Source organism: Haliotis rubra, unplaced genomic scaffold (assembly GCF_003918875.1).
Source record: "Haliotis rubra isolate DU_JTF1 unplaced genomic scaffold, ASM391887v1 Scf125, whole genome shotgun sequence".
Taxonomy (NCBI): domain Eukaryota; kingdom Metazoa; phylum Mollusca; class Gastropoda; order Lepetellida; family Haliotidae; genus Haliotis; species Haliotis rubra.
Genome location: NW_025765170.1, coordinates 60,279 through 132,367, shown reverse-complemented (window position 1 = coordinate 132,367; position 72,089 = coordinate 60,279). Strand labels below are relative to the sequence as shown.

At 39.3% G+C, this 72,089-nt stretch overlaps 1 protein-coding gene, 1 long non-coding RNA gene and 2 other non-coding genes across 4 annotated transcripts; 2 read left to right on the top strand and 2 right to left on the bottom strand.

Moving 5' to 3' along the window:
* Window positions 1-21,643: 21,643 nt before the first annotated feature.
* LOC124266368 lies at window positions 21,644-27,346 on the top strand. The gene is made up of 3 exons (XR_006895748.1): window positions 21,644-21,694; window positions 24,003-24,256; window positions 27,172-27,346. It is a non-coding gene; the product is annotated as an uncharacterized LOC124266368 (long non-coding RNA).
* Window positions 27,347-27,362: 16 nt separating this feature from the next.
* Window positions 27,363-41,339, top strand: LOC124266335. The gene is made up of 5 exons (XM_046701138.1): window positions 27,363-27,447; window positions 29,154-29,444; window positions 29,920-31,372; window positions 40,495-40,720; window positions 41,217-41,339. The coding sequence occupies exons 1-5, from the start codon at window positions 27,429-27,431 to the stop codon at window positions 41,337-41,339; spliced, it is 2,112 nt and encodes a 703-aa protein (XP_046557094.1). The 5' UTR covers window positions 27,363-27,428.
* Window positions 41,340-51,113: 9,774 nt separating this feature from the next.
* On the bottom strand, window positions 51,114-51,218 carry LOC124266377. The gene has a single exon (XR_006895751.1). It is a non-coding gene; the product is annotated as a U6 spliceosomal RNA (small nuclear RNA).
* A 3,864-nt stretch (window positions 51,219-55,082) lies between these two features.
* On the bottom strand, window positions 55,083-55,236 carry LOC124266375. The gene has a single exon (XR_006895750.1). It is a non-coding gene; the product is annotated as a 5.8S ribosomal RNA (ribosomal RNA).
* Between the last annotated feature and the right edge of the window lie 16,853 nt (window positions 55,237-72,089).

Below are 72,089 nucleotides of genomic sequence, written 5' to 3'. Positions count from 1 at the left end.
AGATTACTCGTGTCTCCTACTTGTTTCAGTATTCCTTGTGTCTTTGGACCCCACTGCATATGGTACAGAAAAGTAATAAATCGGGCATACGTTTCTTTAAACGTGCTCCAGATGAATTTGTTCAGTTTGGCTTGAATCATGTCTTCGTTTAAACCTCTTTTCATGTACAGCTGTCGTTTCTCATCCAAAAAGTCTTTATTCAGCTCACGTGTATGTGAATACATTTGTCTTATACCTTGCTCTTCAAGATCAGCGATCTATTTTTTCCTGTTGTTTTGTGTGACATAGCTTAATGATTCATCATCATCATTTTCCATTTTAGGACATTGTTTATCATGTAAATGTCTTTGTAAGTTGTGGTTATTGCTAAACACTTGACCACAATAGTCACAATCTGACAGAGGACGTGGTGCCTTCACAGGAGAGAAGTTGTCGTCTTCCTCCCACTTCCTTTTAACTTGGGGTATTCCCGGTGGACCCACTGAAGACTTTTTGGACACCAGTTTCTTCTGTGTTTTTGCAAATCCTGCACGTCTTGAAACATGAGTCCACAGTGATCACAAGATGGCATTGTTGGGAGGTTTTCTTCACACGTCTGCTCACGCTGAAACTCAGACTCAGACTGAATGGTCCTAGCTTCAAGGTCTCCTTTTAAACTGAATGCATTTGGACAAAGTCGTAAATGGGGAGGTGTTTGGGGTTTTAGATCAACCAAAAAGTAGCCATATGGTTTCTGGATAGCCCTTTGAAACGGCTCCATGAAATGGTCTGTGTTACCTGGATACATTTGCCTTGCCAAAGTCGTAATGGGTTGTTGATCGATAGGGTTGTTGAACAGAAGCAGATAATGGCAGTTTCTTCGTTGTGTGGGATCCTTACTGAAATACAAATTCTGGTTCAAGGCTATCACTGAGAGATTACGATGATGACTTCCTTCCGTAAACAGATCTGTAATGCATGGATCTTTGCTCGCTGTCAACATTAAGTCTTCGAGGATAACCACATTCACCACATGGGGGTCCAGAAACGCATCCTTTTCCAGGTCAGAAGGAATGCCTTGGTGAAATTCCACATAGGGATAAGCATGGGTTTAAATGGTGTTATACAAGGGCTGCCATCGTTTGTAGAGCCAAATAATACGTTCAGGATAAGGTTTAATGTTCAGCCTTTCTAGAATCTGTTTCACTAAGTAGGTTTTCCCACAGGAGGTGGGCCCTGAGACAATCATGGTGAATGGGTGTATTAGTCTAAATTCTGCCAAAGACTGAGTAGTACTTTCTGATGAATGTGGTTGTACTGGTTGCTGCTGCTGCTGCTTTTGCTGCTGATTTTGGTTGCTGCTGCTGCTGCTGCTGCTTGCTGCTCTTGTTGTTGTTGCTGCTGCTGCTTGATATCTTCTCCTGAATGTTTTGTTCGAATATGAGGGGACAAGTCATGAGCCCAAAACATATTGGTTGGAGCATACGGACAGGGAAGCATAATGATGTTCACATGTCGAACAGTCCTACTACAAATGACACATTTAGCCTTTTGTCTCTATTTAAAAATCTGTTTTCATTCACTTTGTTGACACTGCTTCCATTGTGTTTTCCCTGGACGACACTTTCCCTTTCTCTCTTCAACTTGGCTTTAGCCTGTTGAACGACTTGTTGGGTGGGAGACGTGAGACCAAACGTGTCTGTAGAAGGGGTAGGTCCATCTTGACCCCTTGCTTCTCGTGGTAATAGATCACATAATCATCAACGTTAGTAAAGGGATTGGGATATCCTTTAGCCTGCAAATAGTAATATTTAGTCCATTTCTTAAGGTCGTCCAGATAGGGTCTCCAGTATCTCCTGTTCATTTTCTTGTTCCAGTTGAATACTGACTCTCACACAGAGGTTTCAGATGAAGTATCACTACACTGGTCCACAGCTAAATGAAGCTAAATCACCATTTCTGTCCATTATATAGATGTCTCCTAGCTCTAAATCTAACTCCTAAAAACATGTTGTTAGCAGAGTGTGGTTTCGATCCACGCTCCCACTGTGCCACTCTGCTCTCCCTTCACCTACCTTTTGTTACGACTTTTATGCATCACATCAACCAATGACAACCAATATAGATTTATTCTCAAATGGTCACAAATACACTCAGTACAATGAACATCACACTCTTACACGTGTAAATCTACATGACTACCCCAGCGAACCACCTCTTTCTGACGTACTCCTACCAGGGCAAATACGGACAGTTTGCAGACCATTTTTCATGTTCGACCCAAGGATCATCCTCTACGTCCCAGTTCTTGAGAACAACACCACATTGAACACACTTGCAAGCGTCTCCTCTGATTAAGTACACAAATCCTGCCCAGGCCATTTGACTAGGACTTGCACAGGCCAAGACTGAAAGGAATTCAGTCGTTCTTGGAATCGTGTTTGAGGTTTGAGAGGGATACCATCCATACATAGGTACCCACCTAGATCATCATCACCATAAGGATACGCTGTCTTGTCTGTCTCTAGACCCAGCAATGTCATGGCTTGAATCTCTCCGCATTCCTCCAAAGCTTTACAGAAGAGGGTGTAAGCTTGGGGTTCTCGCTGGGGAAGGGTATCTAATAAGGGCTCTGACCCGGTCAAAGGAGGTTTGTGGTTTTCAATATTCTCTGCCTTCATAAAGATTGTAAGCACTTCAAACTGTACCAGTTTGTCGACCACCTCTTCTACACACTGTATAGCGTGATTCTTCCTCAGGATATCAAGGTGAACGGCTTCCATCTTCAAGGTAAACAACCAACAGGGAGAGAGAGTTGTATAGCTGGATGTCATCTTTGTAGTCAGGGATGAAGTGACGCATGATCGGAAATGAAGTGGTTTATATATTTTCATTTCCAAACCGTATTAAAACCAGTTGATCTATCCGTAGGTCCATGATGTCATTCTCTTTCGGTTGCTATGCACTTGATCTAAAAATACCTCTGGGAAAAGTTGTTTATCCCAAGGTCAGCTCAGTACAAGGTCATTGCCCCTGTGAAATGAGGTCAGTCAGGTGTTCAATTAGGTCACCAAACATGTTTTATTCCCGCCTGTGTACAACATCCAAAAGTCCAGTTAATGTCTTGTTATAGGCCTGACACAACTTATCTAAATTAGATAGTCGGTCTGTAATAAGTGCAACAATGTTCTTCAAATTACGACACTTCACTTTTATTTTTCCAGATTGAAGCTTTGGGATAGACACTGTAAATTGAATAAAGAAGTGATCAGACATTTGTCTATCCAAGACAGTCAAGTCCTTGATAGACCATTTTTGCTTCTCACAATAATCCAATCTATAATGTGTCCATTATTGTGGGGAAAGTCATGGTTATCAAACAACTTCACCAGCTTCTTCTCTTCCGGAAAATCATGTTTATCAAAATGCACATTGAAATCTCCCAAAGTAAGTAAGTTTTGATGTGAGGTAGTTTCTAAAACATGATGAAAGTTCACCATAAAACTGAGAGTAGCGCAAACCATTAGCTTTTAATGGAGGTTTTAATGTCTATGACATTTAGAAATATGAATTGATGATTAAACAACAACCAAAGAATCACTGTTAGTGGATTTTGCCTGTTGCGAGCATGTGCTGAATTGAAACGATCATGTATTGTGTTCTGTTCTCATTAAAAACAACGAGTTTCAGTATCATACCCATAAAAACAATATCCAAATTGTGCTTCGATTTGAAAGGCAACGTGATATTTCATGAGCTATGAATTATTTCGCTTCAGCATCAATGTATCTTCAATGAACGTCGACTAGACATAATAGCAAACTCAATTCCAGAAAACTTTAAGTTCATGAATCTTTGATTGCCCTGACAAAGGCAGAAATTGATACACTTGTCATGGCAATTAACTCAATAAGCCCGAGAGCCACCTCACTACTCAACACCTGGAACCCCTCGCTGATTGTCCGCTCGCTGTGCCGTGACTAATTAGTGCTAATCACACCTGATTTCCCTGGCAGGTTTCGGGGATGACAGGAAACTGTCTAGTCGTACAAACAAGTCCTGATTGTTTAATTGTGTCGTAAAAATATATGTTGAAGGAAAGCAGGTGTTAATACATATCGTGTATTGCAAAGTTTTATGTAATTTGATTGCAAGTTTCTCTTATAGGCCTTTGGCGGCTTGTACATTTATATTTTATCACAATATGCATGTATTCTTTGTATGTAAGAGATGAGACGCACATACACAAATTCTTTCTCTCATATCAGTGTGTGGGTTTAAATTTACAAAACATTTATGACAATGACATACTGTGGAGAAGAATTTACTTACATACTTTATAATCTTCGATGAAAATAGCGTTTTTGCCGATACATTTCTAGTGTATACGAATTATTTTAATGAAAGTACTATTTCGCTAGTCTGTGACTAACATAGAGCACATTCATAGCTTGGCACTTTGTTTCATCTAGACTTAATGCAGAAAACATTCGTGACCATATAAACATACATATACAAAATGCATACTACATATTCCTTGCATAGACATAAAACAAAAAGAGTCACGTGATAGGGCGTCATCAAATTTCCCGTATAGAACGTTCGGTATCTCAACTGTTCAATATAGTGGCTGGTCATATGTTATCTGTGACCAATCGTATCATGAAATACCTGTCACAGAGGAAAGGACAGGTGATAAGGCGTGGGCGAAATTTCTGAAGAGCACGTTTGGTCACTCAACAGCTTGGATAGAGATTGATTATTGGCTATATCGTTGACCAGTCGATATGCTGGGTTTCGGCTTTATCAACTCAAGCTATCATGTAACCGTTTGTGTCTTGTAAACATACACACTGGTAACGATGTATGAAATATACAAATAAGACAAATAGGAGTAGATAGACACTTTGGCGAGTCTATTTGACCTCATTTTAGTGTTTTTCGATAAGTAAAACAAAGCGATTGAAATCCAACCATTGAGTAGAGATAGTATTTATTTTCATATACATTTTACGCACACAACTAGTACATAAAACATAATGGTTTGCTGTACATGTAAATATAATCTTCACCTTGATACGAATGAATATCCAAACTAAAGAACACGTATTACAGAACTCACGAAATGACAGTCTAATGAATTATTATAGTGTATAAACTTGCAGTTCAAACCACCCCCCACCCCCCAATATTTATGAAGGTGGGTGTGCCTATATTTATACTGAATGCAAATAAGGTTCATCAGATTACAGATGTGCATGCATGCATAAACATTACAGAGGTAGGGCGTCCATAAATCAGCAAAACAAATATGTTTACGCTGATTCTATGTTATGTCAGAATAGATCCAGCAATAGACTGCTACGAAATTTCCGTGTTAAATTTATTATCAGCTTTCGTCAACGATATCGCCACTGATCTTGATCCGGTAACGGAGGATGCAACATCGAACGCCGAAGAAATTTTAGATTCTAATGCCTTCCGTCCACATAAATAAACAGTTGGGTTATCAATTCAAACAAAATGATATTTTGTAATTTGTACTGTTTCAAATTTAGCGGTAGTAAAAACACAATTAGATCTACAGAATCTGCAAACCGTTCTGTTTAGCCCAACATATTTTTTTTCTAAATGTATAATATCGTTGAATAAGTTATTTAGCTTAGTCATGATCCCTCTTATCCATTACACTGCTTGATCTAAAGTAGTCTATTAAAGTATAATTAATTACCTTACCGTGTTTATGCCAGAGGTACACCCTCGTGTCCTGATCCATCCTTTCGGAAATATCACCACAAATCTGGCTCTTTGTCAACAGACTCGCGAACATGCCAGCCAATCCGATTCAATTTGAATTCACTACACTTTGAAGCCACTAGGTCACAAAACACTTTCCAAAATGTAGGAAATAATATCCGTAGAATCGAATTTGAGCACAAAGTACACACATGAGTGTGTAAGAGTCACCACAGCTGTCGCACGCAGACGTAGAGGTGCGTGAAATCGTCAAGTAAACAGGGCGCAAAATTCAACAGTATCTAAATTCGGTACAACACGGACTTCTCGTTACAGCAAAAGCGCCCTACTCTTAAATTTTGTACCAGTACCAGTAATTAGATATCAAAGACTATCTCAGTCATACAATCAGGTTAACCTTGCGCAAACTGTCAGTGGCTCTCCTGTCGCATCTTTCCAAATGTAAACAATGACTTCGAGAAAAGGTCAAGGCCATGAGGTTGCTGCCACTATTCTGGTGGGGAAAGGGTCTACGGTGGAATTTTTCAAATGTGAACCAAGCTTTTGAAACTTATTTGATATATGTTTTCCAACTTATCAGTTAATGATTGGTGATTGATGCATTGAAAACAAAAACGTGATTTGTTATTACTGAATCTGGAGTTTGTTAGTCATTGACGGTTTGCCACCAAACACCCTGTTTCGGGCGATACCACTTGAGATTGGAATGCGAGGCCGCTTCACGTATTGACTCGTAACCAAAGAAAGAGCTCCACCTGAAATTGTTCATAAAATTGTCATGGTAGAATGGAGATAAACCTACTGTGTTGGAAAATCAGAGGTATATAACGAAATTATAATAGCTCTAAATTGTTCATTTAAAACCTGACGCTACGCGTTCGGTTTTAAATGAAATTTAGAGCTATTATAATTTCGTTATATACCTCTGATTTTCCCACACAGTAGGTTTATCTCCTAATTGTCCAATGATATAACAGCGCATCTGTTTATTTTACACTTGTCACGGGACAAACCTTTCAACAAGGACGTAACTACATATGCATTCTACCAGAGGCTGTTATTTCAACGTCGAAGGAGGTGTTCAATTATCTCATTACTGTAATCTGAATCTTGAATGATTATACGTATGTGTATCGATACCGCAGCTGATATACTATCCAGCTTTTATTGACGATGGATCAATAGAGACTGAGTTCATTGATACACGTAATAATTACACCGGATTTGATAATTACAGAGATCAAATACAAATGTTTTACACAATGCTCATGTAAATTGCATAGAAAACTGACAATTCAAATCAACATGAAACTTTCAACAGCTTGAACAAAACTGCTTGAAATACCTTTGTATGGTTTACATATAATAACTTATGATATTACTTCTGTTTAGGTCTGAGAAATGTTTGAATTACCAGCTTACTGTGTTTTGTAACAAACGTAGTAAAAGATTTCATTGTTGTAATAACACTGACATGTATATATATTCGATGCAAAGGCGCGACTAATCACTTTATATTCGATTAGGTAACATTATCAACTTACAATTCAGTAAGCTTCAAATTAGTAAGTTAAATTATGCCTAATCTATTCGAGCTTGGATGTATAATTATTTGTGTTGTTACATTATGTTTAATTATATGAAACATGACAACGTAATAATACCTAAAAAGTAAATTCAAACTATTCTATTTTGTTTGAATTCTTTGTATGTCCTTGAAATTTCGTATATTGTTTTCTATTTATTAGGAAGTTGAAGAAAATATAATCTTCATTAACCTCTAAACCATTACATCTAATTCAATCAATCTGCATACGAAGTATTTTAGTATCCATTCCCAATTAAGAGTACCAGACACTTACCTCTGTAAAAACATCATAATCCCCTTTCTCGCCGACATGTGTTCATTTGCCAAACGCTGTATAAGCCTATGATAGTGATTAGCAATTGCTATCAAAACACTTTAAATACTTCTGATTGACACTAAAGGTTGCATCTCTCGTAAGAAAAGCTAATATTTGCTCAGTAGTACTAAATTGGTTGAAATAATAGGTACAGTGCGGTTTTTAAAAGTACGACACATATTTGCGTCTCTCGCTGAATAAGAGGTGCTTTCTGTTGACGAATATATGTGGCTCTCGCTGTGAGAAACTGTTAATTACCTACCCCATAAACACGTCACTCGCTGTGAGGAGCTGATTATTTTGCCCCATATATGCGTCTCTCGGCCTTAATAAGTTAAGAAAGAGTCAAGGGGTATACATTTGAAATCACCCGCAAATCAGAGTTCATTCATTTGTGCAGAAAGAGTCACATATTTAGATAGGAGTCAGGGGACACGTCATCAGTAGCGAGTGTGAGCACCCTGGGCATCCATACACGCCAATATGACGTCACCAGTCGGCGGGTGACATCGGCAGGAACCCTGTTCCAGAAGTCCAAGAGAGTCTGCCCAAGTTCCTGTCGGTTCGCTGGAGGTTGTAAACGCTGACTCAGCAGACGATCAAGAAGATCCCAGAGATGTTCAATGGGGTTCATGTCTGGAGAACGCGCTGGCCAAGGCAATACGTTGACGTTAACACTGTGCAAATATTCTCGAACAATACTGCCGGTGTGAGGCCTTGCGTGGTCATGCTAAAACTTAGCTCTTGGCTGTTGTCGAATAAAGGGCATCACAAAAGGTCTCAACACTTCATCCATGGGCATTTAGAGTTGCTCGGATGATAACCAGTCTTGTTGTCTGGACACAAATGCTGCCCTATACCATGACGACTCCTCCATCGAACGGATGAACTTCTGTAAAAGCAGCTTGGCGCCACTCGTTATCCTCAACGTCGAAAAATGCGAACTCTTCCATCATTTCTGAAACGAATGAACTGACTGAATCTGTAAAGAGCACTCTCTCCAAGTTGCGTTGTTGTCACTGACATACAGTTTGTGTCCATTACAGTCTGCGTTGACGGTGTAGAGGAGTCAAGGCCATTCCACGGAAGGGACGGTAGGCTCGTATACCAAGTCGTCAAAAGATTATTCGTCTGCTGATGGCGTGTTCTAATGCTGTCGCCATCACGAAGCTGTTCCGTAGGTAGATATGCTGGATATAGCTGTCTTCGGCCGATAGCGGTTTATCAATTTGCTTATGGTCAGCTGGCTGCAGTTGAAGTTTCTTGCCAGCTGACGTTATGAAGCTCACATATTGGCCATACCGGTCGCCCTGTCTTGTTGCGCTTCCATAAGGTTTGGCATATTTGTGATGGTTTTTTGGTTGCTGAAAGTTTGCTGTGACATCGGTCTTTATGTCACAATTATGGATATAATGACCTATAATTAAGTTTTCATGTTTTGAAAAATGCATGATTCGTACGACGTTTTCTGACATCTGCGTTTGGCAGCAAGTTTACGTAGATGTAAGTATCATCTCCTTACATGAAAGTATTTTCTTCGTAAATGAACGTTGTGCGTTGATGTTAAAACACTAGACTGTGGCATAAACTATTGTCAATTACTAGGGAAAAATATAAGTTCATAATTTGACACAAGATGGTGCGTTCTCTAAATTAAATTATACTAACATGCATATGCTTATGGATATACGTAATGCTCATCTACCAAGATATAAGTATCATCTACTTCTATGAAATTATTTCCTACGTGAATGCAAGTATTATGCGTGTAAAGTTACATAGATGACTGTGGCAGTAATACGCTTGCATGGGAATGTCCTCCGCAATAAAATATTTTGACCCAGTATATTTGCTTTTCCAAGGAAATACCTAAGACGTCAAATGTACATGGCTAGCGATTTTTGCTCGAGCGAATCTGGACCAATATCTTTATGATACTACGTTATGCATATCAGGGAAGGCTTAATGAGTTTACCCGTGAAGATCCGACTCAACATTGATCTTCAGCAGCCCATGCTTGTAAGAGGCGGCTAACATGATCGGGTGATCAGGCAGGCGTTTAATTGACATCATGAGCATCGATCTACGCAAATGGGAAATATCGATTTGTATCATCCAAGTCAGACAGCATGACTTATTATACAAGCAAGGTCGCTGAAGGCGGTTCCTTCACGGTATATATCTAATCAGACCAACTATTTTATTCATTGTTATATTTCTAATTTTGACAGATGAATTTTAAATTTTAATTCTTTTTTTAGGACCATGGATCCGGAAAAATACGCCTTCTTCACTCTGGCCTGAATATGTCCAGCTGACAACAGAGGAACTAAAGAGTACTTACGTCAACACTAGCTTCATATTCCTGGTGAAAGCCTGTCACGATGCCAATTTCAACTTTGACAGATACCAAGCAAAATCAACAAATCCTTTAGATCGAATAGTTATTGGCGGTAGTAAGAATTTTCACAGCCTCATTGTCGGAAAACACTGTTCAAGCATCAATTCGCATGGCATTTTGTCTTGCACGAAGTATAGACCTTTCTGGATCAAAGTTAATGGCAATACTGTTTCCGTTGGAAAAGGGTTTAGGGTTGGCTATAGACAGCTGGTTAGTTGCACTGGTTCAGATCTTAGTGTAACTGATTGGAGCATATCAACGTACGTTAACAATGCTGGATCCTGGCTGTTCAAAATACGTTCAGATGTTTAGATGTAGATCACAGTATAAAGGCAACTACCTTAAAATCAGCGGGCGAGAAACCCATGCGAGATAATTGGTATGAAATATATGTGTGACATCGAATTCCAGGTCTGTGATGAGCGACTCCATGGTAGTGACATACGGTCGGTTTTGACGGACTACTTTCCTGATGAAATTTATGATTATTACTTCGGTGGAAATAAATGGTCTTGTGTCTTACAAAGTTTCGATTTTCACCATCGCTTTGATAATCCACAGAGATATGGCAGAAATGTTCGTGTTGATGGCCATACTAGCTGTGAGCAACAAGTTGTTGGTTAGTGGACGTCATAAATTTATATATTAATGAGCCATTGACACAAGAAAAGCGAATGTACATCGTACAGTCTCACGTCCAGACTGTTATCCCATGTTAACGTGTGGCGCACGTATTTCATCGTGCCCCTGCTGTGGGACAAAGATTCTCACCTCTTCCAGCTGTATCAGTCCTATCCCAAATCATGACTGAAACCTATACATATTCGACAAGGTTGGAATCCTGAAATCGTTCCCCTGTCTACACAATATCTCGAATCTTCAGGCACAAGTAAATTCATTTCTGTCACGGTTCAATGTACATCGAAACTCAAAGCTTCAGACACCTCCTTCACACCATGCAAATGACTGCTTGAACCCTGTCTATTCATCAAGAATCTGGAGCGGCTGGGTAGCCTAGAGGCGTTCACTTGTCACACCGAAGAACCGGGTTCGATAACCCACATGGGTACAATGTGTAAACCCCATTACTTGTGATATTGCTGGAATATTGCTAAACGCTGCATAAAACCAAACTCACTCACTCACTCATCAAGAATCTGGGGTCCTGTAGGCGTTACTAAATCCTTTTGTACTCTTTATTTGTTGAATAAGGTTATATGTAATCAAAACATTGTGGTTAGCAAACTTTGCGTAGAAAAGACAATCATTGAAACATGTATATGCAAAAATTGACGTTGAGAGCTCGTTGGCTAAGATATATTTCAAAGTGTTTAATTATCAATATGTTGTTCAATACAATATTCCGATGTATGCAAAATGTATGACATGTATGGCCCACTCAACCGAATGTCTAGATGGGGGCATTCCAGAATCTTCAACAACCTCACAATCCTTCTTACAGGAACGAATATTCTCTTTTTGTAATATGAACATAACATAATACTTCTTCCTGGTACTTATCTCTGGTGATATCCACCCAGTGCCTGGCCCTAATGACTCGCTGAACATATCTTCAGACGTTTACATGTTTCGTTTGAATATTGGAGTGTTCGTCATATACTCACACATGCTTATGACAATATACCTGACTTTCATGAATCCCATCTTGACTATAGAGTGCAGTTGATTGACATTCTTTGCTATCACCATGGTCCACGTTGCAGGAAGGGTTGGGATTGCTTTGGGTGGTTTAAAAATATTCTTGTCTGATGCCCCATTTGGCAATCGTAAACCGGACCTTGTCTTGACTTTATGAACTTCGGTACAATGAAGTTCAAATCTATCTTCCAGTGAAGCTTGTGTGCTTGGCTGTCAATGAACACTTGGGAAAAAGCGTTCTCGATGTTTCTCGTAGTAACGATCTTGTTGGTGACCTCAGTGAGTGGGTGAATTAAGTTTTACATCGCTTTTAGCAATACTCCAGCAATATATTCTGGACGACACCATAAATGGGCTTCACACATTGTTCCCATGTGTAGAATGGAACCTGAGTCTTCCGCGTGACGAGGGAATGCTTTAATCACTAGGCAACCATACCACCCCTGCTCTGTGAAGATTTGTTTGGTAACAATGTCCATAACTTCTATGATCTCATCACCACCAATCTTGTCCAATAAAATAGTATCATGGAACCTACACGAACTGTATCAGACACGTCGAATTTTAGAGATTCTATTTTAATTATTCATATTGACACTTAGAGGTGTTATCAGTTTTACACCAAATATGTCACGTATACCAATAAACAGTGTCATGAAGACCCCCACATCGACTACAACTACGACAGAAGACCACACGTGCCGGTAGTATAGTCATGATAAGAAAACAGGAATAACTTCAATATCTTTTAATAAGGTAGCCAAAGAGTGAGTGAGTTTAGTTTTACGCCACACTCAGCAATATTCCAGCTATATGGCGGTGGTCTGTAAATAATCGAGTCTGGACCAGACAATCCAGTGGTCAGCAGCATTGAGCATTGGTAGCCAAAGAAAGGTTTGCCAAAAAAATATACATTACTACATTTGACTAATAACGTACTTCTTATTACTGGAAATTATAGATATAGGTTAGAAAAGACGGAGAAATGACAACACGCATCCCTCTCTTGTGCTTCAATTCTAGCTCGGATAAACCCTCATTCCATTCAATTCTAACAATACTGAAGTCACGCTGTAGCTAATAATATTAAACAGCGCACATTACTGTACAAATCAATGTTAAACTATTATATTATCCGAATACATCTTTAATTCATTTATTTTTTCAACATTTTAAAAAAATTTAACGTCATCCACAAAAATGTCCGGATAATTTGGATGGAAAGTTCATGTAGTTCCCAAGCATATAGTTAACTGCAGGTCTTCTGAAATACAATAGAAATTAAATAAATTAAGAACTAAAATAACGGCTATGGTTTGCAGCTATAATTAATTTTATGCATGAAACATATCTGTATGTTTAGCATCTGATTGGAGACCCCCTCGTATTCTTCCATCAGTTGCTCATATTTTATCCCAGTTGACTTTACACAAAACATATGAGATCCTTGGTCCAAATAACATACCAGTTCTGCCAAAGAAGAAACGTGCAGTTCTGATTTGTGAAGCTGCATCAGTTCGTGATGCTGATATCAACATCTGGAAAAGGATAACAGTGGTTTCATGGCACCAGTCTATCACTTGCATGGACCCGTGAAGACCGTGTGTTAGACAAGGTCTTCAGCAACCCATGTTTGTCATAAGGGGCGACTAAAGGGATCGGGCTGCCAGGCCCGCTGACTTTGTTGACACATGTCATCCTATCCCAATTGTATAGATCGATGCTTATGTCAATCACCTGAATGTCTGGTCCAGACTTGATTTTTACAGATCGCCGTGACGTAGCTCGGAAATTGCTTAGTGCGGCGTTAACAAACAAACGTAAACCAACGCCATTGCGATGTGTATGTTTAGTGGAAAAGGATAAAAAATGAAAACGTTGGACTTACGTAGGTCAAACAATGAAAAAAGGAATACAAATACAATCCTACAACTACTACAAACAACAGTGACCAAATCCAAAAGAAACTAAAACTCTCAGATATTCCAACGAATACTGACTGACGTGAAAATAATTCTTTATTCGGTAATCTCGACGGAAATCTCCACAGCTAAGTATAATTACCTACTGCCAGTATGTTTCAATTTGTTTACACACAAACACACACACACGCACGCACACACAGAGACAGAAAGAGAGACACGCACAGAGAGAGAGAGAGAGACACACACACAGGGAGGGACACACACAGACACTGTACACGCTGAGCTTAGCATATTACGAGTGTGTGTAGGATACATCAATGTACCACACATTTCCACAGCGGCGGGAAAACAATTGCAGTACGAAATTCATATTTTTTTTTACGACAAAATGAAACCATGGGGTTGGAGATGGGAAACGAAAAACAAGTTGAGGGGCTTATACACTACATTCACGTCTCTGTCAGTCCTTTGTAGCTTTACCCGTGAAGATTCTGTTTGTAACTGGTCATCAGTGACCCATGTTGTTGTACGAGGCCACTAACGGGATCGTGTGGTCAGACTCGCTGACGTGGTTGACACATGTCATCGTATCCCAATTGGCAATTGCGTAGATCGATGCTCATGACGTTACTCAATGACTTGTCTTGCCAAGATTCGATTATTTCCAGACCGCCCTCATACGGCTCGAATATTGTTTAATGTCCCACAAACCACCCAACCATTGTAACTTTCCATCGATTGATGATGAACTGAAGTTCGTCCACTGGATATATTTCCTTTGCATATATGTAGTGTCGAATAACGTCGGGAACGGTTAGCGATTATGACGTCATCGCGTGATTACGCGATGACGTCATGTAGCAATCGAACAATCAAACCTGCCACGGATAAGGAAACCCGCCATAGATTAGAAACCCGCCACAGATCTGAGTCCTACATATATACGCTGCTATTAAAATGGCCATGTAAATAATATGCAAAAATGATACTTATGGCCTGTTATCAAAATTACTTTTGTTTCAATCAGATCAGCGATTTGGTTAGATCCTGTTTTTCGTCAACTGTTTTCTAGTTGTATTGTAACTCGCGGATTCACATTGTCAAGCAGCAAATCTGAAAGACGCATCTCATCGTAAACACGTTTGTTTGTATCATAAATTATCAATATGTATATGTGAAACTAACTGCTTGTTTGGTTTCAAATTTGGTGAAATGATTTTAACAATGGCGATTATCGAACACACAGTCCATGCGTGTGAAGTGATGTAAAATACCTATAATACTAACCACCGACTACCGTCAACTAGCGTTTTATGCAAAGGCATTCCTGAGTTAAATCATTGTCACACCGACAATATTTCAGCCATATCGTGACTAAAACAATTCATTTATTAAAAATAGGTACAGTTATATGATAAGATATGTCGACAAAGGACACTAAAATGACTAGATAATCAAAGATAGAGAATTAAAACTAGCATGGAACTTTAAAATTAAGCCTCTGTTATGGACAACAGACCGAGTGTGGTATTTTATTTATTACCCACGTCTTACATGCATTAAATTGACAAAATAGCGTATTTTTGTTAATATTTTGGTTTCAAACCGAAACCGGTTTCACAAAGAGGTTGCGGAAGAGGTTTGTACTGTAGTACAATATTTGCATGACGTCACTGTAATGACGTCACTGCCTTGGTAACCGACGTCACGATGCATGTCAGTTGTCATCGCCTCGTACAGCCTCGTACAGTAAACTACTCCGTAGCACCCCGTTTCTTGGTTTGCAGTTGCTTCATTCGGCTAACATCACTGGTGGAAACATTGCGTTTACGTTTTTCGACAGGTATAATGTCTCAGTTCGACTCACAATTAAACAGCGACACGGCAACGTTCGCGATGTTTACATTCCCACAATGCATTTAAGTTGTAGAATGAATGGATTCACGTGTTTGTTATGAATGAAAAAATACCTACGTCAGAATGTGACCTAATTGAGAGGTCATCGGTTATCCAATCAAATCGTTAGAATCTCAGGTCAAGTCGTTACGACACAGGTCAACGCGATACGACACTCGTGTGACGTACGAGATTAGTATGCAACTACCCATACGTTGACCACGTGGGTAATAAAAACAGATAGTTATCTAGCTGTCCTGTGTTTAAGATCAGTTGATATAAACATACAGTTATCTAGCTGCTCCGTGCACCTTGTTGAAGGAAGTGATCATTGGACAATTTTCCTTTCACGGAAATGTGTTTGCAATATGGGTCATTACAGAGTTCAAAGTATAATGAACTGTTGTTTAAGGGCTTATCTTAGAATGTTTATATTTTCATCAAGGCATTTTTGCAAGGACATAAGCATAAGTGCATGTAACAACCTATGATAAAAGAGTTTGTGTTAGAATCCTGAACTCGACTAAACGCAACATGAAAAAGAACAAGAATCTGTATCTTAATGAGTAAAGAGTAATCCTAAATATAGCATAACACATTTAACATATATACTACCCATCAAAAGTTTAGACTCACTAGTGTAAATGTAGCCACTTACTTGTCCACTGTTCTAAATTAGCTTTTTGCAAAATATTCCATACTGTTTAAAGGTACTGTTTAGTTATGAACTGGTGTATTGTAAAACATATTCGTAACATTGAAAAGATTATTGTCATGAGTTCAGTAAATGATTAAAATCTGTGAAAATTGGCGAATTCTTAACAAAACTTTACACCAAAACGAATCTGTTCACATGCACGACATTTGCTCATGCCTTTCGCAATTTGAAGCATCATCCTTGTGCAATTCATCTGCATAAGGTTTTGAGTTGGTTCCCCCAAGTTGGTGGAGAATTTCATCTTCGATGTAACCACATACATATACATAACTATTATCATCAAACTGTCAAAAACCAAATATTATTTGTCAATGGAAATCATATCCAACTAATCAATGGCACTCTTAAGCTTTGTTCAGTCTAATATAATTTATCTAAAATACCTATATTTCAAGATAAGACAACTAGTCCCTTAGACTTTCACTATGTCTTGTACTACTGGAATAATGTGGGCAGGTATATCACTGTTTTCACTTTCACAAGATCATTTAAAATCATGACTAATCACTCTGCTGGGAAAGAGGGCAACGTTGATGTTGGTGTGGTTAGTGTACTACTGTTTCAGGCAAAACCTACAGCATTATCCTTCAGTGACTCTCACTTCACTTGTGTGTGGACTGGGGTTTAACATGTTTAGGTCGGCTATAACTGCCCTTTAATGAATTGATGTCAGGTAATTAGTTGAAAATTCTTCCATCTTTTTTAAATATAAATTTGGAGTTTGGCTAAGAAATATGGGCTACTGCCTTTTGCAACAATGTTACAATCAGATGCTCAACATTTTGTGATAAAAACTATTCATATGTCATGATGACTAATTATTGATTATATTAACTCATTAGCCTAGCTTAGGTTCAAGCTGCTGTCATGAGTTCAATCTTGTATGGGGGCGGTGGGGTAGCCTAGTGGTTAAAGTGTTGGCTCGTCACGTTGAAGACCCAGGTTCAGGGTACAATGTGTGAAGCCCATTTCTGGTGTCTCCTGCCGTGATATTGCTGGACTATTGCAAAAAAGCGGCGTAAAACTACACTCACTCACTCAATCTTGCATGCATCACTGACTGATATCCCAACATTGTGACTGGTAACGTGTGGCCTTATCAACAACAAATGAGTCAAATGCTTAGATATTCATGCAACTGCCATAACAAACATATCTAAACATGCTAAAACTGCATCTTTTAGTACTAACGTTTGTGGTAATTAATATTATCTGATTATACAAAACCATTCGACAAACCACAAGTAAAAAATGTAGTTAACTTGTTCAACTGAAATACAGACAGTGATGGGAATTAACCAAGAGTATCTACTGCTCACATTAGTCACATCAAGGATAGTAATAACGTAGAACAATATCTCCCATAATGTTTGGAAATACTATGAGCCCTGAGGATACCTTTAAGATTAACAAAACTGGTCCGTGCTTACGCTAATTTCCATCCTTGACAGACAATTTGACACTGTCTGTCAGTGGATAACGATGTTCAGGTCTACTTATTTCGAGTGACCCGAGTTGTGTGCCCTTACAAGTTCAAACCTGTTGGGTTTCGTAAATAAAAACAGTAAGCGAGCTTCGGATGTACACCTCTGTCGATTCAGAAGAGTCTCGATCATGTTTGTGCATACACAATGCATCGCCTGAAATCAGTCGACACTGGTAGTACAGAAATGCAGAAATGATTGAAAACATAAAGACGCCTACAACTCGCGGGGAGTGGAATTTCAGATGGAAACTAAGGTAAACTTTCTCGTTTCTAATGCCATTCCTGGTATGTCTTTTTCCACATTGTTACATTTGTTCAGTTATTGCACGTACTCACATTTAGAATCTTGTCTTTTGTTGTAAAATCCAGAAAAGTTTTTAACGTTTTCTCAGAAGTTTGCACCGAAAACACAAACAGAAATATTTTGTTTAGAAATGTTTGTCTTGCGCAGATGCGCCACAGCTCGATTCCGGTAGGGGACGCTACTCTTATTGGATCATAATCACTGCACGCCGCTAAACACGCCCGGACCCTATCAGCTGATTATGGACCGTAAACTACGACGTAATAATTTAACATGACAATAGATCTATTTAGTATGATTTTTCGTACCAAGAGAAAAATAGTGAGGTACACAAAATATAACCACCATCACCACTTACTATTTCATTTCTACGACAGACATTATCATCGTCTAGTTTCAGTATGTGCGATATGATTTGTAGATCCCAATGTACTGGACTACTGAGGTCGAAAAACAAACATGATTACCGTAAAATAATGTGCGCACCCGCAGCATACTCGCTTTAATTTCAAACAGCTGACACTCTGACATTGAATAATTGAACGTGACTTTTTCCCTTAGAGAAGGAGGAATGATATCAGCAAATTCGGATTCGCATATCAGCAAAGCAGATCATGTATGGTTAAGCTCTAATTTCACAAAAAGAATAAGGATTATGAATGTAAATTAATAATTTCTAAAAAATGCAAGTTTCAGCGACATGTTTTTATTTTCAAAAGACAACGGAAAATGGTTAAATTAGTCAATATGAAGTGATCACGGATAACCACCCACTGAAACTGAAGCATTCACCTACCTCTTTACGATATTTTGTCTTAAAGTATTATTGTTACACTGGGTAATTCACTGGCAAACAAGGATTCTGTCTGAGTGATGCATGGTAGCAAGGTTTCTCTCTCTCTCTCTCTCTCTCTCTCTCTCTCTCTCTCTCTCTCTCTCTCTCTCTCTCTCTCTCTCTCTCTCTCTCTCTCTCTCTCTCTCTCTCTCTCTCCCACTCTCTCTCTCTCCCTCTCTCTCACACACACACGGCTGCAAGGTTTCAGTCTCAGTCTTCTCTCTCTCAATCTTAACCTCTCTCTCAATCTCTCTCGCACGCCCACACGCCCGCACGCACACACACATGCCTCGCAGTATCAATGCAATTATCTTGAACACAAAGCTCAATGCCATAACCCCATTCCGCCTCACCTCTGGTATTTGACCTACCAATCTAGGTTGATTGCAAGCTATTTATATAATCTAATCTATATTCCGCGTGATACAATATACACTGTTGAGGGTCTGTTTATGAATACCATGGATGGATTAACCCTAGCCATCGAGCACTGATTCCAAACACTGCTTAAAGCCCAAAGCCGGATTTAATTCCCTGCAGCGTTTAGCACTCCGGGTTATTCTACACGAGTCCTAACTCTGGTTGTAACGCAGAAATATAATAAAATTTGACGTGGGGAAGGCAAGTGTGAAATAATAACCTTTCTTGATTTCGTGCAATTGACAAAGCTTGTATCAAGTGACGACTAAGGGCCTGTTCGATTATTACGAACCTGGTTTTGGTTTTTGAAACTGGTTTCTCCTGTTATAAACGAGTGTGTGGTTTCGGATACATGGTTTCAAAGTGAAACTAGTTTCTAGTTATATAAACGAGTGGATGGTTTCACCATCCGGTTTCAAAATGGATACCAAAAAAATGTCTCAGCTACTGTATATGTGGAACGAATTGGATGACAGCATATGTTTTCCATTTTATCAGTGAATAAACAAATAATAAGAGATGACATGCTTTTGGAGGTAAATATTTGCGTATATGTAATTATACTGTTACAAGTAATTATGTTTATCATCCAAAACTGTGTTCCACAGGAGATATCGCTTGTGTGAGATCATATGATATCTCCTAGGAGATATCGTTTTGACAGTAGATTTTGTACAATGTCCTGACAATGCTATGACGTCATCAACTTGATGACGTGACAATGCTATGACATCGCTGCACTGCAAGTCTAATGGTAGTACAGTGTTGAGAGATGTACATTTTTCATTGGAGACTAATGAAGAATGATTTTTGATGATAAATAGAATCTCACCCTCGTGTCTACTGATATAAATTATATCAACACTCGTTGATAAAGGTAAAAATATCCTCGGCAAGCCTCGGATATTTGTAACTTTATCAACTCGTGTTGATATAATTGATATCAGTAGACACTTGGGTGAGATTCTCTATATAAACAAGTTACATAAAATAGTCATGTTCAATTATAGACTGGGGTTTTAAATAATATTTTCCTAGTTCTCAGTTGATTTTTATCATTATTTTGGTTCCAAAAACAGCTGCTCTATTTTGCCACAAAGATCAGCTGAACTTGGCGCTTTCGTTTCCGCCATGTTTGTTGTGAGAGAACGCCAAACTGAAACTGCAAAACCTGCCTCGGAGACCAGGTTTCGAAGTTTCAGAATCCAGTTTTAGGTTTCGACATAATCGAGTGCATGGTTTTCCCGAAACCAAAACCGGTTTAGCATAATCGAATAGGCCCTAAGAGTGTACTCATATGGTTTTACGCCGCTTTTAGCAACATTCCAGCAATATCACGGCTGGGCACACCAGAAATGGGCTGCACACATTCTAGCCATGTGGGGAATCGAACCCGGGCTTTAACGCTTTAACCACTAGGTTACCCCGCCGCCCCTGACGACTAAGAGATATTACAACTCTGTCACAATAGGAAAGACTGGCCTTTATACATATCGCAATTCAATAAAATATATTTTCCATTGTATCGTGTATATTATGTACATTGTTAAGTACATGTATTATGATTACAATTTATCTGCAATTTATTTATCTTCCACGTGAAGTTGACTGCTTGATGAATGGATTGCAGGCTTCACCACCAGATGGATCGAGTCACTTTTAAACTATTTTATGTAACTGTCAATTAATAAATCTCGTTCCTCAACGCAAGAGATTGCTCAATATGAAACACGTAAGCATAATACATTCAACGCTTTTCCCACACCACTCGTCATTCCGAGGAGTGAGTGAGTAGTTTTGTTTTACCCAATTTATCAACCAATATTACGGCGGGGGACACCAGAAATGGGCTTCAGACATTGTACCCATGTGGGTAATCGAACCGGGTCTTCGGCGTGACGAGCAAACGCTTTAACCACTAGGCTAGCTCACCGCCTCCACTTTATGTTTATGTATGTTTAAACCAAGTGAATAAACATTCCATGCCTTAGTTCCACTTCTGCATAACTCAGCCTATATACATCTGGTGCCAGCGTTCGCTCGTCACGCCGAAGACCCGGGTTCGAATCCCCACATGGGTACAATGAGTGAAGCCCATTTCTGGTGTCCCCCGCCGTGATATAGCTGGAATATTGCTAAAAGCGGCGTAAAACCAAACTCAGTCAGTCAGTCAGTCATCTGGTGCCTGTCACAGGCCATTAGACAGCAAGTCAACTGTAATAGGATTGCAGATTTTGAATAGAAATGCAATGTGTTTGAGGTGCAAACTAGGTTAGCCTACTTATATCCCCGGTTTGGCACAGGTTGTTTTGATAGGTATACGATACTGTCAAGGTCACAGTGGGTGAGAAACATCTGAAATGTCGTCTGCTCACACGCTATTGACCTGTTTACATTTTAGTACGAGTGGGTGAGTATTGTTTTACGTTGCTTTCACAATATTTCAGCAATACTACAGCCGGGGACACCAGCCATTAGCTTCACACATTGTACCCATGTGGGGAATGAGTCTGCGGCGTGTCGACCGAATGATTTAACACCAGGCTACCCCTCCGCCCCTTCCTATTACGAAGCAAGATTGTATTAGATATAGATATTTCCTGCACTACCTGGAGTGTAATGTACGGCAGGGGCAGAACCAGGATTTGAAAAAAAAGGTGGGGAGGGGGGGTGTGTGTGTGTGTGTGGGACCCACTTCCCGCCCCTATCACAAATACCTTATGTCAAGAATTAGTATTTCATATTAATGTATTCATATTACTTTAACGGCCTATGCTCATGATGTTGATCTGGATTGTCTGTTCCAGACTCGATTATTTACAGACCTCAGCCATGTAGCTGGAATATTGCTGAGTGCGGCACTGAACAACAAACTGACTGACTGACTGACTGAGTTTAGTTTTACGCCGCTTTTAGCAATATTCCAGCAATATCACGGTGGGGGACACCAGAAATGGGCTTAACACATTGTGCCCATGTGGGGAATCGAACCCGGGTCTTCGGCGTGACGAGCCAACGCTTTAACCACTAGGCTACCCCACCGCCCCCCTGAACAACAAACAAACAAATAATATACTCATGCCAATAATGGTTGTCACACACCCCCTCCCCTCCCCACCTCACCCCACACCCCTCTCCAATTAAAAAAACTTGAAGGGGGTGACAACCATTATTGGCATGAGTATATAATAACATGTTTGTTATCATGGTAGCTCCACCCCTCCTTCTACCGAGCCTCCACTGTTTAAGTTCAAGTTTGAGCTTAAGTCCAGAGGCCCAGTTGACGTAAGACGCTGAGCGTTTCGTACTGAAACGGAAACGATTGTGGGTTCGAATCCCGGGTCACCCTTGGGTTTGACCAAAGTGGTCAGCATCTAAGATCTGCATCACTTTGGTTGTCCTCACAAGACGACGCGTCATTACATCACTGAAATAGAGTTCAAAGCGGAAGTAAGACCTCACTCACCGTCATAGTGAGTGAGTGAGTTTGGTTTTACGCCGCTTTTAGCAATATTCCAGCAATATCACGGCGGGGGACACCAGAAATGAGCTTCACACAATGTACCCATGTGGGGATTCGAACCCGGGTCTTCGGCGTGACGAGCGAACGCTTTAACCACTAGGCTACCCCACCGCCCCAGTCACCGTTATAACCAGGTCTCCGTACATTTCACAATGCCTTGAAGATACCACAATGATGCCTGTATTTTCGTGTGTAGACTATTTCTGAATGTTTGTCTGTTGTTGAACGTCTCACTCAGCAATGGTCCAGCTATGTGGCGGCGATCTGTAAATAATCGAGCCCGGACCAGACAATCCAGTGATCGATGTTATGAGCATCGATATATGCAGTCGGGATACGACGACATGTGTTAACCAAGTGAGCGAGCCTGACCACCAGAACCATTGAATCGGGGACTCTGTGCTGTGTCTGTAGCGTGCTATAAACTGACATCATTCGAAATGAGTACAAGCGGCAAACCGGTCTATAGCGCAATAACCCCGAAGCTAGTAGATTAAGTTACGATCTGTACAGAGTAGGGCTAATCACTGATCCATCCTGCGCATGTGGAAACCCATGCGAAAATGCTCATCACTACTTCTTAGAATGTTCTTTATACAATCAACATAGAAAGATCATGCTTAAAGCTATTCAAGATGTATGTGGTAGTATATCTGTGATTACATAATCTGTTATTTTAAACGGCATTGCAGATCTGACAAATCATAAAAATGAAAATATATTCAAAAATGTATATCAATATATATGCAAATCTAAACGATTCCAGTAGTCTTCTCTCTATACACCTTTTGTATTATAACATTTTCCCCTGTTATCTTTCAGTCTTTCTCTGTCTCTGTTTCTAATAATTGCTTGTGATGTAATTAGTTATTGTAAATATCTTCGGAGAGGGGTTTAAAAAGTTGAACGAACTTGTCCCCGATCCTTTTCACATTGTGAATAAAATATGTTTAAACTAAACTAACCCCGAACATGACGTAAAACCTTATTTTTTAAACACACACACACACGCACGCACGCACGCATGCACGCACACCAGCACCACTTGGATTAATGTGTTGGGGATCTTTTCTAGCCCCGATCCCCCCTATAAGACCGACAACAATGGAATGCAATGTGTTCAGCCTGTCTGTGTTTATTTGACAGGCAAACAGGATGTGTATTTACACTGTTATCTATACTTACGTCATATCAGATTATGAAAGTGACTTTGGAACACCACACGAAAACGTTCTCTAAACAAGATGTGGCCTCGTTGGGGATGACACGACAAGGTTTGGGAAAACACAGCTGTTGGAAAAAACAACATAATGAGAATTTCATTTCTTGTTTTATCGTCATGATGGATCTGGAAAAAACACAGTTGATAAGTGATAGCTATCAGCTTACGATTCGGATGTACAACGAAGAGTTTTGGCGGTAACTCTTTTGTATATAGAGGTTTTCATGGTAAGTAAATACATGTATATGATTTGACATGGGCTTTGTGGAATGTAATATGAGATTTATTGAAAACAGAATATGGAATAAATCCCAAATGTCACTCTAGCGTATTCCAATGAAAATACCTATCGAAAACCGTACCTATGGGCCTATTCGATTATGCTAAACCGGTTTTGGTTTCTGGAAAACCATGCACTCGATTATGTCGAAACCTAAAACTGGGTTCTGAAACTTTGAAACCATCTCCGAGGCAGGTTTCGCAGTTTCGGTTTCGCGTTCCCTCACAACAAACATGGCGGAAACGAAGTTCAGCTGATCTTGGTGGCAAAATAGAGCAGCAGTTTCTGTAACCAAAACAATGATAAAAAACTGAGAACAAGGAAAATATTATTTAAAACCCCAGTCTATTGAACATGACTATTTTATGTTACTTGTATACATATAATTACTTGTTACAGTATAATTACATATACGCAAATATTTACCTCCAAAAGCATCTCATCTCTTATTATTTGTTCAATCCCTGATAAAATGACAAAAATATTACCTTCGGCAATGCTGTCATCCAATTCCTTCCACATATATAGTAGCTGAGACATTTTTTTGTATTCATTTTGAAACCGGATGGTGAAACCATCCACTCGTTTATAAAACTAGAAACTAGTTTCACTTTGAAACCATGTATCCGAAACTGGACACTCGTTTATAACAAGAGAAACCAGTTTCAGAAACCAAAACCAGTTTTGCAATAATCGAACAGGCCCTATCTAATGCAAAGGGGCGTCACAGCGGCTTCAAAAGTAGGGCATATAGACTCTGGGGCCGGGGCAGTGGCAGATGATGCACTGGCTGCTTCGTATCTGTCCTGTGTGCAATCCGGTCGGCCCAGTCATCGAAGGCGCCATGCAGAGTTGTGTCCCTTGGCTTGTCGAGGCCGATTAACATGGGTTCGAATTCCGCTCTGATTATGCTGTTTGACAGCACCATAACCATGTTTGTTGATTTCTCCAAAGTGTCAAAACTGCTGACACCTTTATCATTTCGGGCGTATCTCCCTCATCAATCTATCACACATTTGTTAAAAAACTGTTGAAGCAGGGTACACGAAACTTGACCCGTGAAGATCCGGGTTAAAATTGATCTTGAATTAGAGTCTGGTTTCACTGAACCATTGTAGCACTACATCAATGCTGCTTTGTGAGACAGCATTCTGATGGCCCCAGTACCGTTTATTGATTGATTGATGCAGTATTTCAGGACCTTGAAGATCCGGGTTTAGAATTGATCTTCAGTAACCCATGATTGTCGTAAGATGCGACCAACGGGATCGGGTGGTTAGGCTCTCTGAGTACTTACAACTGAGTATGCAATAACATTGACGTTTCTCCTATTTCTGCCAAGGTACCCGATTTCTGACATTGCTAGAAGCGGAGTTAATCCAAACTCACTCTCTCTACTCCTGCATTTTATTTCAACAATGTAATGTGATTTTGTGTCTTTTTATATTACGTGGCAAGTTGCTAGAAATCTTTGTGAAGATCTCATGTTGACTTCATGATTTGATACCCGTGAAGATCTGGGTTAGAATTGGTCTTCAGCAACCCATGCTTGCCGTAAGAGGCGATAGCAGGATCTGGTGGGCAGGCTCACTGATTTGGTTGACATATGTCATTGTAATCCTGTTGCGTAGATCGATTCTCAGGATGTCAATCACTGGAGTTTCTGGCCCAGATTCGATTTTTAACAGACCGCTGACATGATGCTCGACAATTGCGGAATCCTAGTCATTCAAAGTAGGACATCTAGAGGTGTGTGTGTGTGTGTGTGTGTGTGTGTGTGTGTGTGCGTGCGTGCGCGTGTGTGTGTGTGTGTGTGTGTGTGTGCGTGCGTGAGAGAAAGTATGGTTTTACGCCCATTTAGCAATATCACGGCGGGGGACACCAGAAATGGGCTTCAGACATTGCACCCATGCGGGGAATCGAACCCGGGTCTTCGGCGTGACGAGCGAACGCTTTACCCACTAGGCTACCCCACCGCCCCCCTAGGTGTATACACATGCATGCATTAGTTTGTCGAGGACCTCTGTGCTCCGCTCACAGATTTTTTCACGACTGTGACCTGTGATGCTCAAACTTCAGTGGTGATATCACCAAGGTGAACCAGACACGCCTCGGTGTGACCGAAATACTGCTCAGCGCGGTATTATCACATACTCATTGTTTCCAGTTTGGGCGACGGGGTATCCTTGTGCGTAAGGCATTCGTATTACAAGCCGTTTTCACATTTATTAAGAAATTACTGATATGTTCAATTGTTTTAATCTGACTGAGAGAAAAGGCGAAACACCTTTCACCAAAACCGTAATCACAAATCAGTGAGTGAGTGAGTCAAGATTTAAGGTCACATCGGCAATATTTCACCCATATCATGACTAAAACTAGTTCTAAATTAATAATACATACAGATAATATATAATACCTTGTCAACGAAGGACAGTAAAATTAGTAGAGTATCACAAAATGAGTTAAAACTAGCTAGCATATATCTTTAAAAGTAGAAAATTATTTTTGGACAATACAATGTAAAAGTGGGCTATTGATCGCCAACAACTGAAGGTAGATTAATCACGAATCAGAATGTCTCTTCCAGACGGTAGGAGCGGAGGGGTAGCCTAGTGGTTAAAGCGTTCGCTCGTCACTCCGAAGACCCGGGTTCGATTCCCCTCATGGGTACAATGTGTGAAGCCCATTTCTGGTGTCCCCCGTCGTGATGCTGCTAGAATATTGCTAAAAGCGGCGTAAAACCATATTCATTCTTAGTCGTCACTTGATACAAGCTTCGTCAATTGCACGGATTCAAGAAAGGTAATTATTTTACACATGACTTCCCTACGTCAAAATTTTATTTTATTTATTTTCCAGATGGCAGATGTTCTTCAACGTATAAACCTCTGCTGTGCTCTGTGCACAAAGGTGTTCACAGATCCTGTCACACTTCAGTGTAATCACACATTCTGCAAGCTCTGTCTGCTGTTATACACCAAGGGAGAGTCTGATGCCGTGGAAGCCAAATACTTCCCATGTGCTATCTGTGGACAACGGACAAAGTGACCACCCCTGACAGTCAGGTAGAAACGTGGTTAACGCAGCTGAGGCCGAGTCTTTACATCCAGGAGCGGATGGACGAGTTCACATCAGGTGACGTGCTTCTGTATCTTTCAGTCTGTGTGAGTAAAGGACGGATACAGCTTTTTGAGAAGTGAGTGAGTGAGTTTAGTTTTACGCCGCACTCAAAACTCACTCACTCACTTCTCAAAAAGCTGTATGAGAAAGGTGGTTTGCACACTTCATTTTCACGAGAGTTTCAATGGTCATTTAATAAACTTTCATGACTAAAAGGGGTGCACACTAGTGGTGTTGCGATTAATTGAAATAATCGAAGATTGGTCGCAGTGACCAAACGACCAAGCAATCGATCACATTTTCTCATAATCGAACATAAACGATTTTGGAACAACTGTTTTAGTCTTTGAAATACTTGACAATGGAACATATCGTTGAAGTTGTCAGGGCCTGAAAACGTGTTTAATTCTTAAAAAACTCACTTCACTAACTGAAAAGCCATGACCGAATATTTCTTGAAGACTCCGGGTAGTTTATGTTCATGATATATTACTCATCACTTTAAAGTAGCAAGCTGCATCATATTATACATATCTGCAATAACAACCTGGATAGGAAAACTGAAAAATGACGCTAACCAATTGTTTTCGATGATTGGTCGTTGGTAATGAAACAATCATCAATTGTGAGATTTCAACCAATTCCCAACACTAGTGCACACCCCACTCCCCCCTCTGGATCCGCCTATTTGAGTGTTGTTTTACGTCGCAGTCAGCAACATTCAGCTATACTGAGGCGATCTGGACCAAGAAGTCCAGTTACTGATATCTTGCCTAACTTTCACTCCATCGGGTTTCGATAAAAGGCAATCAGTTGAACATCACAACCTTATCAAATAAGATGTTTCGTACGAAAATGATATTGTGTGCAAGAATCTGTTCAAACCTTCAATGGTGCTGTGGGGTAGCCTGGTGGTTAAAGCATTTGCTCGTCACGCCTAAGACTCGGGTTCGATTCCCCACATGGGTACAATGCGTAAATCCTATTCCTGGTATCCCCCGCCGTGATATTGCTGTAATATTGCTAATAGCGACGTGAATCTCACTCACTCGCTCACTCACACGTCTTGAAAACCATACTGACTGACTGACTGACTGACTGAGTTTGGTTTTACGCCGCTTTTAGCAATATTCCAGCAACATCACGGTGGGGACACCAGAAATGGGCTTCACACATTGTACCCATGTGGGGATTCGAACCCGGGTCTTCGGCGTGACGAGCCAACGCTTTAACCACTAGGCTACCCCACCGCCCCCTTGAATACCATAAGCTGCGTTGTGAGGAATGCACCAGCTTCTCTTAAACCACTTGGAGTATTCTCCTTAAGGCTATCAGGCAGCGGAAGGTGTTGCATTCCATCTCAGCCAGCCGGCCCATGATGTCAGTCTCAGGATTGTCTTGCACAGACGAGATTGCGGCGTTAAAATAAACACACAAACAAGCAGCAAACCATTTAGTGAATTGATGATAACATCTAGGCTGAAGACTGTTCGATATTAGATACAGCCTCGATAGGATCTCGATCATTGAGGACATACACACAGGGAATGAGATATTGGTTGGCACACCTGCTAAGCTAACAGGTGAAAACACGTGAAAACCATCACTACTTTAAATACCACGTTTAAGTCAACAGATTTGTCACTGCCTATTAAAGGTGTAAGCTATGTGTACATTTTTCTGTACATTTAACAAAAAGAAACATTTATTCGTTTTGTCAGGTTCAACTTTCCAGATGACAGACAATCATCCCTGCGGAAATAGTTTCTGTGTGCTGTGCACAAAAGTCATCACTGATCCTACCACACTTCCGTGTAGTCACTCGTTCTGTAAGCCCTGCCTGCTGAAGTACACCGCATCACTGCCTGAAACAGTAGAACCTCCGCACACATCATGTCCTATATGTGGACAAGTGAAGAACGTGACTTTCCCAGACAGACCAATGGAAGAGTGGGTCAGCCAGATGAAGTCAAGCCTTTCGATAAAGGAACTGGAGGGCGACTGTCCATCAGGTGATTTGCTTTAATATCACTGAGTTCAAGTAAAAGTGAGTAAATGTTGCTTTCAGCCGCATCAGCAATTTTGCAGCTGTTCGCGGCTATCAGGGAAAAGAACAATTGGAATAAGCTTTGTGTAGGTTGTGAAACATTTACTAAGTGACCACATTGAGTAAAATTCCAACAATATCACGGCAGGGGATTACAGAAATTGCCTTCACACATTGTGCTCATGTGGCTAATCAAATCCGGGCCTCTGCGTGACGAGCGAACGCGTTAACCACTGGGCTTAACACACACACACACGCACGCACGCGCGCGCGCACACAAAACACATGACATCGGAATATGTTAAAACTATATCAACGGCGCACAGGAACAGTAGATCCCTTCGGTCGTCACTTACGACAGCACTCGTGATACGGATATACTGTAACACAAGAACTCTGTATCTCTGTACATATTAAACAAATACTTATTCGACTTTCAGGTTCTTTTGGAAATATATCAGAAGATGAAGAGTTGCAAGCCTCAGACCTCCCTTCAGAGAGCTATGATAGAAGTAATGGGCAAAACAACGCATCCCCGATTTCACAAGCTGCTGTTGTACAAAACATCCTTCAGGGCAACATAGACTTGTCTGTTTCAACATCAGACCCAGCTCATGCTCTAATGTGTAGAAAACACAGAAACAATCAGGTCAAACGTTACTGCAAAGATAAACTAACATGCGTATCTCAACATATATTAAATAAGATGAAGACTACCCAGGATAATATTGCAATGGCGAAGGAACATATCCGCAACATAACCAATAACGCCGAGAAGGTCAAAGAGCAAATCCAACGCACCATGAAGTTTTCCGTCAAAAGGATGGTCCAAGATGTGCATTCATTTTCTGAGGAGCAAATAAAAGATTTATACGCTTACATTCGGTCTGAGGAGATGAGACTGAGCCAGTACGGTCAGCAGTACAAGTACATCAAACATGCTGTGACGGCTTACTCTCTTGTGGAAATACACGCCATCTACGAATCCCTGAGCACAGTGTCGGAAGAAGACACAGAATCAAACATGGACATGGGCGACCAATCAATCCCAGAGAAGATTATCTTCACGCAGAGAGCGAACGAAAGCGGCGACTGTGCTTACGAGATTGCAATTGTCCATGATGTGAGCGACCGGAAGTCGTCTGCTGTCCTCCACCACACCATTAACTGTCACGCAGAGAATGACAAGTATTGCCCTGATTTGATTGACGTCACAGTCGTCAGTTTGGGAGGTGAACCAAATAAGATTTTAATCATAGCAGATTTCACCAACAGAAACCTCAAATCCTATTATACATCAAAGGGGAATCTTCATAAAAGATGTCTGATGCTTTCAGAGAGACCATGGCAAATAGCAACGGTTGAGAGAAATCTTATAGCAGTCAGAGTTCCAGATAGTAAGGAAATAGTAACTGTGCAGCTCACGCCGGACCCCGTCTTGCTTTCAACCATCAGGACAAAGAGGGAGTACTTCGCATTAGCGTCTCCAGGTCCCTTTAAGCTTCTGGCTGGAACATTTAAATCCTCCAACTCTGTTGACCTCCTGGACATGGAGGGGAACGTACTGAAATCCATCAACACAGGCTCAATACTCAGCCCAGATTATATCCAAATTACTGACCAGGGGAACATTCTCGTTGGCCAGGGAGATGTGAATTCATTTGTCTCGGTGACCAGTGATGGAGAAGTCCGGTATTGTTACTCCCCGACCGGAGGAAGAACCTTAAGATGTCCTCGAGGTTTCACAACATCCAGCACAGGAGATGTGCTACTTGTCGACCGGGATTATCAGAAGGTGATTCAACTGACTAAGTCAGGGCGGTTTGTCAGAGATGTGCTCACAGAAGGTCTGGAACAACCGCGAGGCCTCTGTCTGGACGATGACGGCCTGATGTATGTTACTGTCAGGCCATGTGTTAATGTATACACATTTGAAGATTTGAGTGTTGAAAGAGGGCAAGGAGAAAGAAAACACAATGTAGTTTACAGCCAACGCTCTACAGAAGTGTAGCTCGATGACATGTCGATCACACGTTTTTGAAAATAACTGTTAAATATAGCAAAACTTCTGCATGAGGTCGCCTTCTTTAACGGTGAGCAGAATCCACCTAATTCCAACAGATCATGCCAAAACACAAAGCTAGAAGTTCCAAGAGGCAACCTACAAACGCTAAAGAAGCTGAATTCTTAATAACGTAATCCTGAGGCGAATTTTGCATAAGTGAATCTATGATACGCCGCCGTCTACTGAACTTGAAACGCAATGGTGACTTTGGTGGAGCAGCAGAAGCTTTACATGTGGCTTAGTTTTTGAGATACCGAAACCAGCATAACTGCGTGCACCACATGGAACTCTCACAGGCGGATGACAAGGACACGCTAATGACTAACTCACATGAGTCAGAATATTTACCGATCGACGAATTCAAGGCCAAACAGAACTGCACATTTGTGAGAAAATTGACAGTATTCGTAGCACCCTAAGGGAAGTTGTAACATATGTGTCAGCGGTCGAACACAAACAAGACATCACAAGCTGTCAGTTCTTAAATTTGAAGTGCAATCAATAAAAGATCAAGTGCTAATATTTTAGATGTATTCTCGTAAACAGAATCCATTGTTCTATAGTCTTAAGAATTCCAATAACGAAGATTATGAAGAGATCGTCAAAGCGTTCATAAGAAATAGAACTAGGAATTGATTCAAGGGGCAGAATTTTTGTTTGGCAGAATTTGTTTCAGTTCGGCAAAATATATGTCTAAATATGTCTCTAAAATATTGTCTTTCTTGTTGTTTTCGAGTTGGTATTCAGTTAACTCTAGCTACCTGATTGAAACTTGTTTTCAATCACCTCATGAATGAATAAGAATATACTCCAAACCATCGTATTCCTACAAGTTGACATCCATAAATCGCAACTTTAACTTTACGTGCTTGTGAGGCCAAGTGAAGTTATCTCACCCACGGAATTGGTTATTGGTTCATTTAGTCGGACATCAAATATGGATTTAGAGTGAGTGAGTGAGTTATTATTTAACGTCACATCGGCAATATTTCAGCCATATCGTGACGAGAACAGTTTATAATTATATTATAGATCAATAAAGTAGGACATTAAAAACCTGTTGACGAAGAACAGTAAAACTACTAGTGTATCACAGATATCCATTTAAAACTAGCAATTAAATCTAAAATATTGGAACTATAAATGACAATACAATATAAAAACAGGCTATAGATTGCCAACAACTGAAGGTAGATCACCACACTAGGGACCATGGGGACTTACAGTACATTTGCTTCCTGCATGGGATATGGATTTAGATATACGTTATGTTTAGTAACAGTTGGTGGGTAGCTGAGGCTATAGATGCCTTGAAATGTGAACTATTCTTTACTGCCGGCTAGGTATATTCCGGCTATGTCTACTTTAGCATAAAACGAATAGTATATTTAATCTTGTTATATGCTACATTCACTGCGTGATTGCATTCACAGCGCACAGTTACGATATGACGATTGTAGTGACTTTCAATCATATATTGCATTTGCATCTGTCAATGTCTGCATATCTCAGACATTTTTACATCCTTTGTCTGCATATCACAGACATTTAATAATTTGTTTATGATGAAATCACAACATGAGAAACTTGAGGAATAATGTTTTAAGCCATATCATCTTGTACATGTGTGGAAATAGTCGTAATCATTGAGATGTACTGTTTTTAGGTGATTTATCCTATAAAGTAAATAAATTAGCAAAACAAGCGTATCTGACAAGTTTTACAGTCCAGGCTAGGATTCAAGTTTAATATACCTTTTTAACAAGGATATCATGATGAATATTATAATCACTCATTACGCTTGAAACTCTGTGTTTTCTAATGTATGATCAACCTAGCTATGTACAACAAGAAAGAAAACTTGCTACTGATTTCCATAACGTTTTCTTCCCTATTTTGAATTTCTTGATTATTATGATACTGTCATTATACTGGATGGAAGTCAAGGTATATTTTTGTTATGAATGTCTTGCTGATTGCAAGCTTGATTATTCTTTGTTTGCGTGAGTGTAGGACAGGGAGATCAACAAACCTATGTATTACATAGGCTATCAAATGCCTCGTGTGTTATTCCTAGAGTGTATGTTATACGTTACAAGATACGTATTTTGTTCAAGAAAAAACAGGGGTGGAAATAACTTTAAAATTGCTAGTGTACTCCGGTACAGTGGCACATGTAAAGTCACTTGCCCTGATAATTTTTCCACTATACCAGCTGTTTTCTTGTTGATTTTTTACATAAAGAACATAATTAACATTGGAAAGCCAACAGGACACCGGTACAGTGTGATATACAAATTTGCTTGCCCGACAGAAAAAAACACTGGACTCGGGCGTCGGGCAATGGGTTATTTCCACCCCTGAAAAACTAAGTACTGAGTCTGAATGGGGATACCTGTACAACTGAAATCTGGAGTAATATGCTGCGACTATAGTTAATTGTAGTATATCGACTTTCACAATCGAAACAGTATAAATCATCATTTACACAGTTTTTAAACGAATTCTCTGATTTTCTTGAGTGTGTTGCTCTAGAACCCGAAAATTTAATATTGATTTCAATCACTGTTTCTAGTCAGGTCAGGACACACGTTCGATCTTAGCATCATGAAGACGGACTTACCTCTTTTGTTGAAGTGCATATCAGGACAAGCAAATATCAGATGAGGTCGAATCTGGTGTCATGTTTCCACATCCAAAACCACATCGGCAAGTAGTAAATTTCAGGAAACCGAAAACATTGATTTAAGCTCGTTCGTTCATGACATATAATCTACACATTAATGTGCATCTATGTCGAAAATGGAAAATATTGACCAGATACATTGTCCTCTAGATGTGTAGGCTTCTCTTAAAAGTAAAAATGTTGTACCACGAAAATGGCTTAACTGAATCTTTTCAGCTTGCTTATACAAAACCCCGACACAACACTTGTCAGAGTTCATAATGGCATCCTGATATCTATTTATCGGAAACAAATAACATTGCTTTTCCTTCTTGATCTGTCCTCGGCATGATGTGACGCTCAAAAGACTGGATGCCAGAGTTAGAACCATTGGTACTGTTCTCTCATTAGTGAGTGAGTGAGTTTAGTTTTACGCCGCACTCAGCAATATTCCAGCTATATGGCGGCGGTCTGGAAATAATCGAGTCTGGACCAGACAATCCAGTGATCAACAGCATGAGCATCGATCTGCGCAATTGGGAACCGATGACATGTGTCAACCAAGTCAGCGAGCCTGACCACCCGATCCCGTTAGTCGCCTCTTACGACAAGCATAGTCGCCTTTTGTTGCAAGCGTGGGTTGCTGAAGACCAATTCTACCCCGGATCTTCACGGGCCTCTCTCAGGCATTAAGTTCCATCTCTTGGAACGAACTCAGTACATTAGTTTGGGGTCTGAGAATTCAGTTTAAAAAAGTCACTCAGTGTAAAAATTGGTGGCCGTGAGACTGTATCATCTGCCTATACCACAAGTTTAGTAGTAACATGGAAATTGTAACTTCGTAATTTACCCTGCCAGAGATAAAAAATAATTACGAAAATATTAACAACCCACATACTAGGGACCAGGTGTTAGAATTGATGGGTGAATTAAATCATATAGATATTTGCATGATCACAATCCTGACTTGAGGGTATACGTGGAGGAAAAACATCTTCAAGCAAGACTATAATAATTGTTTTTGTATCTAAAAGTTTGTATTGTCTCATTACTAATTCGAATATTACACCAGGTTACAGGTCTGATTATCCTATGGTTACGTTAGATATAAATCTAACCCGTCAGGATAAGAAAAGGATAATTCATTGCTTAGGAAACCAAACACATTAGTGAAGTATAGATTATATCTGATGCAATGCAGAGCCAGTCTGTAGCAATGTCTTAGACTCAGTATCCCCAATCTTAGTCAATTTTACAATCAGTGATCAGCTTTTCTTTTAAACTTTAGTTATGGGGATCAAAAGGAAAACCTACTCATTATCTAAATCTAAAGAGCGTAGAAATATTTATTGAATGAGATATATTGTTAAGAAAGCAACATAACAGACTCCAGAGAGTCTGATGTAAAGATATAAACTCTTCAGAGCCTCTTTAAGCTGTCATTTTAAGAAAGAAATACTCCCATCTTTAAAGAAGCCTAAAATAATAAACCCGCCTGCTACAGAAGTGAGTGAGTGAGTGAGTTACAATTTAAAGTCACATCGGCATTATTTCAGCCATAACGTGACTAAAACAAGTTTTAATTTCCCCATAAATACATGTAAATTATTAAAAGCTGTCAACGAAGGACAGTAACACAAACTAGAATATCACAGTATCAAGAAATATAACTAGCATCTCTCTCTAAAATTCCATTTTAAGTGAAGACAATACAGTATAAATAACGGGGTATAGATCGCCAACAACTGATGGTAGATCACCATACTAGGGACGATGGATGATACAGAAGTACATGACTTGCCTAGAATGCTTTTATAAGTTGTCTTTGAGAAAGCTTTTGACTCAAATTCCTTGTAAATTATTAACAAAATCTTCCCAACATCAATTATTACCATACACCTGTAGGATTGGGTTTCAGCCGTTTATAATGATATTCACTCCAATTTCATCATATATAGAAACATGTCACCTGATTTCTGCTCTTCGTGAGGGAGTGAGTATGGTTTTACGCCGCTTTTAGCAATATTCCAGCAATATCACGGCAAGGGACACCAGAAATGGGCTTCACACATTGTACCCATGTGGGGAATCGAACCCGGGTTTTCGGCGTGACGAGCGAATGCTTTAACCACTAGGCTACCTCAACGCCCCATTTCTGCTCTGAAATATTGTAGACAAGGTGATAATCTGTTTTGCCGTGTGCTGAAAAAAAATAGAAATTTAGTTAGGAACAATGCGGATATAACTGGAATCACCACTGATAAGAAAATCCCCTCCTTTTCCCAATATGCAGACAACACTGAATTCAGGTTAGAAGGAAGTGAAAAATCATTTCAAGCACATAATCTGTTTGCTGATATTTCAGTTTTAAGGATTAATTATGATGAGTCACAGGTTATTTAGATCAGCAGTGGAAGAACATGCCTGGTCTAAAATTGGAGTGGATTACAGACATTTGCAGAATTAAATTCTCTACATATGGGTGTGAGATGGTTCATTGGAACTTCAAAGTTAATTGTTTTGAAATTCAAGAGATAATAAATCAGCAGATAAGATAAACAGAATATTTTTTTCCCGGTTTATTTGGAATAATAAAAGAGACTGGATCAAACGAGAAACTTTATGCAGGTCAGTTTCTCAAGGAACGCTTGGTATGGTTGATGTATTTTCTCATGCAAAGTCACTAAAAGTGAATTGGATGGAAAAGCTATTTACAAATGAAAATTATAAACCAAAAGTCACTGTGTTCTTTAATCTGATTGGTTGAAAAACACGATCAAATGGTATTCGATTCCCGGAAATTCGCTGCGTATTAATACATACAAACATAGCTCACACCATTGTATTGTTACGTCGTCAGCTGTGATGACGTCATTCAAATTATATTGTGACGTGAAGTCCGAATGACGTCACAAATGAGCAGTTCAGATGCTACCATGGGAGACAGCCGAAACGGCCGGCTGATGACATTTCACTGCTGTACCCGTACTCGATGTCAATGAGTACAGACACAAAAACGTGTGTGGACCTTTTGGTTTTACTTTTGAGTTTACAATTTCGATAAACATCATGTGTTGGCCAATTTCCGGGTGTTATTGAGTATTTGAAGCACGGGTATATTTTCATTTGAAACCTCCGGCTGACGCCGTCGGTTTGTGATATCCTTTATAACACAATTGCCAACAGGATTAGCGCTAAAGTTTGGAAAGACGAATTGTCGCAATACATATGGTTATGTTTCAAAACAAATAGAAGCAACATCAGGCGAAAGGTTTTCTGGCAGAAAGCCAAGGTTTTAACGCCAACATCGGTATTGGTAAACAAACTTCTTTAACAAAAGCTGGGTTGGAAAAGGTCTTACTCAAATATTATATATTCCTATTGATGGTAAGACCTTCATATCCTTGACAGAATTTAAAGACTGTTATAATGAGAAGGTGAATTTCTTGGAATATCTTGGTATGATAAGTTCTGTAAAGACATTTCTGAAAGTAATCCTGTCGCCCCTAGTGAAAAAATATATATTACACGAACTTGCGAGTGTAAAAAGGTTTCCAAAAGATATGATCATACATTGTTTACTTCCAAAAGCAACATCAAATCACTGCTTAAAAGGTAGAATGACACTGTTATAACTGAAAAGTTTAATTGGCCAAATATTAACATAAAACATTTCAAGACTGCTCAAGATAAAAAATTACGATGGTTCGAAAAAAAAAATGTTTCATAGAATAATATAAATAAACTCTGTCAAAAAAGAAACGCAACCCCTGTATTTTAGAGATTTTGATCTGAAGTTTTAGGACGACACGGCATTTTTATTATTGAAGACAGAAGTCTGAAATTTGGCAGAATAATAACCCAGATGGGCATGTTTAAAATTGTCATTTCAAAAGTCATCTCACAGACACCAGTTTGTCACCAGGGGGGGCGTCTTCCTCAGTATCTCGTATGAGCACCACGCGCTGCAATCACTGCACGGCATCTCCTTGGACAAGAACGGATAAGACGCCGGATTCTTTCCTGGGGAATGGCTCTCCACTCCTCCTGCAGTGCAACGGCGAGCTGTTGCAGCGTCTGTGGCGGCGGCTGACGTTGACGTACGCGTCGATCCAGAGTATCCCACAGGTGTTCAATAGGGTTGAGGTCTGGTGATTTAGAGGGTCATGGCAAGACATTGACGTTGGAATTCTGCAGAAAGTTCATTGTTGCACGTGCAGTATGAGGCCGGGCGTTGTCCCGTTGAAAAATCTGTGTCTGTTGGTCAATAATCGGGAGAAGGTGAAGCTCTAACACGTGGTTGATGTAACGTTGGGCTGTCAGGTTCCCTGGAACGATCACCAAGTCTGATTTCTGGTTGTATGAGATGGTTCCCCAAACCATGACGCTTTCTCCGCCAAATCTGTCCACCTGTCGGACGCAGATGGGCGCAAAACGTTTATGACGTCTCCTATACAGACGCTGTCTTCCGTCGTGACGTTGCAAAAGAAAACGTGATTCATCAGAAAACCAGATTCGCCTCCAGTTTTGTAAAGTCCGTATCCTTACGTTGTTGCACCACCTGAGTCGTTGGCGTCGATGTAGGGGCGTAGTACAGGTCCAACAACTGGTCTCCAGGCACGTAAACCCGCTTCTTTCAGACGGTTCCTAATCGTTTGAGCTGACACTCTCCTCAAACCTGGTATTTGTGTGGCAGTCACGGTTGGTAGGGCATGCCGATTACGCAGGTGATGGACCCGGATGTACCGATCTTGAAGGGGGGTCGTGATTCTTGGCCTTCCACTTCTCGGGCGATCGTTGGTCAAATTGAAGTTGTTGTAGCGGCTCCAAAGTCGGGATATCGTTGTTTTGTGAACATTTAGGTGCCGTGCAACAGTTCCAAAACTTTCTCCGGCTTGAACACGACCAATGGCGATATTTTCGGTCGGCAGCACTCAATCGTGGCATTTTTAACACAGCTTTTCGGCGACAAATGAATGAATATAATACGGAAGCACATGGGCTTTTATACACCCCTACATTAACTGCCATTTTCATGATTTGCATGTGTTTTTTTTGTGCGAAGTCACCATGAGGGTCATTTCATGCGTTGTGACGGAATAAGCAATAAAATACACTTATGGGTACAAATGCAGTTGTTTGGATGGTAATCTTCATTAATTACGTGTATCATTTCAATACATTCGAATAAAATTTAGTTTGGAAGCAATAACTTCATTCAAACGAATTTTTCATATCTGAGGACAGGGGTTGCGTTTCTTTTTTGACAGAGCAGGAAAGTATCTTTACTTTCGTTTGGGAGGGTCATATTTGCAACATGACCTAGAGGATAGATGTACCAATTCTGTTTGGATTAAGGGAGAAATGTTTTATTATAAATTATTTTAATGTTATCTAAGTTTTAAAATTTATAAATGTATCAATCAGAATGAACTAAATATACATACAATGCATACTGAACTGACTTTTCAAAACCAAATGCAAAATTTTGTTCTTACAAGGTGGTGTTTTCATTATGATTGTACCGTTTTGTTGACATGTTTTTCAATCCAAATTGACAGTTATTACCAACATAGGCGTGTTTTCTGATGAAAAAGCATATCGACCAAACGCACCTAAAAAGGCAGACGTGGTAAAAGGTTTTGTATGACATTCGTGCTAATGAAAATGCACGTGCATATTGTGACAACCCTACCAATGAAAGTGAGTCCCAAACTCGCCTGAAATCATTCCTGTTTTGACACAATCGCCATGCCACGACTTACGAGAGATCAGAGAAACAAGCCTTTGGACGATTGCAAGTTGGCCAGACTGCAGGGAGGGCAGCTAATCATTTTAACGTATAGCTGGAAAATCGCTAAGTGCGGCGTAAAACTAAACTCACTCCCTCACTCATTGTGCACATAATTGAGCTTCATGTTGATGATAAAAGGAATTGCTTGCCAGAATTATTGCTTCAAGATGACATTTAATAAAATATATTCAGAGCTCACGGTTTTAATAAAACAATATAATGGTTTTGCGGATGTAGATTAAAAATGGGAAGTACCAAACACCCCAGAATGTCAAATGGTTGGTGCCTTACGAATATAGCGTATCGTATGAATTAATAAACGATTTCTTCCTTGGCAACACTCGGCTCTCTCAGATCGCTACCGGGGAACGTTATGGCATGGTCATATACATCATGATGTTTTGGCTAAAGGCTGTATATACGTTATTAGTACCATCTGTCATAATTCTGACATATGGAACAAAGGTCCTTACTCAGTGTTCTAACAACAGATACCTCGACGACACATACCTCGCTAAAGATGTCTACGACATCAGCATGAGCCCCTCTCTGATGGACTGCGTTGCAAGATGTTACGCTCACTCCAAGTGTCAGTCAGTTGGATTTGAACCAGAAACCCTGAAGTGTCATCGTCACACGCAGAACAGTACCCTCGCCCCTAATGACCTCGGCGTTCTCCCCGGATGGGTACATAGTGACAAGGACGCTTGGCCAGAGGTGAGTAAACATGGAAGCGTAATTGGTTCAATTTCCAGAGTGTAGACTACCGCGAGTACCCCTCTCAGACAGAATCATTGTTTGCCAATTTATTACCCATTGTAGTGGCCAAGACCTTGCCAACGCGATTTTGCCTAAGTTCCAAGTTTGACCATCTTGTCACATGCACCTTAATTGTAACACAGAAGTCTGGTAACACTGTCATCTTTTGGTTATGGTTCATGGTTGTTATAGTAGATGTCACTGTCTGAGGAACAAACTAACACTAAATAGTGATAGTCTTCTATAGCTAACTTCCGAAGGGCGTCCCAAAAGTAGTCGGCTTAACTATATTATCGATGTCCAATGTTAGAAAAGCTTCCATTTTATTTTGAAGGAATCATTAGCAAAGCCATATCCAAATTTTCACATATGTGGCTAATGTGGTTAACGAGATATTAGTCATTTGAGATATCGAAACCAGCATAACTGCGTGCACCACATGGAACTCTCACAGGCGGATGACAAGGACAAGCTAATGACTAGCTCACATGAGTCAGAATATTTACCGATCGACGAATTCAAGGCCAAACAGAACTGCACATTTGTGAGAAAATTGACAGTATTCGTAGCGTCCTAAGGGAAGTTGTAACATATGTGTCAGCGGTCGAACACAAACAAGACATCACAAGCTGTCAGTTCTTAAATTTGAAGTGCAATCAATAAAAGATCAAGTGCTAATATTTTAGATGTATTCTCGTAAACAGAATCCATTGTTCTATAGTCTTAAGAATTCCAATAACGAAGATTATGAAGAGATCGTCAAAGCGTTCATAAGAAATAGAACTAGGAATTGATTCAAGGGGCATGGTTTTTCTTTGTGGCAGAATTTGTTTCAGTTCGGCAAAATATATGTCTAAATAAATCTCTAAATATTATCTAAATATATCTATAAATATTATCTTTCTTCTTGTTTTTGAGTTGGTATTCAGTTACCTCTAGCTACCTGATTGAAACTTGTTTTCAATCACCTCATGAATGACATCCATAAATCGCACCTTTAACTTTACGTGCTTGTGAGGCAAAGTGAAGTTATCTCGCCCACGGAATTGGTTATTGGTTCGTTTAGTTGGACATCAAATATGGATTTAGATATACGTTATGTTTAGTAACAGTTTGTGGGTAGCCGAGGCAATAGATGCCTTGAAATGTAATTTATTCTTTACTGCCGGCTAGGTACATGCCGGACATGTCTACTTTAGCATACAACGTTTAGTATATTTAATCTTGTTATATACTACATTCACTGCGTGATTGCATTCACAGCGCACAGTTACGATATGACGATTGTAGTGACTTTCAATCATATATTGCATTTGCATCTGTCATTGTCTGCATATCTCAGACATTTTAACATCCTTTGTCTGCATATCACAGACATTTAATAATTTGTTTATGATGAAACCTCAACATGAGAAACTTGATGAATAATGTTTTAAACCATATCACCTTGTACATGTGTGGAAATAGTCGTAATCATTGAGATGTACTGTTTTTAGGTGATTTATCCTATAAAGTAAATAAATTAACAAAACAAGCGTATCTGACAAGTTTTACAGTCCAGGCTAGGGTTCAAGGGTAATTTAAACTTTTTTAACAAGGATATCATGATGAATATTTTAATCATTCATTACGCTTGAAACTTTGGGTTTTCTAATGTATGATCAACGTAGCTATGTACAACAAGAAAGAAAACTTGCTACTGATTTTCATAACGTTTTCTTCCCTATTTTGAATTTCTTGATTATTATGATACTGTCATTATACTGGATGGAAGTCAAGGTATATTTTTGTTATGAATGTCTTGCTGATTGCAAGCTTGGTTATTCTTTGTTTGCGTGAGTGTAGGACAGGGAGATCAACAAACCTATGTATGTAGGCTATCAGATGCCTCATGCGTTATTCCTAGAGTGTATGTTATCTAAGAGGCATTCTCTGTACCTGTTACAAGATACGTATTTTGTTCAAGAAAAAACAGGGGTGAAATAACTTTAAAATTGCTAGTGTACTCCGGTACAGTGGCACATGTAAAATCACTTGCCCTGATAATTTTTCCACTATACCAGCTGTGTTCTTGATTTTTTACATAAAGAACATAATTAACATAGGAAAGTAAACTGGACACCGGTACAGTGTGATATACAAATTTGCTTGCCCGACAGACAAAAACACTGGACTCGGGCGTCGGGCAATGGGTTATTTCCACCCCTGAAAAACTAAGTACTGAGTCTGAATGGGGATACCTGTACAACTGAAATCTGGAGTAATATGCTGCGACTATAGTTCATTGTAGTATATCGACTTTCACAATCGAAACAGTATAAATCCTCATTTACTGAGTTTTTAAACGAGTTCTCTGATTTTCTTGAGTGTGTTGCTCTAGAACCCGAAAATTTAATATTGATTTCAATCACTGGTTCTACTCAGGTCAGGACACACGTTCGATCTTAGCATCATAAAAGATGGACTTACCTCTTTTGTTTAAGTGCATATCAAGACAAGCAAATATCAGATGAGGTCGAGTCTGGTGTCATGTTTCCACATCCAAAACCACATCGGCAAGTAGTAACTTTCAGGAAACCGAAAACATTGATTTAAGCTCGTTCGTTCATGACATATAATCTACACATTAATGTGCATCTATGTCGAAAATGGAAAATATTGACCAGATACATTGTCCTCTAGATGTGTAGGCTTCTCTTAAAAGTAAAATTGTTCTACCACGAAAATGGCTTAACTGAATCTTTTCAGCTTGCTTATACAAAACCCCGGCACAACACTTGTCAGAGTTCATAATGGCATCCTGAAATCTATTGATCGGAAACAAATAACATTGCTTTTCCTTCTTGATCTGTCCTCGGCATTTGTTTCGATCGACCATGATGTGACGCTCAAAAGACTGGAGGCCAGAGTTGGAACCACTGGTACTGTTCTCTCATGCATTACTGACTGACTGACTGAGTTTGGTTTTACGCCGCTTTTAGCAATATTCCAGCAACATCACGGCGGGGGACACCAGAAATGGGCTTCACACATTGTACCCATGTGGGGATTCGAACCCGGGTCTTCGGCGTGACGAGCCAACGCTTTAACCACTAGGCTACCCCACCGCCCCTCTCCTGCATTAAGTTCCATCTCTTGGAACGAACTCAGTACATAAGTTTGGGGTCTGAGAATTCAGTTTAAAAAAAGTCACTCAGTGTAAAAATTGGTGGCCGTGAGACTGTATCATCTGCCTATACCACAAGTTTAGTAGTTACATGGAAATTGTAACTTAGTAATTGACCCTGTCAGAGATAAAAAAATAATTGCGAAAATATTAACAACCCACATACGAGGGATCAGGTGTTAGAATTGACTGGTGAATTAAATCAAATAGATAGTAACATGATCACAACCCTGACTTGAGGGTATACGTGGAGTAGAAACATCTCCTTCAAGCAAGACTAGAATAATTGTTTTTGTATCTAAAAATTTGTATTGTCTCATTAATAATTGGAATATTACACCAGGCTACAGGTCTGATTATCCTATGGTTACGTTAGATATAAATCTAACCCGTCAGGATAAGAAAAGGATAATTCATTGCTTAGGAAACCAAACACATTAGTGAAGTATAGATTATATCTGATGCAATGCAGAGCCAGTCTATAGCAATGTCTTAGACTCAGTATCCCCAATCTTAGTCAATTTTACAATCAGTGATCAGCTTTTCTTTTAAACTTTAGTTATGGGGATCAAAAGGAAAACCTACTCATTATCTAAATCTAAAGAGCGTAGAATTATTTATTGAATGAGATATATTGTTAAGAAAGCAACATAACAGACTCCAGAGAGTCTGATGTTAAAGATATAAACTCCTCAGAGTCTCTTTAAGCTGTCATTTTGAGAAAGAAATACTCCCATCTTTAAAGAAGCCTAAAATAATAAACCCGCCTGCTACAGAAGTGAGTGAGTGAGTGAGTTACAATTTAAAGTCACATCGGCATTATTTCAGCCATAACGTGACTAAAACAAGTTATAATTTCCCAATAAATACATGTAAATTATTAAAAGCTGTCAACGAAGGACAGTAAAACCAACCAGAATATCACAGTATCAAGACAAATAACTAGCATCTCTCTCTGAAGAGAATACAGTATAAATAATGGGGTATAGATCGCCAACAACTGAAGGTAGATCACCATACTAGGGACAATGGATGATACATAAGTACATGACTTGCCTTGAATGCTTTTGTAAGTTTTCTTTGAGAAAGCTTTTGACTCAAAGTCCTTGTAAATTATTAACAAAATATTTCCAACATCAATTATTACCATACACCTGTAGGAATGGGTTTCAGCCGTTTATAATGATATTCACTCCAATTTCATCATATATAGAAACATGTCACCTCATTTCTGCTCTTCGTGAGTGAGTGAGTATGGTTTTACGCCGCTTTTAGCAATATTCCAGCAATATCACGGCAAGGGACACCAGAAATGGGCTTCACACATTGTACCCATGTGGGGAATCGAACCCGGTCTTCGGCGTGACGAGTGAATGCTTTAACCACTAGGCTACCTCAACGCCCCATTTCTGCTCTGAAATATTGGTGATAATCTGTTTTGCCGTGTGCTGAAAAAAAATAGAACAATTCGGACATAACTGGAATAACCACTGATCAGAAAATCGCCTCCTTTTCCCAATATGCAGACAACACTGAATTCAGGTTAGAAGGAAGTGAAAAATCATTTCAAGCACATAATCTGTTTGCTGATATTTCAGTTTTAAGGATTAATTATGATGAGTCACAGGTTATTTAGAACAGCAGTGGAAGAACATGCCTGGTCTAAAATTGGAGTGGATTACAGAAATTTGCAGAATTACGTTCTCTACATGTGGGTGTGAGATGGTTAACTGGAACTTCGAAGTTAATTGTTTTGAAATTCAAGAGATAATAAATCAGCAGATGGATAAACAGAATATTTTTTTTCCGGTTTATTTGGAATAATAAAAGAGACTGGATCAAACAAGAAACTTTATGCAGGTCAGTTTCTCAAGGAACGCTTGGTATGGTTGATGTATTTTCTCATGCAAAGTCACTAAAAGTGAATTGGATGGAAAAGCTATTTACAAATGAAAATTATAAACCAAAAGTCACTGTGTTCTTTAATCTGATTGGTTGAAAAACATGATCAAATGGTATTCGATTCCCGGAAATTCGCTGCGTATTAATACATACAAACATAGCTCACACCATTGTATTGTTACGTCGTCAGCTGTGATGACGTCATTCAAATTATATTGTGACGTGAAGTCCGAATGACGTCACAAATGAGCAGTTCCAGATGCTACCATGGGAGACAGCCGAAACGGCCGGCTGATGACATTTCACTGCTGTACCCGTACTCGATGTCAATGAGTACAGACACAAAAACGTGTGTGGACCTTTTGGTTTACTTTTGAGTTTACAATTTCGATAAACATCATGTGTTGGCCAATTTCCGGGTGTTATTGAGTATTTGAAGCACGGGAATATTTCATTTGAAACCTCCGGCTGACGCCGTCGGTTTGTGATATCCTTTATAACACAATTGCCAACAGGATTAGCGCTAAAGTTTGGAAAGACGAATTGTCGCAATACATATGGTTATGTTTCAAAACAAATAGAAGCAACTTCAGGCGAAAGGTTTTCTGGCAGAAAGCCAAGGTTTTAACGCCAACATCGGTATTGGTAAACAAACTTCTTTAACAAAAGCTGGGTTGGAAAAGGTCTTACTCAAATATTATTTATTCCTATTGATGGTAAGACCTTCATATCCTTGACAGAATTTAAAGACTGTTATAATGAGAAGGTGAATTTCTTGGAATATCTTGGTATGATAAGTTCTGTAAAGACATTTCTGAAAGTAATCCTGTCGCCCCTAGTGAAAAAATATATATTACACGAACTTGCGAGTGTAAAAAGGTTTCCAAAAGATATGATCATACATTGTTTACTTCCAAAAGCAACATCAAATCACTGCTTAAAAGGTAGAATGACACTGTTATAACTGAAAAGTTTAATTGGCCAAATATTTACACAACACTTCAAGACTGCTCAAGATAAAAAATTACGATGGTTCGATAAAAGACTGTTTCATAGAAAAATATAAATATATACTTAGTTCGTTGTGCAGTTTCTGTAGCAATAACAGGAAAGTATCTTTACTTTCGTTTGGGAGGGTCATATTTGCAACATGACCTAGAGGATAGATGTACCAATTCTGTTTGGATTAAGGGAGAAAATGTTTTATTATATTTTATTTTAATGTCATCAAAGTTTTAAAATTTATAAATGTAAACGGAAAAAATGAAACTATCAATAAAGATTTTTCAGAATGAACTAAATATACATACAATGCATACTGAACTGACTTTTCAAAACCAAATGCAAAACTTTGTTCTTACAAGGTGGTGTTTTCATTATGATTGTACCGTTTTGTTGACATGTTTTTCAATCCAAATTGACAGTTATTACCAACATAAGCGTGTTTTCTGATGAAAAAGCATATCGACCAAACGCACCTCAAAAGGCAGACGTGGTGAAAGGTTCTGTATGACATTCGTGCTAATGAAAATGCACGTGCATATTGTGACAACCCTACCAATGAACGCCAGTCCCAAACTCGCCTGAAATCATTCTTGGTTTGACACAATCGCCATGCCACGACTTACGAGAGATCAGAGGAACCAAGCCTTGGGACGATTGCAAGTTGGCCAGACTGCACAGAGGGCAGCTAATCATTTTAACGTATAGCTGTAATATCGCTTAGTGCGGCGTAAAACTAAACTCACTCTCTCACTCATTGTGCACAGAGTGCACGTGCCACGCACGATAGGTGACATTAAATTTCATACAGAGTTATCAGCTACATGCTAATTTACGGTTATTTTTATAACCTTTCAGATAACTTATATTTTTTGCAATGTAATGCACAATAATTGAGCTTCATGTTGATGATAAAATGAATTGCTTGCCAGAATTATTGTTTCAAGATGACATATAATAAAAGATATTCAAAGATCACGGTTTTAATAAAACAATATATGGTTTTGCGGAATTAGATTAAAAAATGGGAAGTACCAAACATCCGCCCCCAATCCACCCCAGAATGTCAAATGGTTGGTGCCTTACGAATATAGCGTATCGTATGAATTAATAAACGATTTCTTCCTTGGCAACACTCGGCTCTCTCAGATCGCTACCGGGGAACGTCAAGGCATGGTCATATACATCATGATGTTTTGGCTAAAGGCTGTATATACGTTATTAGTACCATCTGTCATAATTCTGACATATGGAACAAAGGTCCTTACTCAGTGTTCTAACAACAGATACCTCGACGACATATACCTCGCGAACGATGTCTACGACATCAGCATGACACCCTCTCTGATGGACTGCGTTGCAAGATGTTACGCTCACTCCAAGTGTCAGTCAGTTGGATTTGAACCAGAAACCCTGAAGTGTCATCGTCACACGCAAAACAGTACCCTCGCCCCTAATGACCTCGTCGTTTTCCCCGGCTGGGTACATAGTGACAAGGACGCTTGGCCAGAGGTGAGTAAACATGGAAGCGTAATTGGTTCAATTTCCAGAGTGTAGACTACCGCGAGTACCCCACTCAGACAGAATCATTGTTTGCCAATTTATTACCTATTGTAGTACCAAGACCTTGCCAACGCGATTTTGCCTAAGTTCCAAGTTTTACCATTTTGTCACATGCACCTTAATTGTAACACAGAAGTCTGGTAACACTGTCATCTTTTGGTTATGGTTTTTGGTTCTTATAGTAGATGTCACTGTCTGAGGAACAAACTAACACTAAATAGTGATAGTCTTCTATAGCTAACTTCCGAGGGGCCTCCCAAAAGTAGTCGGCCTAACTATATTCTCGATGTCCAATGTTAGAAAAGCTTCCATTTTATTTTGAAGGAATCATTAGCAAAGCAATATCCAAATTTTCACATATGTGGCTAATGTGGTTAACGACATATTAGTCATCACAACACATTGGGGTATAATGTTTCTTTAGAAATTGCAGAAAGTGAAAACGATCTGTCATTTTGTACCTCTTGGATAATGGTATCCCCACATATAAAATATGTTCAGTATAGTATTGGATGACTTCCCGTCATAATCAACATTCAAAGATTTGGATTGCTTGATTTATATTTAGACGGGGCTGTTTTGAAAGGACACCCCAACTTTAATCTTTCAAAAACATTGTGTCCAGATATTCAAGCTGGCATTGTTTACATTCAATTTGAGTGCTGACACTTGTGTGACCATTCAGTATTAGTTTGAAGCCTTGGCATCATGTATTAATAAGTGAAAACATTAGAATAAATTATGTCCTTATGATTACGTCATCTCTTTCAGTAAACATCATGGGGGACGGTGTGTGTGTGTGTCACTTTCAGTAGTTTCAAATTGCATTTTATGCACTTTAATATCTACGTTTGATTATAGAGGATTTCTTAAACACATAAAATGTTTCTGGCATAGTGTGTTAAAAAAATCTGAAGTTTGTGATGCATTTATTGCAGATTTTGCGTTTTTAGGGGGTACCAAGTTAAAGTCAAACAAAATGGGGATCGTGAGGCTGGAACATGGCAAAAGCAATTTGCTTGAGGTTGAGAGATAATATGTAGAAAAATAAAACATAACAACAGCTGCATTTGTATAATTTTCTCGGTGAGGCCGACTACGTTTGGGACGCTCCTCCTCCATGTCTGACACATTGGTACAAATCAATACCAAACCATTTCCTCTGTCTATTGTCAGTCTTAGCAATCCGGCCCTCAGCTAAATAGGAATATTTTCATACTTCTTATCCATGTTAAAATATACATTTCGTTCATGTTTCTGTAACAATTTCCAGTTTCCGTAGATTTTATTGTTTCTGTCACTAAACCGGATATTGCATCAGAGACCAATAACAACAATAAAAGCTCTAATACAACAGGGAAGAATTGAACATTATACTTCCAATCATTTTGTAGATGACCGGTCAATAAATGAAAATGGCAAAGGAGAGAATATACAACTCTGCTTTACAGATGCATAAATGCTATTTATGGCTATTAGCGCTTTGCCAATCCATGAAGATCGGGTTAGAATCGTACCGATCTACATAACTGGCATATGATGACATGCGTCAACCAAGTCAGCGAAACTGACCACCCGATCCCGTTAGTGGCCTCTTACGACAAGCATGGGTTGCTGAAGATCAGATCTAACCGGTTCTTCACGGGTATCTGGATTAGTTTCCTCGTCGTTAGAGAGTCATTCTCCTGTCCTACAACGTCACAAATTTCCAACATGTGAGAACGGTTTCTCGTCACAAATGGTGAAGAGTGAGTGAGTTGAGATTTTAAGTCACATCGGTATTTCAGCCCTATCTTGGCAAGATGTTATAAACAGGCTATAGATCGCCAACAACTGGTGGTAGGTCTCCATACCAGGGACCAGGGACACTTACAGTACATTTGCTTCCTCCGAGCTGGATTTACACCACCCCTTCAGCTGTTAGCAATTTAGGGAAATCTAACCATACATTAAATGGACACATATTCCACGATTGAAAAGGTGGCAAGTTTAAATTTACTTGGAACGCTTTGGGATATCCTCTCAGGAGGACAATAATTTACCCCCTTTTGAGAATGCGGCTACTTTATATAATCAGTGTAGAATTATTAGAGTGGTGTCACAGATTTGTTGAGTGCTGCCTTAGCAGCAAAATCGGCCATTGTGTGTTACCCGAAATTCCAACGTGGCTAGGTAACCATCAAACGACGATGTCGTGAAGAAGATATACGTAGTGTGTGAGAAAGATAGCACACAAGGGCATATCTGAGGAAGATGTGTTCGGGGGAGTGAGAGTTGACATTTCTCATCTGTCGCGAGCCGGGTGGTAAGACAAAGAGGCCGATCTTGCCCTATAGGTTTCCTTGGCAACAGTCTTCTATTGCATATCACATGTACAGTCCCTCCGCATCTCATCTACCAATTGTATATTTCCAGGGCTTCTCGATTTCATATTATTTCAAAGCTTTTCTTCTGCTCGGTTAAGAGACTGATGCCTGACCTAACCAAAGAATTTTCAAAAACTGTGGAATTTTCACAAACTTGCGTGGGTGGGCAAAGAGGCCGATCTTGCCCTATAGGTTTCCTTGGCAACAGTCTTCTATTGCATATCACATGTACAGTCCCTCCGCATCTCATCTACCAATTGTATATTTCCAGGGCTTCTCGATTTCATATTATTTCAAAGCTTTTCTTCTGCTCGGTTAAGAGACTGATGCCTGACCTTACCAAAGAATTTTCAAAAACTGTGGAATTTTCACCAACTTGCGTTTCATCCCTGCACAGGGGCCAAGTTAGTCTCCTCTGTATCGTTCAGGTTTAGTATACGTAGTGCGTTCGCAATGCATGAGACCCTATTGGTAAGCGTTTAATAAGGTCTGAGACAAATTCATCCACTTTAATCACTGTTTCGTGGCCTAAATGTCAGTTTCGAAGCACTATTAGATCAACGTCCTCATATTATGTCTTAATTAGTGAATTTGCATAGTTTTAAATATTCAAAAGCGTGTATAACCAACATAGAATTGACCCAAGTTGATTTCACAATTTGGTCAAAATGTTGTGAAAATGATTGAGTGTTATCACATAATTATGTAGTCCACTTATATTGTATAGTCTCTATAGTACAGAATACATTCTGAGGTCAGTTTAGGCAGTATTAAGTGACTGATTTAATAATCGTCAGTTATGGAAGACAGAAAATTTAGAAGCACCCAAGAAAACAACCCGTCTGAATGATAGTGGCTCATTATACATGTATGGTTATCAGGAATGTTCACCTGGCAGTTCACTAATAGATCACTTGGCACGTGGAATTTCATAATGCGCTCAAAACATTCTTTAGTAGGTTGGCCTGGGAGTATCACTGTCTATGACACTGTTCATAGAACAACGTCATGAATTGTTGCTAGAACAACTAACATACAAATGATATTGAGTGAGTGATTGCGTTAAGATTTTTACTCACATCGGCAATATTTCAGCCATTATAATCGGCATTTAAATTAGAAGAAAAAAACATAATAACGAAGGACAGTAAAATAACTAGATTATCACAGATAGAGAATTAAAACTAGCATGTAACTGTAAAATTAAACATATTTTATGAACAATACAATAAATACAAACGGGCTGGAGATCTCAAGCAACTGAAGTACCAGCACCAGCCATGGGGACTTACAGCACCTTTGCTACCTGCATGGACCCTAGCTGGATTTACACCATTCCATAAGCCACTGGTGATTGAGACAATATAGCCATAAATCAAAATCACCTATATACTTCGATTAAAAATTGTGGTAAGAGGAAATAAACTGTGAATGTTTCGGGACTTACGTATCCTCCCTGGAGGATAATGACATTGAGTGAGTGAGTTAACATTTAACGTCATCTCGGCAATATTTCAGCCATTTCAATGACATTGAGAGTCATTGCAATGTCTATTCATCCCCTATGTATACATCTGCTGAATACTCCACTCTATGAATCTCTATAACATGGCAAGAGAGATAATCTGAAAATCAACTCCTTTTATTCTTGTGGTTTAATATTAATAAATTTCGACTTATATTTGAAATGATGTTCCATATCTCTTGAACTAAATGTTTCACACTCCCAACTATGTCGTTGTTTAAAAGTGTTAGGGTCTCAGATATTATTACATACTTATGAGCATTAATGAAGCGCGTCACCTTCTTCTTTGATAAGTACTAAAACACTACCAGTTGTTGTGTATGATTTGAAAACCGAAACCTTATTAAAATGTAACATATGTTACTTTGATTAAAACCTAACCATATCTGATATATCCAATTCTCATAATCAGACTTCTGTTTAGTGAGTGAGTTTAGTTTTACGCCGCCTTTAGCAATATTTCAGCAATATGACTGCAGGGAACACCAGAAATGTACTTCACACATTGTACCCATGTGGGGACTCGAACCCTGGTCTTCGGTGTGACGAGTGAACACTTTAACCACTAGGCTGCCCCACCGCCCCAACAGGTATTTCTTGAAATCTGAGAGGAGTGAGTGAGTTTAGTTTTACGCCGAACTCAGCAATATTCCAGCTGGATGGCGTCGGTCTGTAAATAATCGAGTCTAGACCAGGCAATGCAGTGAGCATGAGCATCGATCTACGCAACCGGGATACGATGACATGTGTCAACCAAGTCAGCGATCACCCAATCCCGTTAGTCGCCTCTTACGACAAGCATGGGTTACTGAAGACCAATTCTAAACCAGATCTCCACGGGTAAATCTGAGAGGGGTACACAAAGAATATCAACATTCCCGGACGGTATGGTCCCAATGATTATGCCACGAATCGGAGTGAGTGAGTGAGTGAGTGAGTGAGTGAGTTATTATTTAACGTCACATCGGCAATATTTCAGCCATATCGTGACGAGAACATTTGATATTGAGAAAGAATATATATATATAGACATTATAAAAACCTGCCGACAAAGGACAGTAAAGCAACTAGAGTATCACAGATATATATGTAAAACTAGTAGTTGAATCTAAAACATAGTAACTATAGGGGACAACACAATAAAAAAATGGGCTATAGATCGCCAACAACTGAAGGTAGATCACCAGACTAGGAGCCATGGGGACTTACATTACTTTTGCTACCTGCATGGACCCTAGTTGGATTTACACCATCCCTTCAGCCATTGGCGACAGAAGAGACATCGAGCCATAAATTAAAAACACACTTATTCTACGATTAAAAAGCAGGTACACTTAGATTGACTAAATGTTCCACGAATCGGATTGTCTCACAGTTTTCAAATAATGACTGGTGTAATTGTATCAACCACTACTGACTGCAATACCAGTACCTGGTCTAGGCTCCCCTGGCGCAGATACCATCTGGAGTTCATATCGAGGCTCTTTGCGGGCCTGTTTTCCTATTGCAAATAGGCGATACCGGCTCGAAAATTGTGAGGTCTAACTCTGTCATCCATAAATATAGGACCCCTAAAAAGGGGATGGTTGTCACCATGTGGTACGACGGCGGTATCCAGTACTTCCTGTTCATAACGTTGTCCCAGGTACTGTAATGAGATCCCACGTGCAGCCATACGAAACGCTACCCCACACCATCACCGAGCCAATACCAAAGGATTTAGAAGCATGGAACATCTAGTGATATTCCTCGTTACAATGGCCGTCGGTAGAGACTTTCATCAGACCAATGAATACCAAGCCAGGTTTTTAAGTTGAGGTTTTCTTGGATACCTGCAGACGTTCTTCCTGTCTCTGTGAGGAAGTCTGATTGGACGACGTATCCCCAGACTAGCACACGCCAGCCTCCCTCTGATGATACTAGTGGAGGGTCGGACTTACTGGTGAAGTTTTTCGGCATGGGTAATAGGATTGTGTCTTGCCAGACAAATTAGGGCTCAGCTATCATGGTCATTGGTCTCCCTTGGTCTTCCAGAGCCTTTATTCACCGGTGGCCACGTACGTCCTCACAAGTCGACTATTAACCCAGTCTAAGTAAACTTAGGCTCAGTATTATTCGTTACACTGCATATACTGAGTCTAACAAACCCTAGTAGAAGGTCTCATCAGCTAACCATTTCAATTGACCAATCAGAACACAGCTTACCAAGTTGCGAAAGTTGTAATTCGCACATACCTTTTGAACTTTTACATCGAAAAAGTTTGTACCCGAACGATTCCGAATGCTATTTTCCCTACGATCGCTTCCGAGTGATGCACATGGAGCACGCCACAACAGTGAGTAAACAGTCGGTGAAAAAAGCATTTTTGTCAATGTTAAATATTAGCTAATGGTAACCATGTCATCAGAAAGCCCTAAGCGTATATACTGCAGATCAAGTATCTGTGTTTAATGCAGATTTACGTTTGTTGAGAGATAGTGTCAGTGACCGGGGAATTTTGTAAGTCCCGCCGATCCCTAAACATCAGCCGTTGCCTGATTGGTAAAATCCGTTCGGATTTGATTGGACGGTCATAGGTCGCTCAGATGTTAGCTGACGCGAACTTCTACTAGGTTTTGTTAGACTTAGTATACAGCAGTGTAACAAATAATACTGAGCCTAAGTTTACTTAGACTGACTATTAACCGTGTTGTTAATTTTAAAGTTAGCACCGATGGTCTGAACTTTAGGCCACGGAGCCGGATAAAGCTACGAGAGCCCAATGCGCAAACGTGAGTTTGCGATTGCTTGGTCACCGACCCTCAGACAGGCGTGGCTCCGGGCTGTACACCGAAGCCGCCATTTGCGTTCAAGATGTCGATGTTCAATGTGTCCTGCAATTCACATTAAGTAACGCAGCTGGCTGCGCTCTTCATCGACGCACGAGCCGAGTTACCCCCCTGCATCATGCATGCCAGTAACTTCTCATTGTATAGTTGATGAAAGTCTACGTCTCGCCATGTCTGGAAAAGTTAATTTCTTAAATCTTTTAAATCAGTTAAGTACAGTGTGGAGCAAATACTGCAGTTATGAAAATTGTCCCCCATTGAGCTTGGCGCCTGAACATTTGACCCATTGATGTTGAGACAGTGTGTGAAGGTGTTCATGTGCATTTAAGTGTGCTGGGGTATGATCGCCTTTGAACAAAAATTTACAAATTGTCCATGGATACACGTGGTGCTAAATTAATGCTCACGGGTAGATATACCCTAATTGCTCTTGTAGTTTCGGCTGCCCAAGCCGCACCTGGTTTGCTCTTTTTTCAGGCTGTAAATATCAGCTGACCCGTGAAGATTCGGGTTAAAATTGTTTTTCAGCAACCCATGCTTGCCGTAAGAGGTGACTAACGGGATCGGGTGGTCGGGCTCGCTGACCTGGTTGACGCGTGATGCATGGGAAGTAAAACATGACAGTAAGGGGGAAAACTATTGCATATTCTACACACTTGCTAAGAAATACAAGAGAAAAACATAAATGAAATGTGAGATATCGGAATAAGACGAGCTCCAGAGTAAGATATCTGTCCATATTTACTTCGTTTTGAGGCAGAAATATTAGGGATAATGATAGGAATATTTCTTAGAGGACTATTGGAGTATATGCAGAAGACACCGAACTATTTCCAGACGGCTCAGCAACGTCTCTAAATGACGCAATAACAACGCTAACTCGGAGGTCACGTGGTCTATGGCGGAGTGAGATTGACGGTGCAAACGGCTCACCGAAAATCTCATGAAATGAAGTCTCTAACCCCCGGTTCAACGCCTAAAAAAGACAAATGAGAAACGTAAGCAGTCCGAGACCCGGGGGACCAGCCTGGAGACGACAAACACGCTAAAAGGGACTGTTTTCCCTGCACGAAGATCGCTTGGAGACGGACGATGAAACACATGGCAGCCATGATGTTACGTCAGGGCCCGAAAAATATCCTGACTTGAAAGAGGTGTATGGCGCCGTTGTCAGCTCTAAGGAAGAGCTAAAACAAGAACTCTATTGACTTTATTTCTAAGGAAGTTCAGGAACTCAAGTCTGTAACAACTGAACATAGTGCAAGCCTCGTCAGAATTGACAAAACGCAAGAAGAAATGGCAAAACGTGTTCGTGACTTGGGGGATCGAGTGAAAGATTATGAACGTCTTTCTCGGCAATTCAATCTGCTCATCCATGGAATATTCTAAAATGAACCTGCAGAAGACACCATGAAAGTGACAATGCAGTTTATGACAAATAAGTTAAAGCAACCCCACATGACATCGAAGATTGAAACAGCACACGAGTTGGGGAAGCGGTCCTTAAATCACACTCGACCGATCATTGTACTGACTCAGTATTCACCTGATGAAGGAGCAAGAATTAGCTCTGAAACGTCGTGTAAAGAATAAAAAGAAGTTGTTATCCATAAAATTGTCATCTATTCAGTTAAAAATTGTTGCATACAACCCAGTATTCGTAGTGACCATAAAGCTGTAATTTTACAATATTATGAGGAAAGGAAAAGTAAGCCTAACTTTTGGAATTGTAATAATTCACTACTTAAAGATCAGGAGTATGTAGATAAAATTTAAAAAAATAAGAATGTAAAGGAAGATTTAGACCCAGCAATGCACTGGAATTGGATTAAATTCAAAATATTGACAATAAGTATTGAATATGCCAAAACTATAAATAAATTGCAGTTCAAAAGGGAGAGAGAATTAATAAAGAAATTATCCATATTAGATAATCAGTTACAGGATAGTGATGATGAAAACGTACAAAGGAATATGAGGATAATAAGACTGAATTAGAATTGATTTATGAACGAGGAGCTGAAGGGGCTTTCATAAGATTACGAGCTAACTAGTCAGAAAAGGGTCAGAAAAGTAATAAATATTTTTATAATTTAGAAAGACAGACAAAGTAAAAACGTTATCCGAGAATTAGTGAATGGTAACGGTGTCAGAATAGAAAATGAACAAGACATACCGTCAGAAATTAAAGATTTTTATTTCTATTTTATTTTCAAGTCGAAACACAAGGATCGATGAAGACATTTTAGAGTATTCTGATCAAAATGTACCTCAGGTTCAAGAGGAAGATAAGCCCATGTTTATGAAAGATATTGATTTCACTGAGCTTTATAATGCTTTAAAACAAATGAAGCCGAACAAGACGCCAGGTTGTGATGGTTTAACCAGTGAATGTTATAAATATTTTTGGCAAGATTTAAAAGTTTTCTTTAAAACATCACTGGAATATTCTTATGAAATACTTACATTTAGTGTTTCACAAAGACGTGGTGTTATAACATTAATTGACAAACCCAATAAAGATGTAAAATATTTGAATTTTTTTAGGCCTATTACTTTACTTAATGTCGATTATAAGTTTTAGCTAATATAGGATAAAGGCTGTTTTAGATCATATAATCCATGAAACTTAAAATGGTTTTTACGAAAGGTTTAAGTATACATGAAAATGTAAGATTGTTATTAGATATCATTGAAACATACAAAGATGAGGGGCATGTATTTTTTTTAGACTTTGAGAGAGCATTTGATTCTGTTGAATTTAAGTTTATTACCAATACTCTGAAGAAAATGGATTCCCTACTAAGCTTATTAACTTAGTAACCCTTTGTTATGTAATGATATTTCATCATGTGTTATTTATGGTGGCCGATCTACAAGTCGAAAACTTTAGAGGAACAAGACAGGGGTGTCCGGTTAGTCCGTATGTATTGTTGATATGTTCTGAATTAATAAACAACAAGTTTTGTAGCATAGATTGCATCAATGGTTTACAGTTTGCAGGAAATAAATTAAAAGGTATATATTACGCTGATGACTCTCCACCATTATTAAAAGATAAAAACTCAATCCGGAAAGCCTTGATTTTTATGTTAAACAATAAAATTTCAGTGGCCTAAAACTTAATTTAGACAAATCAGTCCTAATGTCTCTAAGAAAAGAGGACTTTTGCCCACCTTATGGAATTCAGAAAGTATCGAGATAAAAATACTTGATGTTACATTACATACATTACATAATGTTAGACCTTAATGACTTTGTTTGTTTTTATGATAATATTGAAATTTCACTAGAAAATCTAAAGAAGAGATTTGAAATCTGGAAGTCAAGAAATTTGACAGTTTATGGTAGACTCTTATTTAGTAAATCAGAAGGCATTTCAAGGCTTGTTCATATATCACTCCCCAAAAAAGTTGTCAAGTCTATTAACAGAGAGCTATTTACTTTTATTTGGAATAGCAACTCTGAGAAGGTTTCAAGAAATCGTCTCACACAAGGTTATGAAAATGGGGGCATTAAAGCTTTAGATTTTGATGTATTTAATAAAGTACTTAAACGAGTATGGCTTTCTAAATATTTCAAGAATACGAAATTTTGGAGCTATCAAGTTCTGCCAATATTTGAAACTGTAGGCTCCCTTGTGTTTTTATTAAACTGCAACTTTGACTTACACAAACTGAATTTAAACACCCCACTGTTTTATAAGGATATCTTGAATATCTGGAAATTCCATTTTTACAAAGATGTTGACATTTTTTAATCAAATTATTTGGAAAAATAAAAAGGTGCTTATAAACAGAAAAAGCTTATATGAACTCAGATTGGAAAGAAGCAGGTATTATTTATGTTTGGCCATTTCTGCTTGGTGTTTAGTCTATCCTTGGGCCGTGTTCTGCGATCCATTGTGATGCATCTGAAGAGTGCATGGCATCACGAACGGAGGTTCCAATCTGCCATGAAGTAACTACCTATTCCGGAACATCGACGACAGGTAAGAATTTCAACATCCATAAAAAATATCTCTGCTAAACGCGGAGTCGATTGTACAATTCTGACAATATCATCAGTATGTATGTGTTTGACGCTGCATTCAGCAGTATTACAGCTGTACGACATGGTCTGTAAGCATCGAGTCTGGACCAGACAATTCAGTCATTAACAACCTGGAATATGATGATGGAGCATGTGTTTATGAATGGTTCGGGACAGTAGACGATACTTTTGTCATAATTAACCCAACCGATGATTCCATCTGCCTTCTCAACCACCTAAATGCCCGACATCCACGCATGAAGTTCACAATGGAAGAAGAAACCGCCAACAAGCTACCATTCCTCGACGTTCAAGTAGAGAAAGACAACAAGAAGCTCCACACACATAGGAGTGGGTTGGTGAGTTTAGGTTTACGCCGCACTCGGCAATATTCCAGCTATATGACAGTGGTCTGTAAATAATCGAGTCAGGACCAGACAATCCAGGGATCAACAGCATGAACATCGATCTACGTAATTGGGATACGATGACATGTGTCCACCCAGTCAGCGAGCCGGACCACCCGATCCTGTTAGTCGCCTCGTATGACAAGCATGGGTTACTGAGGATCAATTCTAACCCGGACCTTCACTTCTTTAAGTGTCTGGTTAAGTGTCTATAGGAAACCAACCCACACGAACCAATATCTTCACTTCACATCTAATCACTCCTACAAGTCAAGAGAGGAATAATCACACCCTAGCCAGAAAAACTGTTTGAGATGCATTCTAGAATTTGTAATTAATAGGAATAACAAGGTTTTCTAACCTGGTCATCAAAACCATCAAGACCACCCTCAACCCAAGAGACAAACCACCACGTCAGCAATCAGCACCATGCATCATCAGCACCATTCATCATCAGCATCCCATAATGTCGATACAACCAGCGACCATATCCGTAGTCTACTAAAGAAAGCAAGCCAACATAGATGTTGTGTTCCAGAGAGGCATATCGATTCAGCATATTCTACAAGCCAACGGTAAACCAGCAACAAGCAACAAAGAAGACCCTTCAGGCGTTGTCTACCAAATTCACTCGTGACTCGTACACATGGGAAACGTCCCGCCCCCTAAACATGAGATTCAAGGAACATCAGACATTTGTGAAGAAAAAGACTCCAAATTAGTCCTTTTCGACCACATCTAACTTTATACGAACCATACCATCCTTTGGAACAACATCAGCATCCTTGTAGTCAACCGGTCAGACTACAAAATAAGAAAACTTTTAGAGGCAAGCAAAATCAAACGATGTAGCCCAACAGCTTACCATCATCTAATTAAGGCTAATCAAGAATAACCTTCCCTATCCTTTGTCCATCTGGCTTCAATCATTATATGATATCACAACAAGAGTCAGTAATGTCAACATACTGTACATAAACCTCCTCAATTTAATAAAAACAGATACCATTCATGTATAAATTTTTCCTTGTGCATAATGTTGTGTCACTTACTTGTTAACGTGTTAGCATCTACACCGAAACGTCGCATCTGTTGCAATGAAGAAGTTGTCTATCCATCAAAAAAGTTCTCTTCAACATACTCGTTTCTAAATGTCACTTAAAGATGTCGCTATCAAAAAGTAAGGATACTATGTGTTGGCGAAAAATGTGAGCATATCCTGCCCCACCGGTGACACCTGTCATGAACAAATGCAAAGTCTAGTTAACTGTTCACCTGAAATAAGTCGGGAACGTATGGTACACGTCAAAATAGGGAATTGAATCGGACATAATTTTTGTCACTAATGCATCAAATTTTGAAATTCCTCAACATGTCCACCATTTTTAAAGCCGTGTCGAGGCCTTAAATGTTATAACCTTGATTGAAAAACTTCTTGACCAGAGTTGTATGACGCTATTTGAAATCTTGGTTAAAAGAGCATCCGTGACATAAGCTTATGACATAAAAACATGTATTCTTACCCCTATGACATAACTATGCACATTGGATATGCAAATTAGTTAAATGAAGTGGGATATTTTTCTGTGTGAGCGAAGTTTGATTCGACAGATAAATATCATTGAAATTATACCAGAAATATAATCAGATGACACAGACAAGTTGTTGAACCGTTATTAGAGTTTCAGTTATCCTCCAAAACTCAATAATTCGAGGAATGAATATGCCAAAGAAATCCAGTTTGTGTATTTTAGTTCGCAGAACATTTCTGTTATGAGAGTGTGTTTTTTGTAATTTGTATTATCATTAATAAGGTGATAGTTATTATGGGTCACAATGTGTAAAGTTTTGAGTGTGGGTTGTGGCTCACATCTCACATCTCACATATCATATATGTTCAATGGCAATAGTATTTATAGCGGCACGCCTTTTGATAGCACTTCAGAGTTGCCTCCCTTGGCAATCTTGTTTATTTACGTCTTTCATCATGCCGTGTGATGCACAAGATTTGATAACATTCATGATACAACCTAGCTTTGCTAGAATGCTCGAGAACTGTGTAAAAGCTATATAAAGGTTTGAGACTTTTGTGAAAAAATTATTTCCAACTTCTGCACATTTCAAACTTGAGGCCAAACCTGCTATGAGGAAATTTCAGATTTTGAAAATTGTGTTGATTCACTATATTGATGAGTGAGTTTTTGAACATGAAGCTTTGGAAATGTCGAAAGAAGAAAATTCAGAACTTGAGATGAAAAAACTTAAAATTCAGTTACAAATTCAAAAAGAAGAAAATCGAAAAACAAGAAGAGCTAAAACGGATTGAAATAGAAAGAGAAAGAAAAGAAATAGAATTGAGAAAATTGGAAATTGACAGGGAAAACAATTGAAAAACATGCATCACTTCTCACGATATTTATGATTTCGACAAGTTTCTAAAGTAAACTTTGATACATTTATATCTTAAAAGGGAAATAATCATGTAATACTGATAACTAGCTCGTGGATATTTCACGTGTCTTGCAAAATATGATTGGTCTGTCATTGAGTGACCTGAAAAACGAAATAGAGACACATGCTCATGAAATGTTAGTTTTGAACATTGCCAAGACGTAACTGTTCTGAACAAAGGTAAACTCCCGCGAAGCGAGGTGTGTATTGGACAGTACCTAGCGAGACATAGCGAGGGACAGTCACTCATAGTCGCGGTCGCTCAGTGCGGTCAACCGATGCCTAGGCTTACTGACCATATGAATTTCGTGAAATGTCCTTTATTGCATTGTGTAGTAAGATATTGGACTGAAAAGTTTGTTGAGGTGTAAACTTAAGCAATTGTAGGCAAAGGGATATTTTCACTGCAGTGAACATATATCAAATTTCTGGCACATCAGGGAAAGTATCATTCTTCTCAGATTCAGAAATCTGTCTTTCACACTTAAGAATAGATAAAATGTATCATTTGTGTTATTTGTTAAGGGAAAAATCAACCTCCTCTATTTATCGGTATAATACTGATTAACCAAGACTCGGTTAATATTTCAAATACAGAAACCAGCTCGTGATGAATCCTGTCTTTATAAACTGACGATCCTTTTCAGGGATAATAATGATATACTACCCATCAAAAATTTATACTCACTAATGCAAATATAGCTAGTCAACTGTTCTAAACTATATAGATTTTGCGAAATATTCCATACTGTTTAAAGGTACAGTTTACACATGAACTAATTTATTGTAAAACAACTTCGTAACGTTGAAAAGATTATTCAATAAGTTCAATAAATCGGTGAAAATCGGTGAAAATCCTAACAAAACGTTACCTAACAAAACTGTTTACACACGATAACATGCTTTTCAGCATGTTTGCACATGCTCGATATATGCAACATTTGCTTGGTTCCTCCATTAGTAACATCTTCCATGTAACCATATATATATGCATAACATATAGTGAGTGCTTAAGTGAGTCTAAACTTTTATAGTTGATTTCCGTTACAACACCCTTGAAATTAAGCTCAATATCAATCTACTTGCCTTGTACAGCCGACTCCACTGGACTTACCCAATGCCCGAATCCACCTCCATTACTACACTCCAACATCAGTGACGGCATGCAGGTAGTTGGAAGTGTTCGGACATACACATGTCTCCAGGGTTACCGGGACCTTTCATCTCATAGTGTGACGGTCAACACAACATGCCTCCAGAATCTAACTTGGAGCCACGTCGATCTTCAGTGCCCAGGTACATTCAGTTTGTAATCTAGACATGTCACTAAACACCATGTTTACGTATATTTGTTGTTTTACGCCGCACTCAGCAATATCCAGCTATATGGCGGCAGTCTGTAAATAATCGAGTCTGGACCAGACAATCGAGTAATTGACAGCATGAGCATGGTTATACACAATAAGGATACACGTGTCAACCAAGCCTTTGTGTTGGGCGCGCACTCAGCATTAATCCAGCTTCAGTCCGTTATCTAGCGAGGGCAAGTCACAATGGTTTGTTTGTTTGTTTGTTTGTTTGTTTGTGCGACACTCAGTAACATTCAAACTATATGATGGCGGTCTGTAAATAATCCGCCCATTTTTTATTTTGTACTGTCTATAGTGATTTAATTTTACGTTAGCGTACTAGTTTTAAATTTATATAGCTGTGATGTTCTAGTATCTTTACTGTCCTTCGATGACAGGTATTTATGTTCTAACCTTATTGATTTTCATATTGATATAAACTAGATTGTTCTCGTCACGATATGGCTGAAATTTTGCCGATGTGACGCTAAATAATAACTCACTCACTCACTCACTGTAAATAATCAAATTATTGACAGCATGAGTATCGATGTTCACAACTGGGATACGATGATATGGGTCACCCAAGTCAGCGAGCCCGACCACCCGATCCCGTTAGTCGCCTCAGGCATGAGTTGCTAAAGAGCAATTCTAACCCGGGTCTGCACGGGCCTCATGTTTACATGTATATCCTGAGGCTTGATAGTTAAAAAGAGCGACAAAACCATTTCCACATCCACACCACAAGAGCCTATTTACGATTTCGACCACACCATGAGCGTGTGCCTATGAATCGATAATAACAAGCGCTAACGAGAAGTTGAGCGTATCCTGACCAACCAAGGGCAAAGGCTAGTCATTTGCTCCTCTGAAAACTACATGTTATTTTGATGGAATAATATCAGCGTTGAAATGAAAAAGAAACCTGAAAAAATTCTTGTAACAAAACAAAACATTTAAATGAAGCGTTTTTCAATAAATATATTGGGTGTGTTAAAATTTAAAGTCAATATTTCAGGCATATCGTGACCATAATAGTTCCATATCTAAAATAAACTAAGTCGAATACATATCTGTCAACGAAGGGCAGTAAAATAATTAGACTATCACAGATTGATATTTAGAACTAGCATGTAATCATGAAAAGACATCACTACAGCGAACATCATAAAAATGGGTTATAGGTCGCCAGTAAAAGATAGCTAGGTCACCATACTTGGGACCCAAGGGACTAAGATCATGTTTGCCACCCGCATGGACCCTGGCTGAATTTACACCATCCCCACGTTCATTGGTGATAATGTATACGTTTAGCCATATATTAAAAGAACAAATATACTGCGATTTAAAGCTTTGGCATGCATTAACATACTTCAAATTGTGTGGAACTTGCATACTCACAAAATGGCACTTCAAGATTGAATGTCAAACAAACTGGTTAATAATAATTAAGAATGATATCACATATAAACAGTCACTGATATTGCAACACTAGATCATGCATTTGCATGGAAGTAATGATGCTCGTCTTAGATCAAAGTATTTCCTACGTAAATGAAAGTAGATGCAACGTAGATGACTGTGGTACAGTACACTTACATAAAACGTTTTGTAAAGCTAAACTAATGTTTTTAAACAGGTAAGCTTAATCGAACTTCTGTCAAGTGGGGGCGGTTGGGTAGCCTAGTGGTTGAAGCGTTTGCTCGTCACGCCGAAAACCCGGGTTCGATTCCACAGATGGGTACAATGTGTGAAGCCCATTTCTGGTGTCCCCCGCCGTGATATTGCTTTAGTATTGCAAAAAGCGGCGTTATTCCTAACTCACTCACTCACTCTGGTCAGTATGACCTCCATGAAATTTTGCACATCGGTTAAGTTCTTCTTTTCTTTATCATTTAGGTCCCCACTCTTGAATTCATTTCAAGGTATAATAGGTTTGAAAATACAAAGAAATTTGAAATATTTTTTTGTAAGAAAACTTCGACGCAATGAAAAGTTACTAAGGGAATGGCACATGTTCTTCATAAAGGGTACTATAATGTAAGTGGGTCTTAAAACACTAGACTGTGACACGAACTATTGTCGATTACTTGCGGAAATGTGGTTACCAATTTGATAATTCGACACTAGAGAGTACGTTCTCCAACGGAGATTATGATATCATACATATGCATACAAGTAATGTTCATCTACGTAGATGTAAGTATCTTCTACTCAGATGAAAGTATTTCCTACGTATATGAAAGTATTTCCTACATATATGAAAGTATTATGTACGTAAATGTACGTAGATGCTGTGGCACGCGTATGACTTGCTGTAACAATCAGCTGCTCTGTTCTTTCGAAATTGTGGGGGCGATGTGATTTGTCATCACCTTTTGACTCGTGTCCAGTTTATTTGCATTTCAAAGACAATACTTAGGACTTTAAAAGTAAGTCGCTAGGGTTCTTTTCTGGGGCGAAACTAACTGAACCAATTTCTTTATGATACTACGTTATGCATATTTGGAAAGGCTTAGGGAGCATACCCGTGAAGATCCGGGTTAGAATTGATCTTCAGTAACCCATGCTTGTTGTAAGAGGCGACTAACAGGATCGGGTGGTCAGGCTCGCTGACTTAGTTGACACATGTCATTGCATCTGGATCAGACAGGCTTTTAATTGACATCACGAGCACCGATCTACGCAATTGGGACGTAACGATTTGTATCATCTAAGTCAGACAGCCTGACCACTTAGACAAGTAAAGGCCACTGACGACCATTTTTAACCCGGGAGTTTACTTTATTTATCTAATTAGAACAACTATTTTGTCTAATATTGACATACGAGGGGCTATCAATGAGTTTTGAGCCTAAAATTCTTCCGATATGTGCATGGTAAAAATATCTGTATGATATTGAAGAATGGTTTATATCATTCACATAAACGTAATGTTGACATGCGCATGTCGCTAGTTTCCGGTCACGTAAATCTAATCACATGTACCCCTTATTGAAACGGCAGAAATGGATAAGGTTGAGTACAGACCAGCCATAAAGTTTTGGGTCCTCGAGGGCCACCCGGCGAAGCACATTAAAGAGCGATTGACAGCAGTGACTTTTTATCATGCACATATCAGAAGTATTTTAGGATGAAAACTTTTGATAGCCCCTCGTATCAATTTCAAATATTAATACATTTTACAGGACCATGGATCCCGAAAAATACGCCTTCTACACGCCGGCTTAAATATGTCCAGCTGACAACAGAGGAACTAAAGAGCATCTACGTCAACAATAGCTTCGTATTCCTGGTGAAAGTCTGTGCTAATGCCAATTTCAACTTTGACAGATACCAAGCAAAATCAAAGTATAATTTAGATAGAATAATTATTGGGGGGAATGACAACACGATCTCTCGCATTGTAGGAAAACACTGTTCAATTATCTATTCGTACGGTATATTGTCTTGCACGGAGTATAGACCTTTCTGGATAAAAGTTAATGGCACTACTATTTCCGTTGGAAAAGGGTTTAGGGTTGGCTATCAACAGCAGGTTAGTTGCACTGGTCCAGATCTTAATGTAACCGATTGGAGCATATCGACTTACTTGAACAATGCCGGATCATGGCTCTTCAATATACGTTCAGATCTTTAAATGTAGATTACAGTTTAGAGGCTATTATCTAACAATCTGTGGGCGAGACACCCATGTGTGTTAACTATATGGTATCAAATACATGTGTAAAATCGAATTCCAGGTCTGTGATTGGCTACTCCATGGTGATGACCTAAGGTCAGATTTTCACGGACTACGTTACTAATGTAATTTATGATTAGTGCTTCGGTCGAATCCAACGGCGTCTGTGTCGAAATGGTATGGTGAAAGTGTGTTAATAAATGTCCTTGGGTCTTCACAAGTGTTTATTATCATTATCGCCTTGATAATTCACAGATTTGGCAGAAACGTTTGTGTCGATGGCAACACTAGCTCTGAGCAGCAAGAAGTAGGTTGAATGGCGTCACAAATGACAGTTGTCTTATACAGAGTGAGGAAGTGAGTTAAAATTTAAAGTCACATCGGCAGTATTTCAGCCTTATCGTGACTAAGAAAGTTGTAAATTTATAAATGAATAAATACAAATTTAGATAATGTACTTACCTGTCTGCAAAGGACAGTAAAATAACTAGAATATCACAGTTATAAATGTAAAACTAGTATAAAAATCTAAAACATCTTAACTATGAAAGACAATACAATATGAAAAAACAGGCTATAGATTGCCAACAACTGAAGGTAGATCCCCATACTAGGGACCATGGGGACTTACAGTACATTTGCTACCTGCATGGACCCTAGCTGGATTTACACCATCTCTTCAGCCGGTAGCAGTTTGACAAATCTAGCCATACATTAAAAAGACACATATTCTACGGTTAAAAATGGATAGTTTTAATTTACTTTGAATGTTTGGAGACTTACGTACCCTCTCAGGAGGACAATAATTTTACTGTACTTTAACCCCCTTGGAGAATCCAGCCACTAACAATCTGTGTTACTAATCTAAACTTCCAATCATAAAATATTGATCTGTTTACAAATCATTTAACAAATCTATTTATTCTAAAAATGCTATAACTAAATGAGGACTGATATTATTAAAAAAGATCCTTCATAGTTCGTGATTTGAAATAGTTATCCCTTGTGATGGAATATTCAATACAGTCAAGCAAGACATGCTTGACCGTGATTCTTTCATCACAAGTGATACAAAACGGAGGATCTTCACCTTTGAGGAAATGTTCATGAGTGTATCTACTATGGCCAATGCGACATCGTCAGTATCGAATAGACTGGGGGTTTATCACAGCAAGATTTGGTGAACAAGAGCGGGATAAAATTAATGTTGTCATTTCTCCGTGTTTCATAATATATATCAGTAATTTCCAGTAATAAGAAGTACGTTATTCGTCACATGCGGTATATTTGGCAAAGCTTTCCCTGGCTACCTTCTTGAAAAATAGTTATTCCTGTTTTCCTTTCATGACTAATACTACCGGCACATATGGTCCTTTGTATAGGACGGCCGCAGTCGACGTTTGGTACGGGGTCCATACCACACAGGGTTTGTCAGATGGTCGATCAGTCATTACTGTATGTGGTATGTGTTCAGCGTGGCATTGTTTGTGTTGTACGCAGCAACTAGCAAATATCACAGCCTCCCCGGCCTACTAGGAAGGTGCTTCACAAATTGTACCTTCTGATCAGAGATATTTGGTGCGAAACGTAATTTTTGACCACTCTAGTGTCTCATAATGACTTGAACTATAGAATAACATTAAAGCAAGCACGAACGATGTTTGTGATATTCTGTAATGTTGTTAAGGCGTTTGATAGAGTTTTCAAGCAGACCTACTATACGCATTTGTAAACTAACAGTTTCAATGGTGACCTTTCATCAATGTTAAAAGATTATAACATCTGATTACAGTAATCTTTTCAACAGTTATTTCTCCTTCCTCTTGCCATTTTCCTTCAAAAATATTTCTGTAGGTTCTTATTGATTCCACGTCCTTTTTTCAGCATTCAAATATGCTCATTCTTTATTTAATAAATTTGGTTGATCCGATTGCATTTACTTGTTGTATTGCACTGAGTTTTGTTACTTTAAGTTAAAGAAAATCCTGAATATTTACCTTGACTTTTAGTCTAATCATCATGAATGTCACCAGAACTACAGCATTCTTATCTTATGCATAGCTCATATATATTGTGAAATCTGAGCCAGACAGTAGGACGTAAAGAAAGAGCGTTCAAATTTTACATCAGCAATACCAAGAAACTTTGGATGAATAGTTTATGTGTAATTCCTGTGTGTGTAGGTATGATAATGATCGGCAGTTCTTCGGAATTTGATTTTTTATAAATCTTTTTTTATAAATTATATAACATAATCAATAATATACTGAGTCAAATAAGTAACTTCACAAAATGTAATTTGAAAAATAATGAATAATCTTTCTCTGATGATACATCTATGTATCCGAAATGGGATCCCTATCTTTCGACTCTAGTAAAACGTTAGCAAAACCCACTCAAACCCATCCATTCGTCGTGCAAATGACGTTAGTGCCAAATCAGGTTTTGCACGTGCAGTCGATCACGTGATCTTCGCATCGAAGTTTTCTTCATATGCACGTGTTTGCATTGGCCTCAAGAATTGAAAAAACACTTTGAAACCACAGTTCTAACGGTACTTGAAATGCCACGATTGTCAAATGTGCAACGTGAACGTGCCGTTGGCATGTTGCAAGCGGGAGGATCAGTTATTGACGTCGCAAGAGCAATGGGATGCAGCCGTCGTACTGTGTATGACTTGCGAGGTCGTCTACAACAAACTGGCACCACTTCTGATCGCCAAAGGTCGGGTCGTCCACGTGTGGCGTCACGAGCAGAAGACCGTCAAATCGTCCTACGTCACCTACGTGACAGATTTCTGCCGGCTACACGAACCAGGGCTGAGATGTTTAGAGGTCGACTGTCCTCACAGACCATTCGAAATCGGTTGCGGGCTGCCAATCTCCATTCTCGACGTCCATATCGTGGGCCAATATTGACGCCGTTTCATCAACGTCAACGTCTGCTGTGGGCCCAACGTCACCTCCGATGGACCCAGAGAGACTGGAATCGAGTCGTCTTTAGCGATGAATCCAGGTTTACCCTCAGATTCGCGGACGGCAGGCATAGAGTCTGGAGACGACGTCGTGAACGGTATGCCCAATGTTGTGTACAGGAAGTCGACAGATTCGGGGGCGGAAGTTGCATGGTGTGGGGTGCTTTCTGTGGGAACAACCGTTCCCGACTTCTGGTCATCCGTGGAAACCTCACAGCTGCTGCTTACCGCGACCAGGTGCTCACCCCTGAACTCGTTCCTTTCATGGCGGCTCATGGCCCAGGTCTACAGTTCCAGCATGATAATGCTCGGCCGCATACCGCGATGTTGACACGAAATTTCCTTCAAAACGCTTAAATCAACGTCATGGACTGGCCATCGAGGTCCCCTGACCTTAATCCAATAGAGCACGTCTGGGATGCACTTGGGAGAAGGCTTCGTGGTCTAAGGAACCAACCTCAGAATTTGCAGGAACTTGGCGCTGCCTTGCAGGAGCAATGGCGCAGAATCCCCAACCACGTGTTCACAAGCTTCAGGCAGTCGATGAGGAGACGGTGTTTGGCAGTGGTGAATGCGCGGGGCGGCCATACACGATATTGAACTGAGAAATTTCGCATTTTTTATTCTTGTGACTTGACATTCTGTATACCCATGTTTTGGAACGGCGGTATAGCCTAATGGAACTGATTATGGCACTGTCAGTGTATCGAGTACATCACACAGATCTCAGCAATGAAATAATAACAATTTAACATTCATCGATCATATTTTACCACAGCAGTGGCAGTGACGTTACATAAAAATATATTAGACCCGTGAACGTCCGTGTTGAAATCTTTGGTTGATGCATGCCATCGTATCCCAGTTGCGTAGGTCGATGCTCATGATGTCAATCACTAGACTGTCTTTTCCAGACTCGATTATTTACAGATCGACGTCACATAGCTGGGGCATTTGCTTAGTGTGGTTTTAAAGAACAAACAAACAAAACAAATCAGAAACTTAGCGTACAGCCATAGCTTATAGCCGGTATTTAAACAGCTGAAATTCTATGGTTATATGAAAATATGCGTGACACATTTGCTGTAAATGTATGTATTACTTAACCTATACTTTGGTATAAATAATGCCAATGTACCATTAGATTGTAACTCACTGAACCCTTAATCGCCCGCTACTTTGCGTCTGATGATGTAGATTGCATAAGAATCGGTTTCTCAAATTGTCAATCTGCATTATCATTCATGTTTGTGGCTGCCTTGTTTTCATTACAGTCACATTGACTTTCATTAGCTCCAGAAACATTTTGAATATTCTTTTAATATAATATTCATATTGTTTAACATGTTGACTATTGTTTAAACATAATGGGGTCATCTGAGTTTTATTCCATCTCCAAAAGTTTCATTTTTTCAATCAGTACATACACATTACTTTTCCAATCTGTTCATTCATACACCTCTGTTTCATTTCTTGGTCTGTAAGCCCCAGCTCGTTAGCTCCTCGTTCTTGGAGGCTTCCACCATTGCGCCAAACGTCTTGGGCTGGCAACCCTTGGCTTTCTTTCCATACTATAGCTAACACCCTGTGATTTAACTCCAATGTTGTTCAAACCTTTGTAAGACCTAACTCATCCCTTCAAGTACTGTTTCTATTTCGAAAAGTCAACTTCCTTATTTCAAAGTTTGAGATTTTACAGCACGATCGGCACCGGAGGCCAGTAACTCTCCAGATGAGGTGTCTTTGATTTCTGACAAAATAGTCACATCTGTTATAAACAAAATTCACGGACACCTATAAGGCAAATGTCCAGCCTATAAGGTTTGGATTTACTTTAAAACAATAAATTGATGTTGAATATTTTAGGAATGTTGACAAATGCCTTTAAAAGTAAATCAAGCATGCTTAAAATGTCTTAAAGGGAAAATGTCTCCCTCCTATTATTGGGTCCTACTATTTCACTGCATGTTTCACGTGAAACAAATGGATCATCTTTTTGTCTGTTAAAAAGAATTATGCCAGAATTGTTTGATTCGATTTTATTTAATGCTATTGCAATAAAGTAATGAAATCAGGATA

Excerpts from the sequence above, each read along its gene's own strand:
- LOC124266335 (XM_046701138.1), top strand. Across the intron at positions 29,445-29,919 it reads GGAGGGCGACTGTCCATCAG|GTTCTTTTGGAAATATATCA; the intron begins GTGATTTGCTTT and ends TTCGACTTTCAG. Across the intron at positions 40,721-41,216 it reads ACAAGGACGCTTGGCCAGAG|GCGGATGACAAGGACAAGCT; the intron begins GTGAGTAAACAT and ends GAACTCTCACAG.